The following is a 72,089-nucleotide window of genomic DNA, read 5'->3' on the forward strand; positions in this document are numbered from 1 at the left end:
CGACGAGTCTTGGGGCGACTCGGCGAGTTGAGTCGTGCTATGGGAATTTCTGAGTATAGGAACTCGACGAGTCGACGGGTTGACTCGGCGAATAGAGTCAACCAGGAAGGTTGACTTTGACTGAGGACTTTGACTTTGACCAAGAGTTGACCAGTTTGACTTCCAAGGGTATTTTGGTAATTTTGGTATTGGTTCCTTAGTAGTGTGCTGTGGTGAAGTGCGTGTCGGTGGTGGGAGCAGCTTGGTCGTATCTTTTCAGTCGGCAATTACAGGTGAGTTATCCTCACTATATCGACAGGGTCTACGGCACCAAGGCCGGCCCCTTATCGGATGGAAATCCGGGTATTGTTGTTATGTTATTGCTTGCTAGATCTGCATCCTGGTATTTAGGATGGTGTTATGTTAGTGATCTGGTTAAGGTCGGTACCCGGTATATAGGGTAATGTTATGTTAGTGACCTGGTTAAGGTCGGTACCCGGTATATAGGGTAATGTTATGCTAGTGACCGGAGAGGTCGGAATCCTGGTTAGGATGTTATTATGCTATGTGATCTGTTAGAGTGTTTGTCTGGTTAAGGATTTGTTATGTGAATAATTGTTTTATGTGCACATGGTTGTTTGACGGGGTTGGGTTGAGGCGGGTCCTGCTTTGTGCTGTAGGCCAACATACCCAGGGCGGACCGGATATTCCGAAGTCCCAGCGAGCGGTCCGGATAGGCTGAAGGCCCCAAGAGGGCGGACCAGACGTGCCGAGGCTCGGAGAGTGGACCAGGCCGATTGAAGGCCCGGTGTGGGCGGACCAGTCATATTGTAGACTCAGAGAGTGGACCAGGTGGACTGAAGGCCCGGTGCGGGCGGACCAATCACACTGTAGACTCGATGTACATGGCTAGACTCGGAGGTTGGACCAGGTGGACTGAAGGCCCGGTGCGGGCGGACCAGTCACACAGTAGACCCGATGTGCATGGCTGTTCTATTTGTGATATGTTATGAGTATGTTTATGTGTGGTTGGTATTTTGGGGGTAACTCACTAAGCTGTCGGGCTTACAGTTTCAGTGTATTGTTTCAGGTACTTCAGGAGATCGTGGCAAGGCGAAGGCGTGATCGTACCGCTCCTCATGTTTTATGATTTATGTGATATGGTTCTGGGGAATACTCTGATGTTTAAACTATTTTGAAAACGAGATGTATGAACTTAATGGTTTTTGAATGAATTAAAATGTTTTAATTTGGCTCAATTTTTATGGGTGTTACAAGTTGGTATCAGAGCCTTGGTTTGAGTGAATTGAAGGAACATTCGTGTGAATCCAGTCTCAAATCAAGGAGAGATTTTCGAAAATAGTTTTCAAAAGGTTTTCAAAATAAGTAAAGGAGGACGCAGAGGGTACGATCAGCCGGAGCCAGTAAGTAGACCCCAAAATACCATACAAGTTATTGATTATGAGATATGTTAGAACAACATGCTAGTACTAGGCTAGGGAATTTCAGGAATTGCATGATAGAATTGCCTGATTATGTGATGCCTACTAGCCTAGGGTTTTCCTTATATGAGATATTCAGCTTTCCTCTAGGAGTGAGGATTGAGCGTTCGCTGTGTGAGTGTATATGGTTAGAGTGTTGTGGTGATACTTGAGACAAATATGGGTAGGTGTGGAAGGTAGTATGGGCCCGTACTACTGAAAGCACAGGACCCATACGCGTATCAGGGAAGTCACAACTCTCTAGGGTATCAGTTATGAGATAGTTCCCCGGGTGGATATGTGATGTGTCTAAGGGTCTCGTTGGTGTATTGCAGTATGGCGATTACGAGACGTATCGGGGAAAGATCCGGTTCGGGATCGGGATCAGGAGAGGGTGGTCAGGATGGACCAGTACCACCCGAGGTCATTGGTCAGATGAGTACGGATGAGTTGGACGCCAGGATTCGTGATATCCTGCATGATGAGGTTGCTACCATGTTCCGGGCTGAGTTGCCAGAGATGTTTGGGTCGATCAAGACCGCCATGGTTGAGTACTTTGATGAGCGTTATGCAGTTCTTGCGGAGACGGCTGCCGCGGCAGCTACAGCGGCTGTAGCAGCGGCAGGGGGAGGAACCGGTCGAGGTTTTCAATATCGGGACTTCGATAATACGAAGCCCCCTACTTTCGATGGAGTTCAGGATCCGATCGTTGATATGAGATGGTTGTCAGACGTGGAAGGATGTTTCTTCACGTGTTCATGCCCTGCTGATCAGAGGGTGAGGTGTGCTCTGAACCTTTTGAGGCTCGGGGCGAAGGATTGGTGGAGGTTGACTACGGGATCTTATTCGGATGTGCAGCGGGCTGCGGTTACTTGGGATCAGTTCCGGGAGATGTTCAACACTCGTTATATTCCACGGGTTGAGAGAGAGAGGTTGGCTCAGGAGTTCCTGGAGCTGAAGCAGGATTCAGAGTCGGTGACGGAGATCACCAGGATGTTTACTGAGAGGGCGATGTTTTGCCCGAAGTTTGCTTCGGAGCAGGCTCAGATGTCCCGATATCTGAGTATGCTCAAAAGGGACATCAGACAGTTTGTGTCCACGCAGAGATGTGATACCTTGTTAGAGTAGCAGGAGGCTGCCAGGCGGCGGGAGTTAGAGATAGAGTTGCAGTTGCGAGAGCAGAGGCAGGCCCCGGTGCAGTCGCATCCGGCGCCGAAACGGTCCAAAACCGTTGACTTTAGGGTTGGAGGTCAGAGCAGCCACACTTGTGAGAAGTGTGGGAAAGGTCATGCCGGAGTTTGTAGGTCCTGTGGTGTGTGTCGCAAGTGTGGGAAAGAGGGGCATTATGCGAGGGATTGCCGTCAGTCGGTCCCGGCTCAGGATATGAGGATTTGTTATCATTGCCATCAGGTTGGACACTTGAGGGTCAACTGTCCACAACTTGTTGCAAGACCGGTGCAGGCTCCAGCACCGGCCACTTTGAGGATTACAGGTAGAGGTCAGGGAGGAGCGGAGCCTCCGAGGGCTCAGGGACGCGCTTTCCAGCTTACAGCAGAGGAGGTCAAGGCAGAGTCGGATGCAGCTGCGGGTATGTTTCCATTTTGATATCCTGTTATCTTGTTGATTATGTGGTATTGTAAATCTGTCTGCCTTGTTCCGCATGTTTCGTAGTATGATTGAGGATCTTAGTAGTTCGGAGTTGTAGTTGGTTAGCGTTCAGGAGGATTCTTGGTCGAAAGATAAGGTTTATGATCTCGTTGCTAGGAATAGCAACTGCGATGCGAGAAGTGTTCGGTTGAGATTCGAACTTCCTTGGAGTTCGGGATGTGCGTTGACGGGAGAGTGTACTGTGGAGGTTGCTCACTCCGGATAGAATTAGTTCCTGGTAAAGGGGGGGACTTTATCAAGTAAGGTCGATCGAGTTATGCCGGTTTGTCAGCGGAAGTTAGTAGTTGGTACACTAAGTGGGGGAGAATTGGAAAATTCTCCGGTGAAAACAGCAAGTATTCAAGGTTGGTTAGTTGTTTAGATTCATCAGTGTTGTTAGCCGAGAGTGTGGCATGATTGGAGCAAGTGATAGACAAGTGGGGCAGGGAACAGACCATGGTTTCAGGAAAGGTAGATGGTCGATGTGAGGCCTGGGTTTAGGCCATGGAAAGGATTCCGGGAACGGAACTGGAGTTCGGAACCCCAAGAGGGTTAGAACAGACGGCATGAGAGAGATTCTCGGAAGGGATGGTTCAGGGTGAAGTACGACAGTTTTGAGCGGTCCGGATAGACTGAAGGCCAGAAGGCGTACCAGTCAGACCGAAGGCTCGGGGAATGGTCCAGACAGGCTGAAGGCCCAGGAGGGTGGTCCAAACATGCTGAAGGTTCTGAGAGTGGTCCAGATAGGCTGAAGACCTGGAAAGGCGGTCCAGTCATGCTGAAGACTCTGTATGTGTTAGTGGATCGGTAGGAGGAGAATGAGTGAATATGTCGCCATGCAATAGTAATCGATATGGTCTGGCCCCAAGTATTGATCATGATGATGAAGTTGGCTAGAGGCCGTGCGTGGGCCTTGTTAGTATGTGATCGGATTCGGAGTATATGGGAGTTCGAGAATAGCAGTTGCTCTACATGGATAGTGTAGAGTGGAGTTTCGCTCAGTGGCACTTATAGGTGCGGTAAGGGTTGTTGAGTAGATTTCCTGGAAGGGAAAGGTATGTAGCTCCGAAAGGAGTGTGGGTCCTCCGAAAGGAAGGCAGTGGAGTAAATGGATGATCGAAGTGCTTCAGTTATTGGTAGTAAGCACTGGGATTGCACCGGATGTATGGAAGTACATACGGGTTGTCTGCCCGTTGAGGTTGTGGCAATGTTGGATGATGCGCAGGCATGTTTTCAGTCTCCTTGGAAGAGGAGGAGGAAAGTGGTTGCAGATTGGAGATTGGGACAGAGGAAGGTGAGATAGCAGGTTAACAGACTCGGGAGTAGTCTGGACCGGTGCTGAGGACTGTATAAGGATATTACAGTCGGAGGTCAAGGACCTAGAGATCATGATAGGGAGGTGTGAGTGGGTTGCACTCCGTGGTGTCGAACCGAAGGGTTCGAGGGTGATGCAAGGACAAGGTCCTTAGTTCCGATTATGGTTGTAGGCTTGAGTTATGTATGTGGAGGTATTCCAATCTGGGGTATTCCATCATGAGGATTTATTCCAGGTTGCAAGTCATCAGGGTTATCGCCAATTTTGGGCGAAGGAATATGGATTAGTTCTTAGCAGAGCTCAGTGGTGTTTGTGGAATCTAGCGTTGCAGGGCGCAGAAGCGTGTCCCTGATATGAAGGGTTAGGATTATCGGGTGATTCATGGTTAATTCGTGGTGCTATTGAGTTGAAAGGCCGATGATCGGCTTGGAGTAGTGGCAAGGGTGCCACGTGAGAATAAGCCATTTTAAGAGAGATGCAGAATTAGGGTTTGTAAGAGCATGAGTTGATTGAGAAGTCGGAGTCTGCAGTGCAAGGGGTTCGTTCTGAGGCGTATACTGCAGTAGGCTTCGAGGACGAAGCCTAATTTAAGTGGGGGAGAGTTGTAACACCCCAAATTTCAATTGTTCAATGAAGGGCCAAAAGTGTAAATTTAGGAAAGGGACTCGACGAGTAGGTCGGCTTACTCGCCGAGTCGGAGCGGGATTCTATCGCGGTTTAAGTGGCCAACTCGCCGAGTCGGCGGCTTGGACTCGACGAGTTGGTGCTGAAGAAAGAAAACCCTAATCCTGGGGGTTGTGCCCTATATAAAGCACATTATAACCCACCCTCAGCCTCTTTGCTACCCTTTTGAGATCCATAAACCCTAGAATCGAGTGAGCTTCCATTAATAGAGAGAATAGAGCTTTGGAGGAGAAAATCTTGGAAAGGAGCTTGAAGATCAAGAGGTTTGCTGCTAAGGAGTGGTGTAGATCTGGAATCTACTTCAGTTGGAGCTTATATTGGAGGTAATAATCTGTTGCTTGGGCTCTTTTGCATCTAGATCTTTTATCATTTGAGATTTGGGGCATTTTTGGTATGATTGTGAGCTATTTCGAGTTAGAGGCTTAGATCTGAGGTTGCTACTTCAGATGTAGGCTTGTGATGGTCCAAAATGTCATAAAGCTTCTGTCTAAGAGTTGTTGGTAAAGCCCCTTTGTCATGAACCCTAGCCCTAGTGTGTTTTGGGCCTATATCTCCTTGGTTTCACGTAAAGTTTGCAACTTTATGTGAGGATTAGGCTGTAGAAGAGTGGATCTATGGATTGGAGCCCCTGCATGGCTCGAAAAGCCTCTGTATGGATTGAGAACTGAAGAGACTCGGCGAGTCACATGGGTGTACTCGACGAGTTGTATGAACATGTGCATGGACTCGGCGAGTTGAAGAACAACTCGGCGAGTCTGTTGAAGATTGCCTTGGACTCGGCGAGTCTGTTCTTGGACTCGGCGAGTCTGGTCACAAAACCCAACCTCTTTTGGTTAAAGCTTTGGATTAGTGAGTCGGTTGGCGACTCAGTGAGTTGGACAGGATGGGATTTCCGAGATCGTTGAACTCGACGAGTCTTGGGGCGACTCGACGAGTTGAGTCGTGCTATGGGAATTTCTGAGTATAGGAACTCGACGAGTCGACGGGTTGACTCGGCGAGTAGAGTCAACCAGGAAGGTTGACTTTGACTGAGGACTTTGACTTTGACCAAGAGTTGACCAGTTTGACTTCCAAGGGTATTTTGGTAATTTTGGTATTGGTTCCTTGGTAGTGTGCTGTGGTGAAGTGCGTGTCGATGGTCGGAGCAGCTTGGTCGTATCTTTTCAGTCGGCAATTGCAGGTGAGTTATCCTCACTATATCGACAGGGTCTACGGCACCAAGGCCGGCCCCTTATCGGATGGAAATTCGGGTATTGTTGTTATGTTATTGCTTGCTAGATCTGCATCCTGGTATTTAGGATGGTGTTATGTTAGTGACCTGGTTAAGGTCGGTACCCGGTATATAGGGTAATGTTATGTTAGTGACCTGGTTAAGGTCGGTACCCGGTATATAGGGTAATGTTATGCTAGTGACCGGAGAGGTCGGAATCCTGGTTAGGATGTTATTATGCTATGTGATCTGTTAGACTGTTTGTCTGGTTAAGGATTTGTTATGTGAATAATTGTTTTATGTGCACATGGTTGTTTGACGGGGTTGGGTTGAGGCGGTTCCTGCTTTGTGCTGTAGGCCAACATACCCAGGGCGGACCGGATATTCCGAAGGCCCAACGAGCGGTCCGGATAGGCTGAAGGCCCCAAGAGGGCGGACCAGACGTGCCGAGGCTCGGAGAGTGGACCAGGCCGACTGAAGGCCCGGTGTGGGCGGACCAGTCATACTGTAGACTCAGAGAGTGGACCAGGTGGATTGAAGGCCCGGTGCGGGCGGACCAATCACACTGTAGACTCGATGTACATGGCTAGACTCGGAGGGTGGACCAGGTGGACTGAAGGCCCGGTGCGGGCAGACCAGTCACACAGTAGACTCGATGTGCATGGCTGTTCTATTTGTGATATGTTATGAGTGGTTGGTATTTTTGGGGTAACTCACTAAGCTGTCGGGCTTACAGTTTCAGTGTATTGTTTCAGGTACTTCAGGAGATCGTGGCAAGGCGAAGGCGTGATCGTACCGCTCATCATGTTTTATGATTTATGTGATATGGTTCTGGGAAATACTCTGATGTTTAAACTATTTTGAAATGAGATGTATGAACTTAATGGTTTATGAATGAATTAAAATGTTTTAATTTGGCTCAATTTTTATGGGTGTTACATTGTTACAGTCACCTATTCGATGTGCCGGTTAACCACACACGCTCCATCTAACTATGACAAACAATGAGTCACCCTTTGCCACCTTTGCTTAGAACCCAATTAATGTGTCGGTTAACCACACACACTCCATTAACGTCTTAGCAAGGGTACAAGGTGTAATTTCATGGAATTGCATCAAATTCACTTTTGCCTAAAGTAACTAAGATTGGGAATTTGGTAAAAACATTTAGTTACTTTACATAGATTCATTATACTTTTAAATGAGGAAAGTTTGCCCTATCCTACCCGTTCGGCTAACGACCCTCCACCAATCAAGGAAGCGGTGGGTGAGAATGGACACCCATTAAACGGCCATTTTATAGGCCATAACCTTATACCCCCCTTATAGATTGGCTTCGTGAATGAGGCCTACTAACGGTAAGACTAGCATTTAAGTTATACATATATATATTAATCTTATAATACTATAAAGTATAAGGTTGAATTTTAAAACTTGTAAAATTCTAAGGTTTGAAATTTAAATAGTTCAAATTCAACTTTTAATCACAAAAATTTAAATTTCAAAACTTGAGGACAAGTTTTGAACTTTTCAAAACACATAGGATCAAATAGCAAATAATAGAAATTAACCAATTAATTTAATGATTATCTAAATTTGACCTAGTCAATATTACTTGCAAGATAATTCAACAATTATTATCAAATAGGGAAATTATTATTTAAACAATTGGTAATTATCTTTTGTTTTGTTAAGGATATTATCAAACAGGGGATAAAATTCGGATTTTATTAAACCAAAACGATTTAGGCAAGAATCCTTAAGCAAAACAGCAAAAAATCCCGAAAATCACTCTGACAGACGCTCCGACTCGCCGAGTCCCTTTATGGAATCGTCGAGTTCATCCTACTCGTCGAGTCCACAATGGGACTCGCCGAGTCTGTCAGTCAGGGGGCAGAAAAAACGATTTTTCAAAGCTTGAACAAATAAACAAGGCATCAATTCAATAGAAACCAATCAAGGCTTTGATACCACTGATGGGTTTGAGCCATAAGAACTTTCCTATGTGCACATGCAAACCCTAATGCTTGGATCTAGGTTTCTCTATTGAACATGCAATTTATCCAAGTCTTGCAAACCCTAGATCTAGTGTATACAATTCGAATTTGACATAAGAAACTCAGATCTAGATGATTACATCTTGTAGCTTGCTTGATTCTTCTTGTCTTGGAGCTTAGAGTCACAATTGTCACTCCTCTAATGGCTTACAAACACCAACTAGCAAGAGGATGATTTGGAGAGAGGAGAGAGGTATGAAATCGGCCCCAGGGTTCCAAGGAAGCAAGTGTAGCCGATTTCCACAACCCAAGGGGTCTATTTATACTGTGAGCTTCTAGGGTTTCAGCCAAAACCCTAATGGACAACTTAATCACCAAGCAGCCCATGGAACCTTCTGGATTAAGGCCATGGACGAAAATATGATGGACTCCCATCATAATTTCGCTCACCCCTTGCTCCATTGGGTTTCCCAGCCCAATAACTCAATTATCCAATAATTGCAGTTCAGTCTCCTATATTTAATTAATCTCTTTTAGTCACCAAATTAATTCTTAATTAATCTATGACTAATATTAATTAAATAATATGATTATTCCTTTAATATATTATTCACATAATATATTAATAAACCATAATATCTTCTCTCTCTTCATAAATCACCCTGTCAAGTTGTTATGGTGAAGGCAACCCAAAAAGACCATGCACAACCGGGTCAAGTTTACCAAATATAGTCTCGGATTATCGGGTTCGACCTATGTGTTGATAAGGATCGATTTCGAGGGCGAAATCTAATTCAAGTGGGGGAGAATTGTAACATCCTGTTCTGGATAGTTTTGTGATTTAAGGCCCGTGGGCCTTAATCCGAGTATGAGAAGGTTTTGAGGCTTTGAAAAAGAAAGGTTTAGGCCCTTTTGGGATGTGGATAAGGTAGGTTGTATGATAAAAGAGTTCGGTTTGTGCTTTAGAGCCCAAATGTATTGTTAAAGGCGCTGGTTTGAGCTTTTCATGAATTTTAGATCTGAGTTCGAGTGGGCTTCAGGAGGAATAAAGTTGATAGAAGTGTAGGGCTTTCTCGTTACCTTTTTGTGGATATAAGCATCGTCGGAAACGGATTTATAACGAAGAAGTTATGGCCTTCAGAAGTTTTTTGGTTTCAGGATTAGCCGAGTACGCTGGGCGTACACAAAGCGTACGCTGGGCGTACTAGTGCAGAAGGAAATACGTTGGGTGTACTGACTAGGGATGGTCGCGAATGTTCTTCGGAGTACGCTGGGCGTACCATATATACGTTGGGCGTACGCTGATCAGACCTGAACCCTATTTTAGGGTCTTGGACCCTATTTAAGGTCCTTATTTCATAAGCTAACCCTAATATCTTCAGCCTCCATTCCTCTAAACCCTAGAAATTGACCCTAAGCCTCCATTGGAGTGATTCTTGAGCTTTTTGGTGATTTAGTGAAGTTTTTGGTGCTTATTGTGGAAGAAGGAGTACCTTGAGGAAGCATTGCTTGGCTTGGAGCTTGTGGATCCAAGCCCTAATCATATTGATCTAGCTCTAGGAAGCATAAAGTTTGAATCTTGGTGGCTTTCTTATGTGGATCTAGTGGGGTGATGTTTTGCTATGTGTGTTCTTGGAGTAAAGAAGAAGCTTTGGAGAAGGAGTGAGAGTCCAAGCCCTTGGATCTGAGCATATCTATGTTGGAAGCATCATATAGAGGTATAAAGCTTCAACCTTTCTCACTCTTTTGATTTGTGCATCCTAGTGGAGTATTTTAGGGTTTTTGTCCCAAAGTTGGAGACTTTATGAGTTCTTGAGCTCCAGAGACTATGACCAACCCCTTTGATTGTATATAGTGGTGTTGTGTCATAAAAATCAGGTCTTGGATGTTGAGATTGATCCATGCATGAGCTATGAGCATTTTAAGCTAAGAAAGTGAGAGTTTTGGTGTTTTTGTAACCTCATCAGCCATGCAAAGGCTTAAAGCCACTGACTTTATGGAGTAAGACCCATTAAGGAGTCCAGATCTGGGATTTGAGTTAATGTCTTAACTGATTAAGGCCAAATGAGTAGAAAGAGTGAATCTGGGGAGTACGCTGAGCGTAATTCCTGTACGCCCCGCGTACTGCCCCAGTGTCCCCGATGTCTAATCTGGATTCGTGAGTACGCTGAGCGTACCAAGGGAGGTACGCCCCGCGTAACCTCACTATGGACTTTTGGGCTAAGTCTCATTTTTGGGCCTTGAGCGTTGGGCCTGGAGTTTGGGCTTGTGTAATAGAGTTTTGGACCAGAGGATTATATATAAGTGCATTGGGCCCTTGAGTTAGGCTTGCCACTTAGATTTGAGAGTTGGGCCTCGGGATAGCCCATTTATTATTGGACCTTGATGGGCCAATGGGTATTAGGTTACGGATGGGCTGGTTAGTGGACTTCCTTTAGACCTAATGAGTGAGAGTCTGGACTTAGTTCCTAATTGGGTTATTTGTGAATTTGGCTCAGAGTTAGAGGTCGGTGCGTAGCAACAACGTATAGGGGCTGTTCATCATTCGAGGTGAGTCTTCTCACTATACATACCATGAGTGGTATCTTTGTGTGACTGAGATGTCTTATGTGTTTATATTGAGTATTGTGATATCCTGCATTATGTCTATGTGATTTATGTTGTGTATTATTCTGAGTTACTGAGTTAGGACCGGAGGGTCCACCCGAGTTGTGGGACCAGAGGGTCCCACTGAGACACATTGACCGGAGGGTCTTATCTGAGTTATAGCCATGAGAGGCTAATGAGATATGTGTGGTATTTTGGGGAACTCACTAAGCTTCGTGCTTATCGTGTTATGTGATATGTGTTTCAGGTTCTTTTCAACATCGCGGGAAGGCGCCGGCTTGATTGTACACACCAGAGAAAGAGTTATATTTTGAGGATCCTGGATTATTAATTATGGAGTTGTGTTTTGTAAATTAAATAAATGAGATTTTTGTGAAATGTGTTATGAGATTTATGTGAAATTAAAATGAAAAAAATTGTTTGAAAATTTACGTTGTTACAAATTGTCTGAGTTTGGCAGCAGCAGGACTAGTGGTAGCACCCGATCCAGCGACTCTATAGATTACTGATGGCCGCCAGGGCAAGGCGGATGTGCCTGTTGCGAGGAGAAGGGCTTTTCAGTTGACACCCGAAGAGGCTCGTGAAACACCTGATGTGGTGACAGGATCGTTCCTCGTGAACAGTATCTCTGCATTGATATTGTTTGATTCGGGAGCTACCCGATCTTTTGTATCGTTTGTGCTTAGCAAGAGGTTTGTTGGAGCTCCAGGGGAGATGGATTGTCCCTTAGAGATTGAGATTGTGGATGATCGATCTGTTCGGGTATCGTGGGTTCATCGGGGTTGTGTTCTTGAGATGTTCAGCGAGTAGTATCCGATTGATTTGGTTCTCATTCCTTTTCGCGGGAACAATGTCATTGTAGGAATGGACTGGTTGAGCCCCAATGGGGCGGTGGTTGATTGCGAGCATCACTTGGTACGTATTCTGTAACGTTCCAAAAATAAGACCCAAAATTTTTTCATTTTTAGATTAATAAAAACAACAACCCAAAACATTGTTATAAAACCAAGATTATCAACTATAACAATACATCATCAATATCATAGTAAATCACAAAGATGCGGAAACGAGTGGTGTGTGCTCTGCAATCATCCCGAGCTCTTCCCTTTGGAACCAGAAGTACTTGAAATATAAACCGAAAACTGTAAGCACAAAGCTTAGTGAGTTCCCCAAAATACCACATACCATACATAAATAAACACATAATGGGCCCCGCCCACACTCGCATAACGAGCCCCGCCCACAGAGTATAACGGGCCCTGCCCAAAGTCACATATCGGGCCCCGACCACTGAATATAACGAGCCCCGCCCAACATACAAATCTTATAAGCACATACACAAACAAGAGTCACACCGATATCTAGTATCCTAGCATCACTAATTATGGGCCGACATTGGTGCCTTAGACTCGCTAAACATGGTGAGGAACTCACCTTGCACTGCCGAATCTCATAGAAAGAATCTCTAGCTGTTGGCCCGCTAAAATCCCCGCGCTATCAGTTACAAAATAATCATCTAATCAGTAATTGGATCCCAACTCATACAAAGAGTCTAAACTAGGGTAAAAACCTTTTTACCTTTCCCTATGTTTGGCCCAAGGCCCAAGCCCAATCTAAATTGTCCAAAAGCCCAAAATTCAAAAATAATCATTCCAAGCCCAATTATGGCCCAATTTTCCAAATTGGCCCCAAACCTCTTTCATGGGCCTTTTCCAAGCGAACCCAAAACAAGCATCAACCCAAACACCTAATGGCCCAACAAGACCCTAAACATCTAAGTCCAAACATGGCCCAAACCGAAAGCCCAAGTGTCCGAAGCCCAACCTCCTGAGTACGCGGGGTGTACTCAGCACGTACGCGCAGCGTACTCGCTTTAAGGCTTGTACGCTAAGCGTACCAGCTTGTACGCCCAACGTACTCCCCCATTTGGCCAACTTCCATTTTTCCAGCTCTTAATCGATTAAGACCTCAATCCAAACTCGGATCCAACTTCCTTAATATGGTTTATCGCGTAAAGTTGCCAACTTTATGTGCATGCATGGCTTAATGAGGCTCTTAGAGCTTAAAAGAACTTAATAAATGACTTAATGCATGCATGAGACCATAAACACCATAAAGTTTGCACCTTTAAGCTTAAGGAACCCTCTAAACACCCAGATCTACAAGATTTAGCTTCTAAAACGATATTAACTCATCAATAACAACCAAAAGGGACTAAAATGGCCATAAACAAGTCCAAAAGAAGATCCATAAGAGAACTTGTCAAGATAAGATCTTTATACCTCAAATGACTTGCAAGAGGAGTGATGATTCTAGATCTCTAAGCTTCACACTAAGCAATGAACCTTCAACCTTCTTTTATCCCTTCAAAATGAGCAAATAAGCACCAACTTTTCTTCTCAAGAGCTCAAAGACACAAAATGATGGCTAAGGGTCGAAATTTATGGTTTAGGAGGTATGGAGGCTGGTAAAGAGGCCAACCCTAGGGACTTAAGGAGTTTATATATGGTGTAACACCCTAAAATTAGGGTTTCATTAAACCCTCATACGCCCAACATTACCCTCATACGCCCAGTGTATGAGGCTCGACTCCGCGATCAAACCTCCCCCTTAGTACGCTAAGCTTACCATGTGGTACACCCCACGTACTAGCTTCTCATCTAGTACGCTAAGCGTACCCTATGGTACGCTCCGCGTACTAACCCCAAGGACCAAATTGCAATATTTTAAATAAAAAGGATAAAAGGAAACATACCCAATTCAAGTGTTACATATTCGAACCCCAAATGGGGGAGAGTTAGTGGTTTAGGGAGAGAGAGCTTTGTTAGATTCTCTTTCTCGTTGTCGACATGAAAATATTGTGTATGCCTGTTGTTGGAATCTTCTTTGTTGTATGAAATTGTTGCAAAACTTTTGACCAAGTTCTTTGAAGCTTCCTATACTCTTAGGGGGAAAACTTGCTAACCAATATCTAGTGGATCTATCTAGAGTCCCCGCAAAGTATAAAATCCACAACTTTGGATCCATTGGAATCATTTTTATGGCCCATTGGAAATTTAAGACGTGGTTATCTAGATCTTTAGTTTCATTGTACATCGGTACCCTGGTTCCTTTTAGCCCTTATGGAATGGGTGTTTCGTTAATTTCGTTCATAAAGGGTGACCGAAAGTTTAAATTCTTAAAAGCTTGGTGGTATTGTTTTGCTTCTATTACGTCTAGTGATGTTCATCGATCTTTTTGAGAGCACTTCTTCGCTTTTTCAGGCTGTGAAGGGCATGAGATTACTTCTTTTTTGTTTTTCTCTTTTCTACTCGGTCTTCCTTCATTCCCTTTGGCTTTTTCTTTTATTTCGTCCGAGTCCTTTGTTTGACTAGTGTGCATCGAAACCAAATCCCATTCCTTTTCTTTTTGATTTCTTCTCTCGCCTCTTTCTATCTTCCGCTTTCTCATGGCTCTAAAATTCTATTTGTGATAGGGATCATGTCAATAACCAGGCCTTCTTCATTGGATATTTTTGCGGAATCCCACAGATGGCGCCACTTGATGGGTCTCTGGATTCACCTTCCATTATCTATAAGTATTGTCGACTTCTTGAATGTTAAGTTACCCTGGAGACAGCAAACAATTCGTAAGCCGATTGGCCGGGAGGGGGTCCCGGACCAATGCTTCGATGATAAAGTCATTAAATATTCTAATAGAAAATTCTAGTAGTATAGTGAGAATCAAATGGAGGTCAATGGAATAGTGTTTGTTGTTTGTGTACCTCGTAAACTGATTTTAGTTTCTATTTATAATCGATATGGAAGAGGCTATGACCTCTTCTTGTACCGAGCAGCTTTGCCATCTTGTCGCATTAATGGTCGTATGCCCGAAGGTACACTTATACGTACCTGTTAGTCGTGTGACAGCTGTTTCTCGTTGATCAACGGATCTATTTGTCATGTATAACAATTCAAGCTATTTTCTTAGAGTCCCAATGTACTAAAACACTGTTGTGGCGTCAATTCATATCCTAATCATTATTTTCTGTGGTTCGGTAAGTATCTGGTCTGGTATATACCTGGTTCGGTATATATCTAGTTTAGTATATACCTAGTTCGGTATAATGAGGGTATACTCATACCTTCGGTCTTGGTTATACCCTATTACAGCACAACTGTGTCATTCTGCATAACCCCCCCCCCCCCCCACTTTTGGTTGGTTAACTTTGCATTGCTTTCTTTCTCAAAATTTATTTCCTCCACCAACCCTTCAACTGTTTCGTGCTGCTTATCAAAGCTAGAGACAACATATATTTTTTTTAAGTTCAACACCCTTATCCTTTTCATTGGATCACTTTATTTCAAGATGCAATTCTTCGTTATCTAATCCATTTCTATGCTCATATTCAGAACTAGATTGAGATTCTTAACTGCTACCATCTTCCTCAGAAATGTCATTATGTGATAAAAAAGGAATCCAATTTGATGATTCAATAAGAGAAACTACATAGGAAGCCCCTTCAATATGCACTTTAATATTCACATTCAATTTTTCCATATGCTTAATTTTTATACATACTCGTCCTACCCTTGTTGGAGCATCATCATCATCAATGAAAACAAACTCACCACATTTGGCAACAATTTTTTTAAACGCAGCAGGTGTCCACATACACAAAGGAAGCCCGAAAACTTCCACCCAAACCACCCTAGAATCAAGTTGGAAATTCTTTTGCATCAGTCTAAGTTCCTTAAACAAAGAATGAATTGTTGCACTCTGTTTAAATTTGGAACATGATTGTTGTTTTTTAAACTCTATCCACACCTAATCTCCACCTAAATATGTTATGTTCAAACCATTAAAACCTTCATTATAACATAACTTGTAAAGGTTTTCAATAGTTTTTATAACCTTTACCTGTCCCAGTACTATAATAGACCAATCAAAAATTAATAGCATATCCAAAAATCCCATAATAACTTCTACAATATCTGTCCTTAGAGTTTTTGCTCCTTCTTTGAACTTACTCTCACCCAAAACTTCAACATAAGATATTGTTGTAGTTTTTTCCTTTCTCCTATCAAGTTCATGTCTACTTCCCATCCTATTGCCCCCATTCAAAAGAGCCACATTGTCCTTTTTATTTTCTTCACTTCTGTTACATTTTTTCCAAGGCGCATAAAGATGATAATTCCCGATCCAAACTCGATTCAAATCTTTAACTACATTAGCATAATCTTTGGACTCCACGAATCTAATAAAAGCAAATCTTCGACCCACTTTAGATAGTTTACGTGCAATATAGACGTCGCCCAGTACACCATGGCATGCATAGAGATTCCATAACTCAATCAGACCTAGATTAATCAATAACTATCAAACAATGTTCGTATGCTTTACATAATAACACTTGTTATTTATGCTTTACATAATAACACTTGTTATTTATGCTTTACTTTATGTCAATTTGGTAAGTACATTTTATATACGATTATATATCTATTTTTCAAAAACATTTATTGTAACAAATACAAAAAAAAAAAAAAAAACAGATAAATTATAACAGCCTTAAAAGAAACTGTTCGTCGGTCATCGTAAATAACTTCTAGAACTAACATGTGCAAAAATAAGGTTTATTTTTCTTTGTAGGGTTTAAATATATCAGTAGTATAGGTCAAGCTCATACCAAATTATAGCCAATTAAATTTCATATGCGATTTCGATTTGGTTATTGTTTAGAAAAAAACATTATATAATTAACCTAAATTTATCTTTTTATTATATATATTTTTTATAAAAATCTAATAGTTTACCAATTACCAAAGCATATAAAAAGAAAATTGCGCCTTGTGGAAGGCCATAGTCACCAGCGGTCCGGCGGAGTTTTGAAGTTTAACGCCGTCTCCACCGTCTTTGACAGAGTCTGATCCTTGACCTGTCTTTCAAGCCTACGTGCCCTCTTTTTAACGGTAGTCTTATCCTTCTCATTGTTTCTTCTTTCTTCTTTCCTCTTTTCATTATTTCTTAATTATTTTGTCTTTGACTTTGTAGTCTCTTGTAATATATATTATATTATATTCATCGTATTATTAATAGAATTTTTAACTTAACATATATTTTCTTAAAATATTTCAAGCTTCTATTAATATAAAACAGATCAGATTGTTGGTAAGAAATTCTAAGCTAACAGCGTTTACAATCTCACCTTCATTTCGATTCAAGATCTTATCTTTTTAGATGAATGAAACTAAGCAAAAAGTTAATTATTTCAATATGATTACATACTGAACATACCATTTCAACCCATTATATATCATAATATTCAAACATTAATTAGAGAAGGTCCACCAATAAATGACCTGGAATTATTTTTAGAGTACTTTACAAATTTTGGCTCTATGCTTCACCTAAAAGGTTAAGGGTGTATTTGACACTAAAACTTTAAGAGTTTTTAATTACTAACGTTTTACAAAATGTTCCGTTTTGAACAAAAAGTCTTGTTTGACACTAAAAACTTTTAACTTTTATTATAAACAAAATACTTCAAACCTAAATATTATCTCACGTAGCGTTTAACAAAATGCTACCTGATACCCGTCACAAGCTAGTTTTGCTGAACACCCCATAAAATTGTAAGTTCATTCTGAATTTTTAAATTTTCTACATATTGTCATTTTAAGTTTTGTGAAGGTATTGTGAAGGTATCATAATGATATTGTCTTCATGCCAATCCATTCCCCGAGCAAATCAAAGATGGTTACATCGGTGATATTTCAATCCCTATATTTAAAGTTACTCATGCAAATCCTTGCAACATTTAATCTAGTTTAAAATTGTCCCTATTCGGCTCTAAACTTGCATCAATTTTATCGATCACATCTCTACCACATAGATGTCACGTCGTCATGTGTGACTTACAAGTATTGTGACTTGGTAGGAAGGTTTTTTTAATAACCAATGAAATCTTATTATTAATATAGAACGTTAGATCATGTGCAACGATCAATAAGTACAGGAAAAAAAATCATAAACAGATTTGAGTATTATTGGTGAGTAATTGATCATGATGTGGATACTCATGATGTGGATACTGAATGATAAAATATTACAATAAAGAACAAAATGCTAAGGAATGAAATTCTTAACCACATTCTTTCATTAACTATGTCTACATGATGAAGCTCGCGTATGTATATGATCTAACCCTAATCATTATGTATACAAATGGAGAGAATATGTTTTATATTCAAATGAAATATTGTAACATAATAGATGGCTTCATTGTAGAGCATGTCCACGCTTTAACAATCTCCTCCTAAATTCTTGGAAATGATGAGGCGTATAAACATGATGAAATGATGATAAAATATCTAAATATTGAACAAGTGATTACCAAGTTCGGTGCTGAAAAGGATATTGTAATGATAATCGAAGAGAAATTAAATATACTCCTACATTTTCTTCCTATTTATGTTCCTACCCATGTAAAATGGTGACATGTGTCATATTTGGATAAGATTATCATTAATTTAGTACACTTGTCATCATTTCATATGGGTAGGAGGATATATAGGAAGAAAAGTGGGAGAATATTTAATTTCTCATAATCGAATGCTAAAATATCTCTAAAGATCTTCCCTATAATATCATAAGACTACCCTCATTGGCAACCCAACCCAACGGAACTCAAATATCTATTAAAAAACTATTTTCTCTATCTTCCACATACACAACTAACTAACCATGAAATTTTATCCACATTAATAACACAACCCAATCCACTATTTTATTTTTAAAAAATTATCAAAAAATATATAACATTAGACTCATTTTGTAGAGAATTTTCTTTTATGTATTTTGATATATTTTATTTATTTTTAAAATTAATAACACATCTATTTTTTTATAAAATAAATGAAATGTAAAAAAGAAAAAATAAGAGAGAAATATGATGAACTATGGTGAGCTAGGTTGTGGGGACAATCCGCTCACACCATTTCTTTTCTTATTTATTTATTTATTTTTACTTTTTTAGGGTGACCTATGGTGAGCTGCTCACCAATAGGGATACTCTAACGCCTCAAATATTCTCCAAAAGAACACATTCTACAAGTATGAATACCAAAAGCTTCCCGTGAATGGTTAGAATAAATATCACCAAATAATCTGTATATGGGAACTAAAGTTTGCCAAAATGAAATCTCAACTGAGGCTTATGTAACTCATGAAGAAGGGGATTCAAACTTCAATCAAAACTACTATTACCATGGCTCCTGTTTAACTTATCATGTAGATGATATACTATAAGATTAAATAGAAGTGTTCAACTATGAAATAATCTTCTTTTCCCATATTCATTCAAGGGAAATTTTCATATATATCCTTCCAAACATTAGATATTACGTCTATATCCTTCCAAAATTCATAATTACCTATATATCCTTTTTAACCTATTAAACTCTCATTTATATCCAATCCTATAATTTAATGAGGTATAAATCAATTTAATATCAAAAAATTATTCAAAAATCGAAATTACATATAGAGTTACCAAAATACCCTTTCTAAATAAAAGATTAAATTTAAATCATGATAAATTATGCTTGCAACGATAATTCCCTGATCATACGTCGACTACCTGATTGTACGTACGTCGACCTGAGTCTTCATCGCGTCTTCTTTGTTGGCGTCCTCCTCATCACGTCTTCTTCATTGTAGTGGACTAATCAAGTCCGTATATTTCATCACAGGTATATCCTTTTACTGATTTAATTAATTTTGGGTGTATGCTTGATTAGTTTTTGCATTTTATTAACTGTAATCTCGTTTTTTCTTCTCCTCCTCTTATAATCGTAACAGGTAATCTGTAATCTGTTTTTTATTCAATTAATTTTGATGGATGATGACATTGATGCACCCACATGGGAAATAAGTGTTCACTCACCCATAATTGAGTAAGTTCTTATAAGCAAGATGAATGATACTTTGTGTGGCCCTTCAATTCCATTAATTTTTTTTCATTATGTTTGTCAGGCAAGTAATATCGAAATTCAAGTTTAAACTGAAATATGGAGGCTTCTTTCGGTTAGCCAGGAACTCGTGTAGGCAAGTATATTGTCTTGGATCTAAAAAATCTCTCCATATAGACACATGTTCGTACGGATTTACTCATCTAGTTGAAGAGGTGAAAAAACATTATCCATCACAAAGTGATATTGTTTTGTTAATAGTATTTGTTGACAAGCATGCAAAAGAGCAATGTTTTATTGAACTTGATAATGATGAGAGCTTCATGACGATGCTTAGCATGTATAATGAGAAAAAAGAAGTAACAATTTATGCGACAAGCGAAAAATTAAGGTATAACCCTAAACCGGTTGGTTGTCAAGATCAAGTTATTGATGAATCTGATGATGAAAATGAGACAGACTCGATTTGTCCAAGTCAAGAAAGCTATCATAGTCTTCATAGTTCCGATAATGAATACGAGCTTCTAAATTATGGTGAAACTTATGCATATAGTAAGATAAATCCATTTATAAAAGTAAATTCTAAATTCCCAAGTGTAATTGTTTTTAGAAGAGCATTAAATCATTATGCACTAACAAATGAATTTGAGTATGTCAGTGAGAAAAGTGATTTGACAAGACTTACAGCATGTTGTGGAGATAAAAAGTGCAAGTGGATAATTCATGCTTCTCTTACACAAGATGGGGTTACTTTTGAAGTAAGTATGAAATTTGAGAAATACTACATTTGTCAACATTGTTATTATGTTAGCATTGTATTTTATGCCAAAGGGACTATGTCTATAAAAATTTCTGTTAAAAGGACCATTTTGTAAAGATATTATGCAATAGGGACTAGTTCTGTAATGTATTTCAGCAATAGGGACTGTTTCTGTAATGTATTTCAGCAATAGGGACTGTTTCTGCAATGTATTTTATGCCAAAGGGACTATGTCTATAAAAATTTATGTTAAAGGGACCATTTTGTAAAGATATTATGCAATAGGGACTAGTTCTGTAATGTATTTCAGCAATAGGGACTGTTTCTGCAATGTATTTTCTGTCACAGGGACCATTTCTGCAATTGTTTTTCAACCACATGGACAATTTCTAATTTGTTCTTCTACAACAGGAACCATCAATTAGGATTTTTATGAATTGCTAAAATGCATTAAATATATAAAAAAAAACAACAGTAACAAAACCAAAATAACACTCTACTTATGACATGACTTCCTAATCTCGATACAATATGTGTTTATCCCTTGAATCAAAATATGTCCCATCCTGCATAACAAAACATAAAGATCAAAAAGAAAAAAAAAATATGATTGCTAAATGGGTTAAACACAAGAATGTGTGCAGGCCCGGCCCAATAGGGGGGGGGCAGGCTGGGCAATGGCCCAGGGCTCCAAAATTTGTATAGGGCCCATTTTAGAAGTCTGTTATAGCAAATAGAAATAGTCCGGTATGTGTTTTCTGAAATTTTGAGGCCCATATAGAGTTCCATTAGGTAATCAGAAAAAAAAATTGGCGCCTGATTTCTCGGTAGCTTCTCGTACGCACGTTGATTCGTTCAAGCCTAAAGCGGGACTCTTCAGTTTTCAATGCCAATTGTTATCGTCCTTGAACCTTGATTCTTGAACTGTCCCCTCGACCCCTCTTATCTTCCACAGTCCCGCACTCCCGCTCCCGATATTGAAGGAAAACGAGAACAACTGATTTCTGAAATCGATTCCATCCAGACTTCCAGTAATCGATTGAGCAATTAGGAAGCAATAACATCTGATCAGGTAAGAATAAGCAATTGATTTTTACTTTTTTTTTTTTATCGATTTTCATATTTCTTAGAGTGATAGAGATTTATCAATTTTCTAGATTTCGTGTTTTCTCAATTTTCTTCTCCATCTGATTTCTTATATTTTATCTTTCAAATAGATTTTGTTGATTTGTGAAAGTCCCCAAAACCAATTTCGATGATACCCAAAATCGATTTTGTTGACTTCTGATTTCTGTTATCAGCCCCATTTAATCAACTTGAACTTTTCAATTTTATGTTTCTGTTTTTTTATATATACGAATTTAACTTTGTCTCATATATTGAGTGTAGGTAATTGAGTAATTGAAAAAGAAATATAAATCTTTTTGGAAGCAGATAGCAACTTGGCAACAACCTAGTGAGCCTACAAATTGATGAATCAGGTGTTCTTTTTCCATTGCTCTATCTAATAATCTTATATTATCATTGTCTTCCATTGCTTTGTGTAAATAAAAATCCACATTTCATAATTATAAGATAATAATGCTTCCTAGAAAACATCTATCCGGAAGTCAACAAAGGAAAAAGAAACAAAAAATAGAACAAGATGAACAAACTCAAAAGGGATCCATGGATAAATTTATAAAAAAAAATAGATAATCCCAATACTTCAATTCAACATGAAAATATCACAAGTGATAATGAAAATAGCCACAATGATAATGAAATTAACACTAATGAGAATGAATTTGATAATGAAAATAACGTTACTAATAAAGATGAAAATAATAATAATGAGGATGAAATTCGTAATGAAAATATTGTTACCAATAAGGATGAAAATAACACTAATACGAATGAAATTGATAATAAAGCCACTAATGAGAATGAACATAACACTAACGAGAATAAAATTCCTAATAAAAGTAATGCCACTAATGAAGATGAAAATAACACTAATGAGAATGAAATTAGTAATGAAAATAATGTTAGTAGTGAAAATGATATGAATGAAAATGGCCATCAATTTGTTCCTCCTTTAAATATTTATGATCCAAGTAATTGGGATAATATCGACAATAAATTAAGGGAAATTTTAGTTGAAAAATGACCAATTAGAGAATCAAATCTTGTGTTTCCTAAAGATAGTTTATCTAGACATTTTTCTTATGGTGCTTATACTAGAAAGCTAAGTAATGGTGAAACAAGCGATCGAAAATGGTTAATTTATTCTAAACAAGTAGATAAAATTTATTGTTTTTGTTGTAAATTGTTTAAACCTATTAATAATAATAATCAAATTTCTTTGGCAAATAATGGATTTAATAATTGGAAACACCTTTATGAAAGACTTGATGAACATGAAAATAGTGCTCAACATATTTTATGTGTGTGATCTTGGAATGAGCTAAGAGTAAGATTGGGTAAGAATGAAACAATTGATAAGGACTTACAACAAATATATATAAAAGAAAAAGAACGTTGGAGACAAATTTTATTAAGAATAATTGATGCCGTGAAATATTTATCCAAATATAATTTATCTTTTCGAGGATCTAACGAGAAGCTTAATAAAGATAATAACGGTAATTTTTTAGGAGTAATTCAAATGATGACAGAATTTGATAGTGTAATGCAAGATCATGCTAAACACATAGAAAATCATGAAACCCATAATCATTATTTAGGGCACAATATCCAAAATGAACTAATTTCTATTTTAGCTCACAACGTTAGAAATTCTATAATTAAAATTATTAAAGAAGTAAAATATTTTTCTGTGATTCTTGATTGTACCCCCGATGTAAGTCATCAAGAACAAATGACTCTAGTTATTCGATGTGTGAACATATCTAGTAACAAAATAAAAGTAGAAGAATACTTTTTAGAATTTTTGAAGGTAGATGATACGTCTGGTTTAGGACTATTTCACGAATTATTATATGCACTTAAATCAATCGGTCTTAATATTGATGACATAAGAGGGCAAGGTTATGATAATGGTTCTAACATGAAAGGGGTTCAAAAACGATTACTTGAAATTAATCCAAGAGCGTTGTATATGTCATGTGCTTACCATAGTCTTAATCTTACAGTTAGTGATATGGCTCATTCATGTGAAAAAGCTATTTCTTTTTTTGGAGTTGTGCAACGCATATTTGTACTATTTTCGAGTTCTACTAAAAGATGGAACATACTACTTGAAAATGTTCACAATTTAACTGTAAAATGTTTATCTAATACACGTTGGGAAAGTAGAATTAAAAGTGTCAAAGCTTTTAGGTTTCAAGCTCCTCAAATAAGGCAAGCTTTAATTGAATTAGGTAAATCATGCAATGATGCTAAATCACAAAGTGAAGCAGAAAGGTTAGTTGGTGCCATAGAAAGTTATGAATTTTTACTTGGTATGGTAATTTGGTATGATATTTTATTTGCTATTAATATGGTAAGTAAAAAATTGCAAACTAAATCTATGTGTATTGATGCCACCATTAATCAATTAAAAAGTATAATGTCGTTCTTTGAGAAATATGGAAATGAAGGATTTTCACGTAGTTTAGATAATGCTAAAGCCATAGCAATTGATATGGATGTTGAACCTACATTTCGAATAAGACGACAAGTTACTAGAAAAATGTAATTTGATGAAATTGATAATGCACAAGAATTACAGTCAACCGAAGAATCGTTTAGAATTGAATATTTATGGTTGTTGTTGATATGACAATTGTTTCATTAAAGAGTATATTTGAACAATTAACTATTTTTGAAAATATTTTTGGATTTTTATATAATTCAAAAAAGTTAAAGTCATTGGATGACATTGAACTTAAAAAAAGTTGTACTAATTTCACAAAACAATTTTCTCATAATAACTTGTGTGATGTAGATTCAAATTATTTGTTTTCCGAACTCCAAGTGTTACAAATGACTTTGCCAAACGTTTTTATGTCCGCTGTTGAAATTCTTGAGTTCGTTAAAACTGAAGATTGTTATCCACATGTTTTCGTTGCATATCGAATATTATTAACTATACTTGTTACTGTAGCATCAGTAGAAAGAAGTTTTTCAAAATTAAAATTATTAAAAAGTTATTTAAGATCATCTATGTCACAAGAAAGATTGAATGGTTTGGCTATGTTATGTATCGAAAAAGATATGTTGGATAAAATTGATCTTGATACTATTTATAATGACTTTGCTTCTAAAAAAGCTCGTAAATGTAAATATTTTTAGTTTTTATTTGCTATGTTTATGAAATAGGGTGCAAATCATGTTATAGCCTTTTTTATTTTGTTGCTTTGTATTTATAGTATTAGATTGTTTGGCTTTTGGGGCCTGTCCCGAAGCTTTTTCCTTTCCATAGGTGGGGAGTCCCCAGCCTGCAATTGTATTAATTTTTTGGTAATTAATAAAATTTTTTGGAGGTACCGCCCTCCTTTATCAAAAATAAAAATTATATTTATATATCTATCATTAAGGGCCCCATTTTTTTTCGCCCCGGGCCTCAAATCGTCTTGAGACGACCCTGAATGTGTGTTGGTTTTGCTTTGTTCTCGCCATTGTTGAAATTTATCTATGATACCTCCTGAAGTGCTTGTAAAGCTTCAGCTTGCCATCGGATGATTTCAGGGGCAAAGTAATTGCTAATTTTTCTTACCTGCAAACAATTTAACACCCAAATTAAAGCCATTATTAATATTAATATGTAATGAGGGTGTTATAGTCATTTTGTGTTGCAGCAAATGAATGCAATCATTATGCTTTTCTTTCTCTCTCTTTCTCACATTAAATCAGGCCCTGTTTGAAACCCGTCTGACTCGGTCTGGGTCAGCGATTTGGGCTGACTCGGTCAGACGGACGTGTTTGATACCTGCTGAGTCGGTCAGAATGTCTGGGCCAAATGACTTACTCGGTCAGCTTACAACATGTTGTTGACTGGAACAAAAGACTCTCCTGCCCTATTCTTTCTTCTTCCCTCTCGACCTAAAGGAAATACGCAGCAACAAAAAAAAAATCATCGCTATCCTGCTTCTCCACAGCCACAGACGTCTCCTTCTCCTCCTCCTAAGATCGGTGTCGTTTTTTCCTTCACTCCGACCTCAGCCTTCTCCGGCCAGAGCCTCCACCTTCTCCGGCCAGAGCTGCGTCAACAAAGGTAAGCAACCTCTCTTTCTTTCGTCTTTTTTTTAAACTAGTAGATCGAATGGCTGTTCTTTCGTTTTTGTTTATAATGTAAGAAATCAGAATTTGTTGCTTGTATGAGTTATGAAAATCTGAATCAGAATTCTTGTTGGTAGTTTGGTATGTATGAAATCAAAATGTATTGTATTTGTCAAGGATTGAGGATTGGTTGAAAAGGTTATTGTAATACATCAATCTTAACTGTTTACATCGTTTCAGTTTTGGTTCCAATTTACCCTTTGTTTTGACTTCCTAAACTCAGAAATGCATTCTCACTACAAAAGGGTTAATGCACTTGAAACTTTTCCCACTTTCTTATGAGATGCATATAGCTGGTTTTCTTGTGCTTTGGGTATATTACCTGGGATTAATTGTGAGTTCTATTACTGCAGATCCTTATCATGTTGATGATGATTAAGCTTCTAACAAAATAGATGATATGGTGGCTGATGATGAATGGAATTGATTTTGTATAATGCTATTATATGGTTATTTTTGGTATAGCTTTATTGCAATTGCTTGAGTTTGTATTTATACAATCTTATTTCATTCTAATTTATAAATACTTTATTAAATCTAAATTTTCAATGTTATAATCAAGAATCAAATTTATTGTTATGAACTTATGATACTTGAATTCATGTGGGATGTTGGTGATCTTTGCTCATACATACATACGTATCAGGTGTTAAATGGAGATGAAGGCTATGATTTTGGAGGCTGATATGGAGATAAGGGTAAAATTGTCATTTTTCATCAGTCAGCACATTAGTCAGATGTACAATCAAACATCATGATTTCTTAATCAGTCAAGATTTCTTACCCAGTTAGACCTTTCTCAGTCAACACTTTCTCACCCAGCAACTATCAAACGAGACCTCAGTCTACAAAACAAAGACCAAAATTTTGTGATATATTACCTCAAAAATCATTTGGTTACTGATGCTCGTAATCAGTACTCTACTTTTTATCAAAAAAGTATGTTAATTTAAGGGATAATGACTTAAAAGGGTAACATATTATTCGATTTGTACACATTTGGTCACTGAGTTTTTTTTCGTCCACATTTACCCCTTAAACTTGTTAAACTGTACACATTCAGTCCTTATGACCTGTTACTCCAGGTTAGCCGGGAAAAATGACTTGATAGGGTAATATATTTTTCATTTTGTACACATTTAGTCCTTAATATTTTTGTATATATTTAGTCCTTAACATTTTTTTTTGTTTCAAAATAAGTCCTTTTTTTGTACTCATTCAGTACTTATGAATGATTTCTTTAGGTTTTTTTCACGATATATTACGTGAGACAATCATTTATGAGGTGCCTAGGGTTGTTGATGCTTATGTCCAATGCGATCTCGACTGCTTGGTTGCGTAAGTCTTGTGGTTTGGCTTAGGTCTTGTATTTTGAACATCGTAACTTCTTCGTACCATATCAGATTTTAAGGATCTTTATCCACGTGTTCATTTTTTGAGTCTACTACAACTTTCATTAAGATTACTCCGTTAAAATGTATATATTTTTACTAACAATTTTATAAAAAAAACATACATACATGCATTCATAAAAAACATATCGACAGGGGAAGACGCAGTAATACATAGTAGGTGTTGCCGAGATGAAATAGGTGTTGCCGATACATGGAAAATAGGTATAAACGTAAAAAAAACGAAAAATTTTCCACTGCGAACTGGAAAAAACAGATGTTGTCGGTGCAACACCGGGACCATACTAAATCCGCCACCGCGTATGGATATAAAAATCGTAAGTAAAAATATATTATTTTTTAATGGGAGTAATCTAAATGAAAGTTGTAGTAGACTAAAATACGAACGCATGGATATAAAGATCGTTAAAATCTGAGATAATATGAAGAAGTTATGACGTTCAGAACACATGACCTAAGCAACCAAGTAGTCGAGATCGCGATGGATATAAGCATCAAAAGCCCCATACACCTCATTAATGAATGTCCCACGTAAGATTTCGTGAGAAAAAACTAAAAAATCATTCATAAGTACTGAATGAGTACAAAAAAAAATGAGTTATTTTGAAAAAAATAAAAAAATAAAAAAATAAAAAAAAAAGACTAAATGTGTACAAGAATATTAAGGAGTAAATATGTACAAAGTGAGAAATATATTACCCTATTAAGACATTTTTACCGGGTAACCTGGAGTAGCCGGTCATAATGACTGAATGTATACAGTTTAACAAGTTGAAGGGGTAAATATGGACGAAAAAAACTCAGTGACCAAATGTGTACAAATCGAAAAATATATTACCCTTTTAAGTCATTATCCCTTAATTTAACTATAATTTATCTTTAACCAATTAAAATATATCATTTTGAAAAATGGCCAAGGTTTTCTTTTCTGATAATTACAACTTGTCTAACGTAACAAATCAAAACATTACCATTATAATTTTATAATAAAATTTTTAGAATAATATTTAACCGTTTCAAGAAATTAAAGAATTGTAAGAAATAATTTAGGTCAATAAACTCATTTCAAACCTTACCAAAAAATTCATGTATTAATTGTTGCCCATTTCATGCAACACGATCTTTAAATCTTTACCTACTTTCATAATAATAAAGAAAAATAAAAGAAAAAAAAGAAAAAAAGAAAAAAGAAAAAGCTTTGAGTGTTCAGAAGATTGTTGTCGACTTACATGATAAAGAAAAACAAAAAAGCCATTACTCTTTACTTCTGCAAATAACCTTTCTTTAATTGTCAAAATTTATCTCTTTCTCTCTCAGTCTTCACGCGGATTCTCACTACCAAATAAATCCCATCTTCAACAACGAAATTTGATTAATTCTTTACAAATTCAACAAAAACCCATCAAGAAAAACCATTTCTTTATCGATATCAACCAAAACCCACCAAGTTGTGTAGCAGTAGAGTTTACAGAAAATGGCGTCGGCTGCCATTTTTTCATCTTTGCGGCGGAGCAGGTCGCCGACGTTAGACGCGTTCTTGGCGCCGGTGGATCTAGAGAACGACGTCGTGGGTTTGTTAAAAACCCTAACCAGCATCGCATCTGACCTCATCTCGTCATTCTCTGACAAGACGCCGCCATTTCAAAAGAAGAATTCCAGATCTTTGATCCGGAAAATTGAATTGTTTGTCGTGTTGTTGGATTCCGTTCGTGAGTCAGGTGAGTGGTGGTCGAATCTGCCGTCAACGGTGGTTCTATGCTTTAAGGAGTTGTACCTTCTGCTGTACAGGTCCAAAATCCTCCTTGATTACTGCACCCAGTCGAGTAAGTTATGGCTGTTGCTTCAAAACCCTTCAATTTCCGGTCATTTTCATGATCTTAATCAAGAAATCTCCACACTTTTAGATGTTTTCCCCATGAATAAATTGAATTGTTTGATTAGCGATGACGTTAAAGAACAGATAAACTTACTACAAAAGCAATCCAGACGGAACAAATTGTTCATAGATAAACACGTTGAATCATTACGATTAAAGTTCTTCAAGCTACTAAACGAAATCGGAACCGGAAACATCCCAAATTCGGAAGAATTCCATGATTTTTTCGTTACAAAATTGGGGATCCTTGACGCTAGGGCTTGCCGGGTTGAAATTGAGTTTCTCGAAGAACAAATTGTGAACCACGGGAGCGATCTTGAGCCCTCAGCTTCCATCCTCGGTGGGGTTATCGCCATGATTAGATACTGTAGATTCTTGTTATTTGGATTCGAAGAAGACGAAGTGGAAATTTCACACAGATTCAGAAGAGGAAAGAAAAGAGGATTAATCTCAAAAGAAATCGCCGATACGTTTATAACAATCCCAAAAGATTTTTGTTGTCCAATTTCGTTAGATTTGATGATGGATCCTGTAATAATATCAACCGGCCAGACTTTCGATCGAGCTTCAATTTCAAGATGGATCGAAGAAGGTCACTGCAACTGCCCAAAAACCGGTCAAACTCTCGTCCATAAAAAACTTGTACCAAATCGAGCTCTTAGAAATCTAATCATGCAATGGTGCACTGCTCACAAGATCCCATACAGTCCTCCTGAAAGCTCCGATCTCGCCGGAGAATCTTTTCCGGCAGCTCCGGCAAGCCGACCGGCGGTGGAAGCTAATAAAGCCACCGTCCGGCTTCTGATTCGGGAACTAGAAAACGGTTCCGATTCCGGTAAAGCAATCGCCGCCCGTGAAATCCGGTTTCTTGCAAAAACCGGAAGAGAAAACCGGGGATTCATAGCAGAATCCGGTGTGATTCCACATCTGAAAATTCTTCTTTCATCGGAAAGTGCAGTGGCACAAGAAAACGCAGTGACTGCAATGTTGAATCTTTCAATTTATGATAAAAATAAGAGTAGAATCATGGATGAATCCGGTTGTTTGAGATCAATCGTGGCGGTTTTAAAATCCGGCCACACAATTGAATCCCGGGAAAACGCCGCCGCCACTTTATTCAGCCTTTCCGCCATCCACGATTACAAAAAACTCATTGCCGATGAAGCCGGAGCTTTACAGACACTCGCCGGAATGTTACTTTCCGGTACACCTAGAGGGCGGAAAGACGCCGTCACCGCCTTGTTCAATTTGTCAACCCACACCGCGAACTGTGTGAAAATGATCGAATTCGGGGTGGTGAAATCGTTAGTCGAGGCGTTGGAATGTGACGGGGTGGCGGAGGAGGCTGCCGGAGCGTTGGCGTTGATAGTCCGGCAACCGGTGGGAGCGGAGGCGGTCGGCCACGAAGAGGCGGCGGTTGTTGGTTTGATCGGAATGATGAGGTGTGGGACACCGAGAGGGAAGGAGAACGCGGTAGCGGCGTTGCTTGAGCTTTGCCGGAGTGGTGGTGCCGCCACCACCGAACGGGTGGTGAGAACTCCGGCGTTGGCGAGTTTGATTCAGAGTTTGTTGTTTACCGGGACTAAGCGGGCCCGGAGGAAGGCGGCATCACTTGCTCGGGTTTTTCAAAGGTGTCATTATGATACTTTGCATTTTAACGGGTTGCGGTTTGGGTACGGGTTCGCCGGTAACTCAACCACCGGAATGGAATCGGGTTTTCCGGCGGAAACAGTTTCCGTGACGATGTCGATGCCGATGTCGGTTTCGGTTTCTTAGATTGGTAATTTGATCTCAAATATTCATTGTTTTGTTATCATATATACTTGTTATTTGTTACTTCAAAAATTCATTCATTTAATATTGCTTATCAAGTGATGTTGAAGTTGTACTTTATGCCTTACAAGTTGTACGTTATCCAGTAAAACTTGTACCTTGCTCTTTCAATACCACAAAACAATGGCACTTTCAGTTAGTTTTGTGCATTTCTTGTCAGTTGATCCCGTCTACTGCTAACTTGTACCTTATGTATTAAAAGTTGTATACTAAATGTCAGCAATATCTTTAATTCAGTTAATTCGTGTATTAAGTGTGTCATGCGCTAAGAGTCGCATATTACTCGGATTCGACAATTACGTTATTAATGGAAAACAAAAACAATTATGGGTTTTTTACTGTACAAATTCTTATGCATGCCGTACAACCCGACATTGCAATCAATCCATATTTGACTTTCTGTATGGAGTTGATGACGAAGAAAAGTCAAGAACTTTGAATGATGGGGTAACAAGCACCAATTGCCTCTTTGTGTGGCCTAAAATCATTAAAATTGGAAACAACACTAAGTGGCTGTGCTTGTGCTTGTGCTTGTGCTTGTGCATCACTTATTATGATCTTGACCATGTTGCATATTGCTTTTGTCACCACTCAAAATGTTGTGTAAGATCTTAAAATGACACAAGTTGATGACGTTTTTAGAATGATACATATATTTTTTGGATTTACATTTGTTTTTATGATGAAAATAATTGGACTTAAATGTAAATGCCCACAATTTGAATAAGTTGATTCCTTTTTGATATTTTTGTAGTTTTAGATGAATCATTTTGGGTTGGTCCAATTCATTTATTGAAGATAGAGTTGCACACAAAGACTAGACTTGGACCGGACTCAGAAAAAAAAAACCAAGACTGAACCGGTCTAGAACAAGAGTAGATCGAAAAAAGGCTAGCTCGAGACCATTCCGAGACCGACCCAAAAAAGACCGGAACGTTCCCAGACCGACACTAGACCGATCCAAGACCGGTCTCAAAAAAGACCGATAACCAAAGTTTATAAACATATTATTATTGTTTTATTTACACATTATCTAACTTTTTTTTATTAAACTTAAACAAAAAAAAACCAAATAATATTGAAACCGAACTGCAAAAAACTCATAAGCAAAACCAAAAAGGCACACGGAAAGACTATGAGACCGGACCAAAAAAGATCGGCCCGAGATCGGTCTGAAAAAAAAACCAGACCGTTTCGAGACTGACCCTAAAAAGACTGGATCGTGTCGAGGTTGATCCAAGACCAGTCCGAAACTCTCGATGTGCAACTCTAATTAAGGATATTGAAAATCCTAACCCAACTCAATGGGTTGGGATTTTCCAACTCTACTAAATGTTATGCAGGTTGACAACTTGACATCAAGTTGAAGGATTTAAATTTTCCAATCTATCATGTTCAAGTTGAAAATTGGTTTATCCATTTAAATTTAAATATATTGATTTAAGTAAAAAAAAATTGTACGTAATTACATAACTTACAAACTCCAATAATCATTTAAAGTTTAAAATATGCCGGTTGAAGAATATTTGAGAATAAAAAATGTTTTTTTTTTAATAAATTATTAATTGGAACTTTCTTGGGAAATTTTGTAGACTTATGATTTCGTTGAAACTTTCTTGGGATGAATAGAATAAGTCTTTGTTGAAGATACCGGGCCAATGTGAGGACGGGTTTGGAATAAGTTGGGAACGTTTGATCGATTAATGTTACCTGATTTTATCCATTGTTTAGAATAGTATAACTGATGTAAGTTATATGGGGAATATGTATACTTTGATGTTATTTTAATAATGTGATTCAGGATGAAAAACGAAGAACAATGATAAAAGTATGGAAAACTAACATTCAGAAGTCATACTTCAAGATATGAAACATAGAAGATTTTTCTGGCGAAAATTATAGTTTTCTTACGGTTTTTTCTCACCTATAAAAACCTGACAAATCCAATACCATAAGGGACGTTCTCTACACCTTAGTGGCGATTTTCTTCTAGTTTTGAAGGTGAAACGTTCAAGAATCGTTAGAGGACATGAAGAAATCATTTGTTCCCTCAATTTACATACATGTTGATCTGAGACTATTGTTGTCGTAGATATTAAGAGCATATGTTGTTGCGCTTTGTTGAAAAGACGGAAGGCTTGAGAGTGCTTTTGTAGTATTATTACGGAAGGCTAAATCCATTGAGATTGCTTTTTGTAGTATTATGATGTTGAGATTGACACATTTTGATTATTACTTAGATTTTAAACAATTTCTAGTATTATTATGTTTGAGTCAATCATTCGATTAATAGTATTTGATATTTTGTTGCTCGGTGTTTTTATTTCAACCAAGATATTGTATTGTCAATTCAGTTATATGTCGAATTCATTTAGTGTAGAAATGAAGACATTTGGTTGAAAAACATATGATATTCTTAAGTTGTAATACTTAATACATAACATTGAATGACTAATTGTAAGAAACGATATTGTCAAGCCACTAATTGTGCCTAATTCAGTATATGTTGGGGCGAAGACAATTAATTGGATCAATATATAGTGTGTCGAATATTATCTTAATGCATTTTAATCGACCTTAAATATGTCTATCTAATAAGTTGTAGATGAAGATAAGTATGGTATTTTGCTAGCATCCAAACAAACAAACCAAAAATAATATTGTTTAATTTTATTCATTAAATCTCATTTTCATATTTCTTGCTACTACAAGTTTTCAACAACGTAACATTTTTTTTTCATTGTTTTATGTGCCAACAACAATACTATTAACTATTATTGTAAAACTAATTAAATATTAACTAGTATTTCATCATCCGCGCATAATGACGGATAACTCCTTTGAAAATGGACCACAAAAATAAAAAATAAAGTTTTGATGCAATCAATTATGTATGAAGAAGGCGGACAAAAGTAATGTTTGAAAGTATATTGTTAGGTGTGTCAAACCCAACAAATAACAGGGGTACAACAGACTCCAAATACACTGATTTAATGCACTAAAAAGATAATACAAGGCAAGCATGGTCGAACCACAGCGACACGGGACAATCAGTCTATACCTATTTGCGTAAGGTACTTTGGTCACCAAAAGTAAAAAAGGGGTTTTGTAAACGAAAAGTCAAGTAAAAGATTGAAGAAACAAGAAAGATGTTAACTAATTGAAATAAATTCAGAATTTATGAAAGACTCCAACTTTATGTGTAATGACTTAGCAATGTGATTCCGAGATGACATGATATTTGTTCAATTCTACCTAAATTGGTACTTGAAAGTGTTAACAAGCTCTAACATTTTCCAATGTGTTCAATTCTACCTAAATTGGTACTTAGCAATGTGATTTCGAGATGACATGATATTTGTTCAATTCTCATTTTCATATTTCTTGGCGGTGATCTCAGCCACCGTCTATGTAGTCTACTCAAGCGCTAGATACTCTTGAGCCAACCTCTGAACCTCAATCGCTGACACAAACTCTTTCTTCAATCTAGTGACAAAATCCTCCCATGTCATAGACTCGACTGCTTCTGGTCTGCGACTCTCAACGACCTTACACCTCCAATCCCTAGCTTCGTCGCGCAACAGACATGTTGTGAATCTGACCTTGGCCTCTGCCATAAAAAGGATGGCACGAAATGTACTCCCCACATCCGCAATCCATCGCATACTGGTCCCTCTTCCTCATAAAACAAGGAGCTTTGCAAGCATCAAACTCCCTGAAGGTAACCTTACAGACCCATGGCCGACTAGCCTCGAACTCGACCCGTAGAACCTTAAGGTGCTTATCCAATATTGCAATCAACTCATCCCTAACATAGCTGATCAAGCCAAGCAAATCCTCTCTCATGAACATCCCTCTCTCTCAGGCTGGAATATCAAACACGAAAGGTCACCATCCTGAATCTGAAAGATAACAGGAACACATAAGAATCAATTCACAGTACAAACCCACATTATGAATACCCATCTACAAGTTCCTCGGTATTCTCGAAACACTTCCTTGACCCGAGTATGGATCATGTGCTTTCAATAGTACAAGCCCAATACTACCTTCCATACCTATTCATACCCATTCCAAAGACTGTTCCAAGACTCATAAGTCACTTCACATCACTCCATTAAAATCCTCACTCGCATGAACATGTCTAGCCATATGCATAATACTACACTTCCTAGACTCTTACTAAGATTCTTCCCTACCCACATACTCGCAGACGAACAAAGCTTTCTTAATAACAAGGATTCCTCTACACATACAACAATACATACAAAAAGGCATATGAGGCATCTATACAAATAAGACAATTCTAGAACGTAATCCTGAGCATATCCACAACCTACATTCCAACATGCATAAGAATTCATAGCACAAACACAAAATCATATGGGTATATTGGGAATTACTTAATTTCTAAGCTCCGCCCGACTGTACGCACCACATCCTCCAATTATTATACAAAAAATCCTTTATAGAAAATTGTATCTTGTATAAAAGAATTCTCGTTTCAAAAGCTTATTCATAAAATCTCTCAGTCCTCAAGTTGAGTTCAGACACACCGCAAGGCATGCCCGAATCCCTCAAACCAAGGCTCTGATACCAACTTGTGACGTCCTAAAAGTTATAGAGAGGTTTTTCATTTGGAAACAGATTAACCAATTAAAGCATTTAATTTAAAAGCATTGAGTGACATTCATATATTAAAAGCATGGAGTTATCAGAGTCAATTACAAAAGCGGCGGAATCAATATCTTTGATGCATGCGTACAGTCCCGCCGATCTGTTCTCACGAATAACAATGCATCCACATAAATTCCTCGGATCTAGCGCTGACCTATCAACATACATACAACATACATATCAGTACAAATCGTGTGAATGATATGGTCCTCCTACAATCTTACAATCACTCATTGCTATAGTTCTCATACAGTCTTAATTGATATGGTCCTCCTATAGTCTTACATATGGTTGCCATGGTCCTCCTATGGTCTTTCTTCCATGGTTCTCCCATGGTCTTTCATACCAGTGCCATGGTCCTCCCGTGGGCTTTCATACAAGTGCCATGGTCCTCCCATGGTCTTTCATATAAATGTCATGGTCCTCTCATGGTCTTTCATGAAATTGTCAGGGGCCAGATCCTAATCTTTCATACAATAAATAAAGTCATATGTAGTCAGGGATCATATAGACAGCCGCGCAGATGATCCACCCGAGAGCAAACAATTAGACAATACATCACAATTAGGCATTAGATCAAGAGTTCTTAGGCTATCCAACTTAAACTACATAGAATCAAAGCTATCATTACCACATAATCATATAACATAAACTAGCATATTACATTTCCTTGGCAACTAGCCTCCCCTAGTTACCCTTCACCACTTCTCAATTAATTCATTCGTTAGTCAAACATGCACAATCCTGATAACAGGGCTTCCCCAGTTACCGTAAGCAAACATAACTCCTAACAGTATCATAGGATCAACAGGAAAGACCCTACCGGTCTAACATACCATAACACCAAGTGTCATGCATTGCACATGCAAAACAAGGAGTTATCCTAGTCAACTAGCATACTTGTACTCTAATAGTGCCCCTATCCTACCATGAAAATAAATACAATGAGATACGTGGCATAGTGAGAAACTCACCTGAACTGAAGAACCGGATAAGCACAACAACACTCTTACACCTTGTACTGCTCAATCCAACAAACCAAATATCACCAAAGAGATGAATCCTCAATCAAAAATTCAAATCCTCCAAGTTTGATCCCAAGTCAAACTGGTTAAAAGTCAACGATCAACGGTCAACAAAAGTCAAAGGTCAACCAAGTCAACAGCCACCATGACGTGGAGACCTCTTGTTCATGTCAAGGGAATGACAGGAAAAAATGGACGACATTCAGGACATCACAACGTCGTGCACCTTCTTGGTCCACAACGTGGGCATTTCCAGACAAAACAATCATGAAGTTGTACTCTACCACGTCGTGGTCATTCCTTGGCCACATCATGGTCACTGGCAGAATCTACAATTCTTCGTTAAGAGTTTAATGCTTATAGATTAAGGCTCAAAACTTCAGATCTAATCCTTCTTGTTGACTTAATGGATAAGGACCTCATCCCAAAGCAATATCTACAACACTAAGTCCATTAAGTCCTTAATATGTCCAAAACTTGCTCAAGAACACAAGATCATCCAAAATGAACTCATGCTTGAAACAAGAAGATAAAAGGTCAAGTTATGGACTTTATACCTTAAATAACTCATAAATGGGAAGAGGGTGATGGATCCAAGCTAGCTCCCTGCTTCTTTGCACCAATATGAACTTCTTTATAAGCTCTTTAATCAAGCAAACAAGCTCTCAATCATGCATGGAGGCTAGGTTTCGAGTTGAGGAGATGGAGGCTGATGAAGAAGAACTAATCCATGAATTAAGATGCTTAAATATGGAAGAAACCCTAAATATTCATGAGCTTAGGTTACTATAGCCACCACGTTGTGGTGACCAATAAAACAGGTGTTCCTCAGATGCCATGCCACGTCTTGCCATTCCATGCACCACGTCATGGCAGACGGTTTTCCTTAAAAACCACACCTTTGACTCTTTTAGGTCACTAACTGATTTATTCTAGAAAATGGGTGTTACACAACATAGATAGAATTGAGCTAATATCACATTACAACTAAATTGTAACACTTACTGTAACGTCCCAAAAATTTAAAACTAAAAATTTCGTTTTCATAATAATAAAACCATCAACCCAACATGTTCATAAAGTCATAAAGGAAAATCAGAGTATGCCAATCAATCATCCTAATACATCCAAAATCACATAAGGTGAAAATCATGGTGTGTACGATGCGATCACCCCGAGTTCTTCCCCTTCGAACCGAAAGTACCTGAAACACAAACTGAAAATCACAAGCAATAAGCTTAGTGAGTTCCCCAAAATACCTCATACCATACATATCAAACATACAATGGGGCGTGCCCAGCAACCAACCGGCCCCGCCCGGCATCGAGCCCCCCTTAGAACAGATATGTCTCTATCATGTGATGGGCCCCACCCAATTCACTCATCAGGCCCCGCCCGACATACATGCAATATATATACATGCAAGGTCGAACACACAACTAAAATACAGATAATCATAATCCATGGGTCGGCATTGGCGCGTTCGACCCACTAAGCACTGGAAGGAAACTCACCTCAAACTGCTAAAAAATCAGGTAAATGCTCGGACTGCTGATCCGGAAAATCTCTACACTAAATATCATCAAACAATTCCCTAATTAATAATTAGGTCATAAACCATAACCGGGGTCCCAACTCATCATCCTCAACCTCTAGGGTAAAAGACTATTTTACCTTTTTCCTTACTGGGCCCAATAACCCTATAGTGGCCCAAGGCCCACAAATGGCCCAACTCACAACCTAAGGTCCAACAGACGTAAAGCCCAAAATCCAGCTAAGGCCCAAAGCTCGAAATAAGTCCAAGTCCAAAAAGGGCCCAAAACCAATAAAGCTGACTCCTTGGCGTACGCCCTGCGTATCCTATACCTACACCCTCCGTACTCTACGTTGACCGGGAAGCGGTCTGCTGACCCAGTACGCGCATCGTACTAAGGAGTACTCCTGGCGTACTTTCCAGAGTCCCAAATGCTAATCAAGGGTCTTAATCCCTTAAGACCTTAAAGTCCAAACCTCATATCTAAATCATTTTAAGGTCTTAACACGTAAAATTGGTAACTTTATAGTTTTTCATGACTTCATGGGACCCAATACTCGTTGTAACCATTAAGACCCATAATAAGATCCATAACGTATGGATGGTCCAAAATAACACATCAACATAGCATTTTTATGCACACGGAACATTAGAAATGCTAAGATCTACCATCCCTATCTTCTGGAGTAGCTAATACTCCCAAGCTTGACTTAAGGGACTCTCAAATGCACAAAATCAAGCCCTAAGCAAGATCTATCATAAAGAACCATCAAGTTAAGAGCTTTATACCTCCAAAAGCTTTCCAAGTTGGTGATGATTCTGGAGCCACAAGCTTCAACTACACCAATGCAACTTCCAAGAGCTCTTCTTCCTTCAAGATCACAAAAAACACCCACAAAGGTCACAGGCAAGATCAAAACACTTAAAAGGCATTTAGGGTTTCGTTCTCAGGTTTTGGAGAGGTGGAGGTTGGTCATAAGAAGGTCCAAGAGCAACTTAAGGTGTTTACATAGGGCTCAAACCCTAAAAATTAGGGTTTGTCTCCAGGTGACCATACATCCCGCATACTCCACGTACGCCCAACGTACGTGTGTGCCTCCACGACCAGCTTCTCGACCCAGTACGTCCAACGTACTCCTAGCGTACGCCCAACGTATTGGCCAGGGATTCAAATGCAGAAGATTTTAAGTTTGTGGGAAAAAAGGGAAATACCTGAAATGCGAATGTTACAATCCTCCCCCACTTGAATCAGACTTCATCCAAGAAGTACGTCGCTGCAAACAACTCCGGATAGTGCTCCCCCATCTCGACCTAAGGCTCCCACGTCCATTCTGAACTCCTGCGGTGCTGCCATTGCACCTTTATCAGATCCATCGTCTTGTTCCGTAGAGCCTTCGTCTTCCGATCAAGGATGGCAATCAGTCTCTCAATATAATTCAGGCGATCATCCACCAGAATATCCTCCAATGGAATCACTACGAAATCATCAACCAAAAATTTCCGTAGCTGAGAGACGTGAAACGTTCTATGGATATGACTAAGCTCCTCGGGCAGATCCAAGCGATAAGCAACCCAACCCACCTGGGCCAAAACCCTAAAATGACCGATATACCTGGGGCCCAACTTGCCCCTCTTCCTGAATCAAATGACATCTTTCTAAGGTAACACCTTCACAAGCACCATGTCCCCAACCTGGAACTCTAGATCTGATCGGTGCTTGTCGGCATAACTCTTCTGCCGAGTCTATGTTGTCTGAAGTCTACCCCGAACCTGCTGTGTCAACTTTGCCGTCTTGAGTACCACATCAGTACTCCCCATGACTCGCTGACCGACCTCATCCCAACATATTGGGGTCCTGCACTTCTTCCTATAGAGCATCTCAAAAGGAGGTCGATCAATGCTGGCGTGATAACTGTTGTTATACGAAAACTCCGCCAAAGGGAGATACATATCCCAACTCCCACCGAAATCCAATACGTATGCCCGAAGCATATCCTCCATGCAATTTGTTTAGGAATAGGTACTTTAAGTGTATACAATTTTACATCTCTCACGAGATTGTCTCTTAAGACATGAACTCATTCATTGAAGTTGTATCTACTGAATGTTATTGTTTCATTAAGTAATTTAAAGAGAAATGACAATTGATGGTTATGAGAGTGGATTATATATCTACAAAATTTTAACAAAATTCATTTAGTATTTTCAATATTTAATCTTTAGTAATTAATACCCTTTTAGTTTCTAAAAACATTAATTATCAAAGTCTAGGATCCAAGTTGCAAAACAAATGAATGGTTAGGTATCCTTTATCCCATTCACCCGAATTCAGCCTGGTAGATATTGATTATCAATTATATCTTACCATATAATTCCTAGATTTATGGGATCGCTAATAACAAATTTAATTAGACATGTTTGATCCCATCTATGCCTCGGAACTCTCTTGCTTCGGTATACTTTATCACAAGAGATTTCCAATCAAATCATCCAATTTGAAAAAACTTGTGTAATCGGCCTATAACTTGGTTATAGAAATCGCGGTTAGGTATCCTTTATCCCACTAGTGCACACAAGAGATGTGCGAGTGTTCTTTAAATAATATTCCATAGATTTGAGATTTGTAAGGGGTCTTTGATGTTTTTATAATTCTAGTTTAAAAAACATGTTATATCATCGTTATTGCATTCATTCAATAAACCATGATATACTTTAAAAAATCTTATTTTTTGTAAAATCACATTTTTAACAATGTTCTATATATAAAACCCGGTTTTATATAATTGACGCGATCAAAGTTTTAAATTAATAGCCAGTATTAAGTTAGATCGTTTGAGCGCTTTAGAACATTTGCAAACCTTTTAATAAAACTTCATTTTTTAAAATTAGGTTTGGAGTTTGATAAGTTTACAAATCTCTATTTTAAACTTATACAACTTTAATCCTGAAATTTTACCGGTTACTAGTTTTAATGATAAAACTTGTTTTATTGTAAAACTATTTTTTTAGCATCTTATGTTAAAAGGTAAATTACATTAAAACCAAACTCCTTGTGATGTTTATTTATGTTCAAATATTATTTTGCATTTGAAAAACTAATTTATCAACCATGACATAATAATAATAACATAACAACACAAGCATGCATAACACTTATAACATATGTGCATAAAACAAGCCATTAACTAGTAATAAATTTTGTGAGCCATCACAAATTTATCAAGTCCATTCCTAAAGGGACATAAGGGACATTTATCTTGTAAAGTCTTCATGTGCTCCCTCTTGCTTCAACATCTTGTAGCAAGTTTATAAAAATAATTTTATAAAGTTTGAGAAACTTTAATAAAATCAACTTTATAAACTTTTGATCTTTAAAATGGCCACCATCTTCATTCTTGTTACATTTTTATAAAATAAACTATTTCTAAAACTAATATATTACTTACAAAAATTAACAAATGAAAACTATCTATTTAATTATTACATATCATATGAATAACTAAATAATTACAACCATTTTAAATAAATCATTTCATGCAACAACACAAAGGTCCATGGCTAGTTTATGCACATCACACATATATATACTCAAAAATATATAAAACAACTTTTTGTTTTTCTAAAACAACTTCTATGACCAAAAAGATGCATGTAAACTTTTGGTCAAAAAATAATAATTATAAACATTTTAAAGTTGTCATAGAAAAAATATGTATGGAATTTTCTTGCAAAGAGAAAACCATCCATGTTTTCCGAAAACAAAGATTTCATCAACTAAAGAAATAATATAACTAATCTTGCAAAAATGGCTCTGATACCAATTGTTGGGTTTTTATTAAAAAAAATCCGGTTTCACAACCGGTAAAAATGACAACGGAAGTTTTAAAAATGTTGAATAAAACTAAAACTATTTTACCCACCAAGGATTATTTTGCAAAAGTTAGAAAGATTAAAACAACCATAGAAGAGAAAGCATAACAAACTTTGAAGACTTTGATCCTCATGCGAGGTTGGAAGTTGATGAAGTGTGACATGAAACTCTAAAGCAAGAGTTCTCTACAGGTATCCACCAAGCAAGAGTAGAACCTTCAAAACATGCTAGTATTCACTTGTAATTTGTTGTTCATAAGCCTTTGAAATGTATAGCAAATATATGTTCAAAGGTGAAGCAACAAATGGGCATTCTTTAAAAATCAAATGTAAGAGAATGCAGGAGAGGAGAGAGCATGAAGCTCGAAATTTTGGCAGCCCTCTAGAGCACTTGTTGCTCTCAGTTTTATTGCCAAAAGAAGAAGGAGAAGAAGCTTTGCTTGAAGTGTCATTTAATGCCTCCATACCTTAGCTTATATACTAGCCAAAAGTAATAAAGTATCTTACATAAAGTAAGTCAAAGCTATGGCTTATGGAGACAAGCATGCTTGAAGAATAGGCAAGGCATGCATGCCTTGTCTCCTCCTGATTTTGGCCTTATGGCTAATGCATGGAAGCAAAGGATGTTCCATTATTATATGTCTAGTGTGTATATATATATATATATATATATATATATATATATATATATATATATATATATATATATATATATATATATATATCAACTTTATATAAAAGACTATCATTTATATAAAGTGATTCTTTTATTTAAACAACTAGTCATATATATATATATATATATATATATATATTTATTTATTTATTTATTTATATAAATATCTCTTTTTATACTGTAACATCCGTCACTTGAGGTAATAATAATTATTTAATATCTTTGTAATTAATTGCTAGACTCGAGATTAAGGATTGGAATATTGAGTTGGGCCTTAAGTGAATGGGCCGATAGTTAGTGGGCAACCCGAAGACGTATGTTGGGCGTAAGCTTGGTGTTCGCGGGTCGTAGTGCAGAATTGGATGCGGGGGGATCATGCGCGTACACGCAACGTACCAAGGAGTACGCGCAACGTATGCAGGCAGACTCCAAACCCTAATTTTTTAGGGTTTAGGCCATATAAATACAACATTATGACTCAAACCCTAGCCTCCTTACCAGCCTCTCAACCTCATAAACCCTAGATAGCCATTCGTTCCTTATCCTTGTGTGTTTTTGGCCTTGTGAAGCTCATTGTGGTGTTTAGAAGCTTGGAAGGAGAAAGAAGAAGTTGAAGAAGAAGAAATTGAGTAGCTTGAGCTCAAGGATCTGAGATAACATCACCATTTGGCACTCATTTGAGGTAAAAAGCTCTCAACTTGCCTCATGAATGCTTAGATCTATGTTAATGGAGTTTTGGACCTTTTTAGGTCCCAAGAATGTATTTTTATGGTTCAAATTCGTATCTAGGCTTAGGGTTGCCACCCATAGTGCTATATGAGTCCCAATATCAGTAAAGTTTCGATCTTGAAGGTCCTTTTGTGGTCATGCATGAGTTCTAGCCATTTCCATGGACGTTAGTTGTCATATTTCAAGTTTGGGTCCATTTGGTGGGTTGCAAGCCACCAAGTAATCAACTTTATGGATTAAGACACTCTAGTGGACTCAGATATGTGTTTGGAGCTTAAGGTATTAAGGGATTCAGCCCTTTTAAAGTTTATGGCTTAACAGGGTAGTACGGTGAGCGTACAAGCCCGTACGCGCAACGTACAAGCCATGCAGCCGGTACGCTTAGAGTACAGAGAAGTACGCCCCTCGTACTCACTGGATTCAGATTCCTAGTCGTTTGGGCCTTGTTTTGGGACAATCTTTGGACTTCTTAGCTTCTGGGCCTTAGTGGGCCATCAGGAGTCAGTTATTGGGCTAAGGACATGTTTAGGATTAAGGGAAGGCCCATTTGAGGAGTTGGGCCCACTTTAGAAAATTGGGCCGTTAGTGGGCCTTTTGTGGGCCATTAGTGGACTTGGAAAGATTAGATGGAATTGGGCCTAGGATATGATCCAAATTAGATCAAGGGGTAAAATAGTCATTTTACCCTAAGAAGGATAATTGGATTTTGACTAAGTGTTATTGTGATAATGTTAGGTCATAAATTGTGGTTTATACTTTGCTTTTCATAAGCTATTAGAGTTCTCGGTCTAGAACCGAAAACACCATGTTTTGGTGTTGTTTGGACCAAAATCACATGTGATTTTGGTTAGGCTTTATATTGTTTTGTTTGGCTTTTGGGATTGGGGTTTGTTATTAGGTCTAGGTATAAATAGTGTTATTTAGGCCTAAAATAGAGTGTTGAAGGTTCTTGGGGGCTGCCATAATCATAGAACACGTTTTGGAGAGATGTAGAGAGAAAACAGTGTGTAATCAGAATCTTATGTACCAGACGAGTGATCAATATATCGTGTGCATTGAAGATTAATTATCTTGTTCTTATTCATCTTTATCTTGCATTATACACTTTGATTGGGATTCCGCACCATCAAAGTGAATCTGATTGATTCGTAGGAGAATTCGTGACTTACTAGTGGTATCAGAGCGTGGAAATCAATCGAATTGGCGAGATTTTAAGAGTTTCTTGGATTTTTTTTTTGGATTTCCGGGTGTTTTTTTTAATAATCTTGGATGAATTTTTGGCCATTGTTCTTCGTGTTCTTCATATTTTTTGAGTTTTGATCGAGTTTGGCATTAAATATTTGAAAATATTGTGTTTTTGGCAAGTTTCGGCTATTTTAGGTTGAAATCTGCGAGACTTCGGCGGCCAGCCTTGGATTGCGGTCAAACCCTAGCAGATTTCGGAATCAGCAGCGTTTGCGATCCGCAACCACGTTCACGGTGCGAAGTTCTCGGAGCTAGGGTTCACGGTCCGAAGCTTCGGCGTTTCCGGTCAGAAGATCTCGGATTCGCTGTTTTCGGTTCGCAGGTTTACAGCTCGCGTTTTCGGCCAGCAGCTCATTGGTGCGAGCCTTCTCGGTTTGGGTTGAGAGGCCTCGCAAATCTCGTATTTTCCATATTTCGACTTTTTTTCAGTCCAAAAGGTCGTTTTTGGTTAAATACTTTCGTTTTTGGTCAAATACCCTCGTTTTTGGTCAAATACCTTCGTATTCGATTAAATACCCTCGTTTTTAAGTCAAAATTCTCTCGTTTTTGGTATTAAAATTCTGTTTTCGGTCTAGAAACTTTTGTTTTCAATCAAGGTTATTTTTTTTTGGTCAAAAGGATTGACTTTCACCTTTGACTTTCAAAGTTGATTTTTGACTTTCAAGTTTGACCTTTGACCTTTAACTTTGACTTTCTCGTTTAACTTTCAAGTTTTCACGTTTAACTTTTCAAGTTTGACTTTCAACTTTGACTTTTAAGTTTGACTTTCAAGGTTTGACTTTCAATTTTGACCTTTAAGTTTGACTTTTAAGTTTGATTTTCAAGTTTGACTTTTCAAGTTTGACTTTCGAGGTTTCAAATCAAAGGGCATTTTTCTTGGCTTCACAATCAATTCTACTTTTGGTAAATTATTCTTTTTTGGTGAACATTGAGTTCTTCAATCACCAAGGCTAATGAAGTTTCATGCTCTCAGTCCTGTGAAGCTAAAATTAAATCTTATCGTGATCAACATGAATTATTAATTAGGGAAATTGAGGACCTTAAATATGAACGATATACTATCATACAGGAACAAAAACCCTTAAAAATCAATTAGAGGCCAAAATCAAAGACTTTAGAAAACTTCAAGTAGAATATAACGATAAATGTGAAATTTATGATTATGCTCAACGAAAGATTGCCAGTCTAACTGCCGAGCTTAACACATTAAAAAATAAGTTTGAAAATGCAGACTTTAATTTTAAAAAATTTGACGTGTCAAGTAAAAAGGTTGAGACAATGATAGAAAAACAGTTATAATTCAAAGAGAATCAGAACAAGGGTCTAGGGTATCACAATGTTCCACCTCCCTTCAATGATAACTATACCCCGCCCCTTGAAACCAAAGAGGTAGAGACACCTGCTCAATATGTCCAAATTCAGTTAAGACTGAACAATCCGGTCCCACTAGAAATGTTGAGGTGACCGATTCTGATACTTCTACCTCAAGTGCAGAGCAGGTTAAAGTGCATGATGGGCATGAGCAGAACACAAATAATTCTTGTTCTGCTGATAATGATTCAAAAGCTCGTGATGAGGCGAACAATTTTAATGCTTCTACTTCATGTGCAGATAAAGAAGCAGTGCAAGATGGGAGTGAGTAGATCAAAGTCAATTCTGAGTCTGCTGAAAGTGTTTCAAAAGCTTGTGATGATGATACTCCCACTGTGGAAAAACCCAAGCCACAAAAGTCTGTTAAACAAGCTGTTAAATGTTCTTGTGCTTGTGCTTGTGGAAGTCCCTTGAAACAAATTCTTTTGGACAAGGACCAAGTCACAATCTCATCTATATGAAAAGACAGACTTGCTTTAACTGTGGGACTCCCGGTCACATTGCCAGAAATTGCTCATATCGTGTATATGTTCCTTACTATGCACAAGGTTGGTAGAACGTGCCAAGATGGAGATATTACAAAAGAAACCCTTCGAGGTCACATTCAAATAATGGTGACTGGAATGTGAAAAAGGCCAAGAATCAAATTCCCAAGGACAAGAAGGGAATGTCTGACAAGATGACAAATTCAAGAAATGGTTCACTTAAACGAAGATCAGTTAGTTCGAAGTCATCTCGGTGATCGGTATCAAGTTCTAAAGAAAGTGATAAGGCATCCATCCTATCAAACAAGAAATGGGTTAAACCCGACTACAGATGGGTACCGAAGGTTCATACTCCCAAATCATCTAAAGATTCTAACATTTCTTCATCTTCCGTGTCTGATAAACAGGATATGTCATGGGAGAGAGTACCTTGTGTAGATGAAAAGGGTCAACCCAGCTTCAAAATGGGATGGGTTCCAAAGACGAACTAATTCTGCACTTTGTGTCGGAGCAGCTATAGAGGAATATCATCAGACTTTAGTTTGTTGATAGTGGCTGTTCCAGGCACATGATAGGAGACATCTCTCAACTACATTACATTCACAACTTTAATTGAGAGCATGTATCCTTTGCGGGAAGGAAGAAAGGAGAGGATCACAAATGGGGATTGTACTTAACGATGTGAAGAATTTTTTGATCTGTTCCGAAAAGGAAACACAACTAAGGTTGAATGTGTTGTTGCATCTACGTGTTGTTCTCAGATCATCTGGATGCAACTTCAATTGTTGAATTACGGTTTGAGTTTTCTTCTCGATACTTTTAAGTTTTTCATAAAATGATTCGTTTTGAAGACAATGTTTTTTAAAAATTTGCTCATTTATTTATTTCCTTTATTCACCATGCATAAATTAAGGGGGATAATTAAAAAAAATAGTTAATTAAAATTCATAAAAAAAAAATTAATTTTTTTCCTTTAGTAAGTACTTCTGTGAAGTGATATGAAGTTTAGTGATACAGAGCAAGTTAAATTGCTTGACAACTTTGATCCCAAAGGTTTCTGTTTTGTACATTTTGTAACTTATATTTTTTTTTGGTAAATTTGTTCATATTTTACCTCTATTCACAAATTTAGGGGGAGAATTAAAAAAATCAAACAAAAATCATAAAATTTAAAGATACAAAAATATGTTTATTTCTGTTTTTATTTCTTTTTCAGAAAAATTCAAAAAATACAAAACTATGTTTTATTTCTGTCTTTATTTATGTTTCATAAAATTAAAAATCCAAAAAAATTATTTTTGAGCGTATTTTACTTTTATTTTTATTTCTTAGTTATTTTTATTATGTGCTACGTTTATTTTTATTTTTTATGTTTATCTCAAAATTTTCTTTTGTCTTGAAACGTGAATTGAAAAGGAGAAGAAACTTGGAAAGGAATTGACGGAGGATTCAAATGCGAGTGATAGACTCATCCGTATTGAGACATATACCAGTCTTAATAGGAGTCTTCGCATCAAATGTTAATGATCAAAGGTCATTTTCACCATGACTAATGTGAAACACCCAACCATTCTTTACCCATATCTAAACTTTCTCTATTAAATCATTTCCACGTACCGGTACCCCTTGAGGTTCGAGTATAAAACAACTCGGCTGACGGTTACCAAATTTTTTTTTCATGATCTTAGGAGTCATTGTCACCATGATTCTAAGTGAAACCCAAAATCCAAAATCCATCCATTTTTGAATTGACGGTGAACATTTTAATGTTCTAGATATTTTCACCCAAGAAATTGACGGATAATGGTTCATACCTGGTGTGACACTGTACAAAATGTCAGTTAAGCAGTTTCTTTATAAAAAACTATTTAAGGAATTGAAAGCCTGGAACTGTACAAATTGTGAAATTGGTCTTGTCAAGTTTCATTACCTAAGAACTGTCACGGTACCAGGGCGATTCACCCAATAGGGAAATAGATATCACTGAACGTCTCGCCAAGGGCCAAGTTAACTTGTTAACTTGAAAAACTGTATTGAGATCCTTGATCTAGGATATACAGGGGCTAACATCAAAAAGGCCATGAGTAGTTCTCCGATACTCAACAAATTGCAGTGCGTTCCTCCGAGTTCATACGAATACTGCGAGTAGTCTCTTTCTGAGCCAAGGTTACATCCTTGAACAACTGTAGTGAGAAGGGTCTTTATGATTCTGTGATCCACAGGAACTTTTTAGTCATGATTACTTTTCAAGGCGCAACGGTGATCGTTAAAGAATACTCATTTGAAGGAACATGAAGTGAAGATTATCTTTCAACACTCAATCTTCCAACCCCAGAAGCAAGGTGAAGCTGTATTTGAAGTTATGTGGCATATTGCATTGAAGCCTCTTCAATCAATATGTTGCTATCTATGAACTTGCTGAAGTGATCCAGAAGAGTCAGTCTCTCTATTATTTTCTCTGAAGTGTTTCAAAGCTGCAAATGCTGATTTTCAAGAACCTCTACAAGAAGCCTCTACACCCAATGTGTGTTCAAAGTCAAATTCTTAGAAGGAAGTCCAACTACTAAAGATGAAGTCATTCATGCAGAAATTCATATGTACATCTTGAAGCTGTGAAGAAATCAAAGATTAGAGTTGAAAGCCAAAGATCAAGGAATACTGAAAAGAAAAGAAAGCAATAAACCAAGGGGGAGATTGTTAGGACTAAATTATGGTTTAATCTAAGTGAAAAGAAAGCTATAAACCAATGGGGAGATTGTTAGGTCATAAATTGTGGTTTATACTTTGCTTTTCATAAGCTATTAGAGTTCTCGGTCTAGAACCGAAAACACCATGTTTTGGTGTTGTTTGGACCAAAATCACATGTGATTTTGGTTAGGCTTTATATTATTTTGTTTGGGTTTTGGGCTTGGGCTTTGTTATTTGGTCTAGGTATAAATAGTGTTATTTAGGCCTAAAATAGAGTGTTGAAGGTTCTTGGGGACTGCCATAATCATAGAACACGTTTTGGAGAGATCTAGAGAAAAAATAGTGTGTAATCGGAATCTTATGTACCGTACGATTGATCAATATATCATGTGCATTGAAGATTAATTATCTTGTTCTTATTCATATTTATCTTTCATTATACACTTTGATTGGGATTCCGCACCATCAAAGTGAATCCGATTGATTCGTAGGAGAATTCAGGACTTACAAGTGGGCCTATAGTGGACCATTAGTCGACTTGGAAAGATTAGATGGAATTGGGCCTAGGATATGGTCCAAATTAGATCAAGGGGTAAAATAATCATTTTACCCTAAGAAGGATAATTGGATTTTGACTAAGTGTTATCGTGATAATGATAGCCGGGGAGTAGTCGGAGCAACCGTAGATATTCCTTACCGTGAGATTCCACCTTCAGCTTTGCGAGGTGAGTTTCCTCTTGTAGGAACGGGTTTAAGGCACCAATGCCAGCCCGTTTATGTATGTTAGTATATTCTGGATTTTGGTCCGATGTCGGGCAATGCCCAACGTAGGTTTATATGTTTCCGGATTCCGATCCGATGTCGGGCGGTGCCCGAGGAATGTTTGTATGTTTGATGTCTTCGTGATTCTTGCATGTGTCTATCTTGTACGTTACCAGACTTTGGTCCGATGTCGGGCAACGCCCGAGGAATGTTTATATGTTTCCGGATTACGGTCTGATGCCGGGCGGGGCCTGAGGAATGTTTATATGTTGATGCTATGTGATTATTTATGTGTATTTGTTGATATGTTTATATTTATACCGAGTTTTGCTCGATGCCGGGTGGGGCCCGATGCAGATTTTCGGTCCGATGCCGGGCGAGACCCGATGTCGGACTTGTCCGATGCCGAGCGGGGCCCGATGTAGCGGGAAAGGCCCATGATATGTTATTATGTGATTATGTGATTATGTGTATGGTATGTGGTAGTTTGGGGATACTCACCAATCTGCGTGCTTACAGTTTTCAGTTTTGGTTTCAGGTACTTCCGGTAGCAAGGGGAAGAGCTCGGGATGACTGCAGTGCACACACTGTGATTTTAGCCTGGGATGTTTTACTCTGATATGTTGACATGTGTTTTGATATGATACTCTGATTTGATACTACAAATTATGTTTTTTGATGTAATGATTTTGATAAATATCGTTTATTTAATAAATAAAAACGAAATTTTTGGTCATGATTTTTGGGATGTTTCAAGTTGGTATTAGAGCCTTGGTTTGAGGGATTCGGGCATACTATCTGATGTGTCTGAACTCAAACTGAGGCCTTGGTATAAAATTTTTAATAGAAAAACCATTTTCATAAAAAGGATTTTGAAAAGAGAAAAAGGGTGTGGTGCATGCAATCAGCCGAGCTCAAGTAAGTTCTCCCAAATTACCCATACAAGTTTGTTATGTTATGATATGCTTATGAGAATTGCATGCTAGATTAGGGCTAAGGGTCTAGAAAGGATGCCTTGTATTCCTGTTATATGTGTATGAGCTTTATGAAATGGATGTTAGTACTGATTAGTCAGTGATATGATGGCCTGATTAGGATATGCTTGGTTTTGTTTACTCAATGCTCGAATGATGCTTGCTTTGTGCTTATAGGAGTTCTAGTTATCTTTAACTAACTAGTAAACGAATATGTTAAGTTACATATTACGAGGACTAAATAATTTCAGAATGTTAGGTTTAGCTCTATTTCACAGCTCTCGTTTGAGTCTAACCGTTGTAGGGTAGGACCTCTCATTCGAAGAATTATCTGGTCTTAGTGATATGTAATAGTATTCGCAAGCTAGTTAGGGAAAGGTAGCATGGACTTCTTGTCACACCCCCAAACCAAGGATGGCGGAAACGTTCAGGGGTGGAGGACTTCATGTATAGTATAACAACAACGAGTATAATAGTGCGCATAGTAATTACAACCATCATAAATATAATTGAAAAAGTTACACCATAGTATGAGTTTACATGTTTCAAAATCAATTACATTATGATGACAAAAATGTATAATTTGACGTCTGGCGTCCCATCCTCAAAAGCAGTTGATTACCTGTTTCACTGGTTTCCTGAGAATATAAGTAGTTTTGAAAGAGTGTCAACAATTAAGTTGGTGAGTTCATAAGCTTTTGGGTGAAATGTTGGAAAAACCTTTATTGGTAAAATGTAATGTATACACAAGAAAAATCCAATATTTTCCTCATAAAATATTATGTAGTCTTAAATCCCAAGATCGAATGCATGAGTATGTGTGTTCGTAATTTAAACGAATAATGCAGTTTTAAATAGATAAAACCCCTTTTTGTTTTCCTTTTTAAAGTAGAATTTCCCGTAAACTTTAAGTGATGTTAACTCCCTATGTGAGTCGCTATAACCATACTACAACCGGATGACCTGTTACAACGTTTTTCAGACGTTAAAATTTTGTTATGGCTTTTGTCACCCGTAGACCTGCAGGTCCCGCTGTAGCTAGCAACAAGGTGTGGGGTGTCAATCCCAATATAGATCTATACACAATTATCACGCTCTCCCTACAAGAGATTCTGGTTATAACTTACAGGAATTTCTAACCCGTACTCTAAGAGTACATTTGAAGAATTGTCTCACAACTTACGTTAACGAGTTTACGTGTAGTGTTTGAGTAAGAACCTTTTTGTGGTGGGAGTGAAATCCCCCTTTGTGTACCAAATTAGTGATGTGAATTTCCTAAACCATACCTATTATAGTTGATCGTGTAGTAGTTGAAAATCCGATAGTATTGTGGTGAGACCCTTCATGTATATGTAATAGTTTAACCAATGCATAACCATACTTATTATATTTCATCTTGCATTATTTGTAATTACAAAGGACCCTTATACTTGATAGAGTATTTTATATTATATAAACATATCACAACAAATAAACACATGCAAAATACAAAGTCATCAAAGGTTACACTTTGCTCAACATGTTACAAAGTGTTATGAATATTGTAACATGTTAACTTGTTTTGAACTTTTCTACACTGTTTTAGGAAAGTCATAGAAAAATCATACGAAGTCAAAAACCGAATCCGTAAACTCTGAGAGTTTAGAAAATGTGTGTAGTTTATTCATGATTTTTATTATGATTTTTAGAAGTCTCTAACTGGTGTGAAAATGTTCATATTCACAGACTGGTCCGAATTCGTTTTTGAAATGATAGGCAGTTTTGTAAAAATCACCATAAATCGTAGAAAAATCGTATGGAGATGTGCAAGTAGTCATTTTAAAGGTAAGAACCTGAAGTATTTTCACGTTAAACAGTTTTGAAATATATTAAGTTGAAGATGATCAAAACAGTCCGTGAATGGAACCAAACTTTCTTGTTGAAAGCTGATGTTTGAGTTTAGTTAAATTTTTGGTGTTTTAACTTGTATTCTCCCCCTAAAACTTGAAGAAAAATGTGAAAATGTGGGGGTATGAACTCACCTTGAGTTATTCCCCGAGATGAAGGTGGAAGAAGAAGGGTTTCCAAGTCAAGAACACTTGGGAGATACTTGAAAATTCGGAGATTCCAAGCACAAATATGACGATATTTGTATAAGAGATTCATGAGTTGAGTGAAGGAGTGTAGAGTATTCAAATGTAGGATGAATATACTTACCAAGACTGAAGTGAAAAGCTCAAGAACAGCCTTGAAATCTCGAGTTCTAGAGAGGGAAAGTGAGAGAGAGAGGTGTTTGCTTTTTGGTGAGAGAGAATGAGTAAAGTGGAAGGAGACATGAGAGTCTCCAGCTTTTGATGAAGCTATGAAGCTGGAGGAGGGGTGTCAAAGGACAAATAGTTGACTAGGTAGGGAAGAATAGTGACTGAGGGTTGTCCTATGAGGGTATGGGTGTTAACTTGTGTCATACTCTAGATAAAGTCAACACTCCAACACCATATCTTTCTCAAAAGATATTGTACTTAGTTTAGGATCCCCCTCCTCAAAATGTGATTAATATATAATAATATAGGGTCTCTTAAGTCAAAACATGAGTTTGGGTGAAAATCCTGCGTTAAAATCACGAGAAACGGGCTTAAAACGAAGTTGGGGTCGAAAACCGGGAAGAAGCTGCGAACAGCCGAAGTCAGAAGGCGAGGTTCGGTCCATGGTGTTGAACAACCGAAAGCAGGTTCGGTCCAAGAAGGGTTCGGTTGTGAGGCTAGGACCGAAGGTGGTGGGAAGCGAAATAGACCGAACTCTGAAGGAGCGAAATGGACCGAGAGGCGCGCAAGAAGTCGAACCCGAAGGTGACTTCGGTTCTAATAGGGACTTCGGTTCTAATAGGTTTCGGTTCTTTAGCAGTTCGGTCCAAGCAAGTTCGGTTCTCACTAGGAGTTTCGGTCCATGAGAGGGGTTTCGGTCGAAGAGGCTTCTTAGGGTTTCGCTTCTTAGGGTTTCGCCTCTAAGAGGGTTTCGCTCCTATAGAGCTGTTTTTCCGTTTATCTTCCCGTTTCGAGTTGTTTTTGACTAAATTAAGGGTCGGGATCCCCCGAGTGATTATAAAAAGTTGAGAGAGATTTTTGAAAGAGATTTGGGAGAGATTTCACATACTTGGAGAGATTTCACATACTTAGAGAGATTTCACATACTTGGAGAGATTTGGGAGAGATTTCACATACTTGGAGAGATTTGGGAGAGATTTGAGATAGAGAGAGATAGAGCGAGAGAGATTTGAGAGAGACTTCGTTTGTGCCCTTTTTGGATGTTTAGCTTCGCCACGCAAGGTTTGTAAACCTCGCGAAGCCTCGTTATGAATGTTATACGCTCCCGAGGGGGTACAGAATAGTGTTTTACCAAGTAGTTTCATCCCTTATCCTGATTAGGGTTTGAGAATTCTGAACATATGAATATTTCAAGTGATAACTTCTTATTAATATAGTGAGTTGTACAGTATAACATAATGTGAACCCTAATATACAAGGTTAATATTGTTGACTTTATTTGACTTTGACTTGACCAGAATTTGACGGTTGTCACACTTCTTATGCATCTGATGGCGGAGAGTGGGTCAGAGATTAACCTAGGGCAAGCCTAGTATGAGATTAGCATGAAGAGCAGTAGTAGTAGAAGGGACTTGGTGGAGTCAAGGCAACTCTTGAGGAAAGTGCAGATAGATGTGGAAGGTAGTATGGGCCCGTACTACTGAAAGCAGAGGATTCGTACTGAATCAAGAAGGGCTGAGATGAGTCCAGGGAACTTGTAGTGTGTGTGATCCCTCAAGTTATGATGAGTATTCTGATGATTTGTTATGGTGTATTTTCAGTATGGTAACGCTACGCACTAGACCAGTTGGCAGTTCAGGTGCCGGTGAGGGATCAGGCTCGGACTCTGGAGCGGGGCAGCTCGAAGAGCAAATAAGAGAGTTCATTTCATCTGAGGTCACGCGCAGTATACTGGACCAGACTCCTGTGATCTTCGGTACGGTCAAGGAGGGCATCTTGGTTGTTCATTTCATTCCACACCGAGATGACAGCCATGATAGGGGCACGCACGATGACATTTAGGGAGTTCTGAGCTTGCGGAGCTCCAGACTATCATGGGGCTCGGGACCCCATTGCTAGCAGCAGGTGGTTGGCTGATTTCGCAAACGCCTTCCGTACGAGCCTTTGTCCTGAGGGGGACAAGGTCTGACTTGCATCCTGTCTCCTGAAGGACAAAGGACGTGACTGTGGGAGGAGGTCGGACATGCCATTGGAGATGATGTAGCTCTAGATACGATGACCTGGAGTGACTTTTCGGATAGGTTCAGGGCCGAGTTTGCACCCGTAATTTAGGTGCAACAGCTTGCTAGGGAGTTCCAGGATATCCAACAGACTACGGAGACGGTGACTGAGATCACTACCATGTTCAGGGCGAGGGCCCTTCTCATTCCGAAGTACGTGGCGGACGAGGAGATGAAAAAAGCTGGATACCATGAGATGCTGTGGAGTGATATCCGCCAGTTTGTGAGCCGATCCAGCTGCAAGACGTTGGATGATATGATTGCGAGGGCTCGAGAGAGAGAAAGATAGAGAGAGAGAGAGAGAGAGAGAGTTAGATTTGGAGATGGAGAAGAAGAGGAAACCTGAGGGGGTTCGGGCAGGGAGTGCGGGAAAAAAGCCCAAGGTATCAGATCACCGACCAAGGAGCCAGCAGGGCCGCAACCGCCATGGCAAGTGCGGAAAGTTGCACGAGGGAATGTGTTGGACGGGTAGTTCGGGCTGCTTTAAGTGCGGCCGAACTGGTCATGTTAGCAGGGACTGTACAGCTACCACCACCACCATAACAATATCATATCTGATTTGCTTCCAGTGCAATCATATGGGACACAAGCGGTCCCAGTGCCCGAGTTTAGCAGCAACAGGACAGGTGGCGGCACCCGTTCCTGCTACGTTGAGGATTACCGATGGCCGTCAGTGCCGGTCAGAGACGCCTGTGGAGAAGAGCAGAGCCTTCCAGTTGACAGCAGAGGAGGCACGTGCAGCTCCTAATGTGGTGACGGGTATGTATCTTCTCCTTATCTCTTTATCTATATTGATTATTGCTTATGTTTATGTGTTTCATTATAGGATCATTCCTTGTGAACGGTATATCTGCTTTGGTATTATTTGATTCGGGGGCTACCCGATCTTTTGTGTCGCTAGCGCTCAACAAGCGATTCGTAGGAGCTCCAGGGGACCTAGATTGTCCCCTTGATGTGGAGATAGCGGATGATAGGACCGTTTGGGTTTGCGAGGGTTCATCGTGGATATACACTACAGTTATTTGATGAGCAGTTTTCTGTGGACTTAGTCCCTATTGCTTTGCGAGGGAATAAGGTTATTATGGGTATGGACTGGTTGAGCCCCAACGGGGTAGTGATTGACTGTGAGCAACAACTGGTGCAAGTTAGGACCCCAAGTGGGGGAGGGTTGGTGATTCAGGGCGAGAGACCGCAACATGAGACGACCTTGTGTTCAGCAGCGAGAGCTAGGCGCTACCTTCAACAGGGTTGCGCAGGTTATGTCGCCTATGTTATGGATACCCGGGATAAGGTAAGGCGACCGTGGATGATGTACCGATCGTACGGGAGTACCCGGACGTGTTCCTAGAGGATTTTCCTGGGGTACCTCCGGACAGGCAGGTAGAGTTCAGGATTGACCTAGTTCCTGGTGCGACTCTGATAGCCAAGGCCCCATATCGGTTGGCTCCTCCCGAGATGCAGGAGTTGTCTACACAGTTGTATGAGCTGTTAGACAAGGGATTTATCAGGCCGAGCAGTTCGCCATGGGGAGCCCCGATCCTGTTTGTGAAGAAGAAGTATGGGTCACATCGGATGTGTATAGATTACCGGGAGCTGAATAAGGTAACGGTGAAGAACCGTTATCCCCTCCCGAGGATTGATGATTTATTTGACCAGCTTCAAGGTGCATCTTGGTTCTCCAAGATTGATCTACGATCGGGTTATCACCAGATGCGAGTCAGGGACGACGACGTGCCGAAGACAGCCTTTCGGACTCGCTATGGTCACTATGAGTTTGTGGTGATGCCGTTTGGGCTCACCAATGCTCCTGTCGTGTTCATGGATCTCATGAACCGCATGTGCAGACCGATGCTGGACCGGTCTGTGATAGTCTTCATTGATGATATATTGGTTTATTCCAAGACTCAGGAGAAACATGAGCAGCACCTGAGGGAGGTGCTGGAGACACTGAGGAGGGATAGACTTTTCGCAAAGTTCTCCAAGTGTGAGTTCTAGTTGCACGAGGTGCAGTTTCTGGGGCACCTTGTCAACCAGAAGGGTATTCTGGTCGATCCGGCCAAGATATAGGTTGTGATGCAGTGGGAGGTTTCGAGCTCTCCATTTGAGATTCGGAGTTTTCTTGGTCTGGCGGGTTATTATTGGAGATTCATCCAGGATTTCTCCAAGATTAGTGTTCCCTTGACCCGACTAACCAAGAAGTCGATGACATTCCGTTGGGGGCATGAGCAGCAGGCAGCCGTTGAGACTCTCATACAGCGGTTATGCGAGGCACCGATTCTGACGTTGCCGGAGGGCGTCGACGATTTCATGGTTTACTGTGACGCTTCGATCACGGGTATGGGTGCAGTGCTGATGCAGCGGGGTCACATGATAGCTTACGCTTCGAGGTAGTTGAAGCCTCACGAGGCGAACTACCCGACGCACGATTTGGAGTTGGGGGCTATGGTTTTCGCCCTCAAGATTTAGCGACACTAACTCTATGGGGTTCGTAGTACCATTTACACGGACCACAAGATTTTGAGGTACCTGATGGATCAGCCGAATCTGAACATGAGGCAGCGTCGGTGGTTAGAAGGATTACGACTATGAGATCCTTTATCACCCAGGGAAGGCCAATGTGGTGGCCGATGCTCTTAGCCGCAACGAGTGGCGGCTCCGATTCGGGATGTATGTCTGAGAATGACAGTAATTACTCCGTTTTTGGAACTGATCCGAGAGGCACAGGTCGAGGGTATGAAGGAAGAGCGTCGGAAGTGTGAGCGGATTGTAGGCCAGGTGGCCTCATTTGATTATGACAACCGTGGGTTGTTGACCCTGCATCGGAGGGTATGGGTTCCTTACTAGGGCGGTGTACGCCAGGTTCTGATCGATGAGGCTCACAAGTCGAGATTCTTCATCCATCTCGGGGCGACGAAGATGTACCGTGCTCTTCGCCCTGATTATTGGTGGCCCTGCATGAAGCGGGACAAAGCATGGTATGTGGAGCGGTGCTTGACTTACAGGAAAGTCAAGGCCGAACACCAGCGACCTCATGTCAAGATGCAGCCGTTGGATATTCCCGTGTGGAAATGGGAAGATATCACCATGGATTTCATCACAAAGCTTCCCAGGACCGCACGTGGAGTGGATTCGATATGGGTCATCGTGGATCGGTTGACCAAGAGTTCTCATTTCATCCCGATCCAGGAGAGTATATCATCTGAGAAGCTAGCCGAGATCTATGTACGCGAGGTGGTGGCACGTCATGGAGTGTCGGTTTCAGTTTTGTCAGACCGAGATGTTCGTTTCACTTCCAGATTTTGGAAGCGGTTTCATGACGAGATGGGTACTCATCCTCATTTCAGTTACGCTTTCCACCCTCAGATGGACGGGCAGAGTGAGAGGACGATTCAGATTCTATAGGACATGTTGTGTGTGTGTATTGGATTTCGGCGGTAGTTGGGATACGTATATTCCGTTAGCGTAATTTTCGTATAACAACAGCTACCATGCTAGCATAGATCAACCTTCCTTCGAGATGCTCTACGGGAGGAAGTGTAGGACTCTAATATATTGGGGAGAGGACGGTTAGAGAGTCATGAGGAGTACCGAGGTGGTGCTCAAGGCCACAGAGAAGATTCATCAGGTCCGGAGCAGGCTTCAGACTGCTCAGAGTCGGCAGAAAAGCTATGCCGACAAGCGCCGTTCAGACTTGGAGTTTCAGGTGGGCGACATGGTCCTTCTGAAGGTGTCACCTTGGAAAGGTGTCATCCGGTTCAGGAAGCGGGGTGGGTCGGGTTGCTTATCGATTGGATCTTCCAACAGAGCTCAGCCAGATCCACAACACTTTTCATGTCTCCCAACTGCGAAAGTGCTTAGTGGATGACTCCGCAGTTATGCCTTTAGAGGATATTCATGTGGATGACAGCCTGAACTACATCGAGATACCAATAGCCATTCTCGGCAGGAAGACGAAGGAGTTGAGGAACAAGAGGGTAGAGTTGGTGAAGGTGTAGTGGCAGTACCGCAAGGGCTCGGAGTGGACTTGGGAGCCTGAGGAGGAGATGGGGGAGCATTACCCGAAGTTATTTCCAGACGCAGTGGACTTCGAGGACGAAGTCTGATTCAAGTGGCGGAGAATTGTAACATCCGTCACTTGAGGTAATAATAATTATTTAATATCTTTGTAATTAATTGTTCGACTCGAGATTAAGGATTGGATTATTGAGTTGAGCCTTAAGTGAGTGGGGCGATAGTTAGTGGGCAACCCGAAGACGTACGGTGGGCGTAAGCTTGGCGTACGCGGGGCGTAGTGCAGCATTGGATGCGGGGGGATCATCAGCGTACGTGCAACGTACCAAGGAGTACGCGCAGCGTACGCAGGCAGTCTCCAAACCCTAATTTTTAGGGTTTAAGCCATATAAATACAACAGTATGAATCAAACCCTAGCCTCCTTACCAGCCTCTCAACCTCAAAAACCCTAGATAGCCTTTCATTCCTTATCCTTGTGTGTTTTTGGCCTTGTGAAGCTCATTGTGGTGTTTAGAAGCTTGGAAGGAGAAAGAAGAAGTTGAAGAAGAAGAACTTGAGTAGCTTGAGCTCAAGGATCTGAGATAACATTACCATTTGGCACTCATTTGAGGTAAAAAGCTCTCAACTTTTCTCATGAATGCTTAGATCTATGTTAATGGAGTTTTGGACCTTTTAGGTCCCAATAATGGATTTTTATGGTTCAAATTTGTATCTAGGCTTAGGGTTGCCACCCTTAGTGCTATATGAGTCCCAATATCAGTAAAGTTTCGATCTTGAAGGTCCTTTTGTGGTCATGCATGAGTTCTAGCCATTTCCATGGAAGTTAGTTGTCATATTTCAAGTTTGGGTCCATTTGGTGGGTTTCAAGCCACCAAGTAATCGACTTTATGGACTAAGACACTCTGGTGGACTCAGATCTGTGTTTGGAGCTTAAGGTCTTAAGGGATTAAGCCCTTTTGAAGTTTATGGCTTAACATGGTATAACGATGGGCGTACAAGCCCGTACGCGCAGTGTACAAGCCATGCAGCCGGTACGCTTAGCGTACAGAGGAGTACGCCCCGCATACTCACTAGATTCAAATTCCTAGTCGTTTGGGCCTCGGTTTGGGCCAATCTTTAGACTTCTTAGCTTCTAAGCCTTAGTGGGCCATCAAGAGTCTGTTATTGGGCTAAGGACATGGTTGGGCTTAAGGGAAGGCCCATTTGAGGAGTTGGGCCCACTTTAGAAAATCAGGCCATTAGTTGGCTTGGAATGATTAGATGGAATTGGGCCTAGGATATGGTCCAAATTAGATCAAGGGGTAAAATAGTCATTTTACCCTAAGAAGGATAATTGGATTTTGACTAAGTGTTATTGTGATGAGGATAGCCGGGGAGTCGTCGGAGCAGCCGTAGAGATTCCTTACCGTGAGATTTCGCATTCAGCTTTGCGAGATGACTTTCCTCCTGTAGGAACGGGTCGAAGGCACCAATGCCAGCCCGTTTATGTATGTTAGTATATTCCGGATTTCGGTCCGATGTCGGGCAGTGACCGATGTAGGTTTATATGTTTCCGGATTCCGATCCGATGCCGGCCAGCGCCCGAGGAATGTTTGTATGCTTGATGTCTTCGTGATTCTTGCATGTGTCTTTCTTGTACGTTACCGGACTTCGGTCTGATGTCGGGCAATGCCCGAGGAATGTTTATATGTTTCCGGATTTCGGTCCGATGTCGGGCGAGGCCCGAGGAATGTTTATATGTTTTTGTTATGTGATTATTTATGTGTATTTGTTGATATGTTTATATGTATACCGAGCTTTGCTCGATGCCGGGCGGGGCCCGATGTAGCGGGCAAGGCCCATGATATGTTATTATGTGATTATTTGTATGGTGTGGTAGTTTGGGGAGACTCACTAAGCTTCGTGCTTACAGTTTTCAATTTTTGTTTCAACTACTTCCTGTAGCAAGGGGAAGAGCTCGGGATTACTATAGTGCACACACCATGATTTTAGCTGGGGATGGTTTACTATGATATATTGACATGTGTTTTGATATGATACTCTGATTTGATACTATGAATTATGTTCTTTGATGGAATGATTTTGATAACTATGGTTTATTTCATAACGAAAAACGAAATTTTTGGTCATGATTTTTGGGATGTTTCATATACATAACTACCTTATATATAAATAAACTCTGACTAGTTTATTAAGATATAAATATAACTTATTAATAATCATAATTTATGATATATTTCATAAGTTCTTATTTCTCCAATAAGATTTATTTCCACAAATAATAAATTCTCAATTAGTAAAATATTATTTCCATGAATTAATAATTTTCCAATTAAATACAAGTGTTGATATATCTATTAATAATCAAATTATACTAATAAATAATCAATTGACGGTAACTTGCTATATGGTGTGACCCTATATGATCATATATTATTAGCAATATCTTTCTATAATGACTCTTGGGCATACTATATCTTTCAAAAGAAGCATCAAGTTAAGAGTTTTATACCTCCAAACGCTTTCCAAGTTGGTGATGATTCTGGACCCACAAGCTTCAACTACACCAATGCAACTTCCAAGAGCTCTTCTTCCTTCAATATCACCAAAAACACCCACAAAGGTCACATCCAAGATCAAAACACTCAAAATGCATTTAGGGTTTCGTTCCCAGGGTTTGGAGAGGTGGAGGTTGGTTATAAGAAGGTCCAAGAGCAACTTATGGTGTTTACATAGGGCTCAAACCCTAAAAATTTAGGTTTGTCCCCAGGTGATAGTACGCCCCGCGTACTCCACGTACGCCCAACGTACGTGTATGCCTCTGCGACCAGCTTCTCGACAGCGTACTCCTAGCGTACGCCCAACGTACTGGCCAGGGATCCAAATGCATAAGATTTTAAGTTTGTGGGAAAAAAGGGAAATACCTGAAATGCGAATGTTACAATCCTCCCCCACTTGAATCAGACTTCATCCTCGAAGTACGTCGCTGCAAACAACTCCGGATAATGCTCCCTCATCTCGACCTGAGACTCCCACGTCCATTCTGAACTCCTGCGGAGCTGCCATTGCACCTTTACCAGATCCACCGTCTTGTTCCGCAGAGCCTTCATCTTCCTATCAAGGATGGCAATCAGTCTCTCAATATAATTCAGGCGATCATCCACCAGAATATCCTCTAATGGAACCACTACAGAATCATCAACCAAACATTTCCGTAGCTGAGAGACGTGAAACGTGCTATGGATATGACTAAGCTCCTCGGGCAGATTCAAGTGATAAGCAACCCTGCCCATGTGGGCCAAAACCCTGAAATGACCGATATACCTGGGGCCCAACTTGCCCCTCTTCTTGAATCGAATGACACCTTTCTAAGGTAACACCTTCAGGAGCACCATGTCCCAAACTGGAACTCTAGATCTGATCGGCGCTTGTCGGCATAGCTCTTTTGTCGACTCTATGATGTCTGAAGTCTACCCCGAACCTGCTGTATCAACTTTTTCGTCTTGAGTACCACCTTAGTTTTCACCATGACTCGCTGACCGACCTCACCCTAACATATTGGGGTCCTGCACTTCCTCCCATAGAGCATCTCAAAAGGAGGTCGATCAATGCTGGCGTGATAACTGTTGTTATACGAAAACTCCGCCAAAGGGAGATACATATCCCAACTCCCATCGAAATCCAATACGCATACCCGAAGCATATCCTCCAAGGTCTGGACAGTCCGCTCACTCTGTCCATTAGTCTGCGGGTGGAAAGTCGTGCTAAAATGTAGACGAGTACCCAACTCCTCATGAAACCTCTTCCAGAACCTGGAAGTAAACCAGACATCCTTGTCTGAAACCACTGAAACCGACACCCCATGTCGTGCCACAACCTCCCTAATGTAGATATCGGCCAACTTCTCCGCCGAAATACTCTACTGAATCGGGATGAAATGCGTACTCTTGGTCAATCAATCAACGATGACCCATATTGAATTCACCCCGCGCACCGTCCGAGGTAACTTCATGGTAAAATCCATCTTAATCTCTTCCCATTTCCAAATGGGAACTTCCAACGACTCCAGTTTTTTTGTGGGGTCGCTGATGCTTGGCCTTGACTTTCCTACAAGTCAAGCACCTCTCCACATACCAGGACACATCTCGCTTCATGCATGGCCAACAATAGTTGGGTCGGAGATCCCTATACATCTTTATTGCTCCGGGATGAATAAAGATTCTCGACTTGTGTGCCTCTTCCATCAAAACCTGATGTGCACCACCCAAATATGGAACTCACACCCCCCGATGAAGGGTCAATAACCCCCGACTATCATAATCAAAGGAATCCACCTAACCCACTATGCGCTTACTCTTCCGGTGCTCTTCCTTCACAGCCTCAACCTGAGCCACTCGAATCTGCTCTAAGAGTGGGATAATCACTGTCATCCTCAAACACATACTCCTAATCGGAGCCGCGACCGCCTTACGGCTGAGAGCATCGGCCACCACGTTGGCTTTCCCAAGGTGATAAAGGATCTCACAATCATAATCCTTCATCACATCCAAACATCTACGTTGCCTCATGTTCAGATTCGGTTGATTTATCAAATATATCATGCTCTTGTGATCCGTGTAGATAGTACAACGGACCCCATAGAGGTAATGTCACTAAATATTGTGGGCAAACACCACCGCCCCAACTCCAAATCGTGCATAGGATAAGTCTCCTCATGAGGCTTTAGCTGCCTCGAAGTGTAAGCAATCACATGACCCTGCTGCATCAATACTATAACACTCGGTTTCGGATTTGCTTCTTTATTCGGGGCTGTGGCCCAATCTTCAGAGGTCATGAGACTTAGGGCCTTGGGAAAGAAATAATTTGGCCCTTTTCGGGTGTGAGTATTATTGTTTACGTGATCCAATTATTCGATGGTGTCTTTGGAGGTCGAGGATATTATCGTAATTTGATGACTCTGTCTTTTATAGATTTTCGGTTTTGTCCAGGAAGTTTTAAGGCTTGGGTATGTTGATAGAAACATAGGGCTTCTCGCCACCTTTCTATGGATATAAGGCTCGTTGGAAACAGACCTAGGATGAGGAAGTTATGGCATTTTGAAGATATTGGCAGAATTGACCCTTAATGGAAATTGTTGGCAAATCGGTCCCATGCATGCAAGGAGGGTATGCACGTGTTCGGCTGAGTACGCCCAGCGCAAGCTGGGGTACGCCCAATGTAATATTGGAAAGTGGACGCTGGTGTTTGAGCTGTACGCCCAACGTACAAACATTACGCCCATCGTAGTGTATAGGATCCCAAACCCTTAATTTTAGGGTTGGCTCACTATTTAAACACCTTAAGTCCCAAGTGTTGGCCTCTCTTTCATCCTCCATTTTCATAAACCCTAATCCCGAGCTGTAACCTCATCCAAGAGTGTTGTGAGCTTTTTAAGTGCATCTTTGGTGGGTTTTAGTGTATATTCAAGAGTTGAAGCTTTATGCAAGGTGGTGAATCAAGGGGAAGGCTTGTGGATCTTGACTCTTTGCTCCATTTCCAGCTCATAAGAGGTAAAAAGTTATAACCTTGCTCATTAGAAGTTGATATATAAGATTTATGTGGGTTTTGGTCCCATTTAAACCTCATGGGTGAGATCTAATGGTTGGACACCACTCCAAGAGCTTTGAGTTTCTAGTCTTAGCATTTCTGAGGTTATAAGTTCATAAAGTTGCCACCTTTAAGGTTAAAAATCTTCCATGCATGTTCTAGTTGGTTTAGAATGGCTCTTAATAGATTAAGTTGGTCGTTGGTTCCCATTGACTCATGCAAATGCATAAAGGTGCCGACTTTATGCATTAAGAGCTTCATTTCAAGGTTTTATGAGTTTTGGGTGCTAAGGACTTAAAGGATTAAGTCATAAAGTGAGTTTTGGGAAAAGCCTCTGTACGCCCCGCATAAAGATAATTACGCCTTGCGTACTGACTTGAGGCCCCGATCTGTATCTTTGAGTACGCTGAGCGTACCTAGGGGTACGCCCAGTGTACGTTCAGTTGTGGACTTTTGGGATTGTTCGCGTTTGGACTTCGGACTTGGGTTTGGCTTTTGTGTGTTGGGATTATTGGTCAGAGGAATCTTAGAGCCTTGGACTCTTGTTTGGGCATGTCTAGTTGGGCCTAGGTTTTGTATTGGGCCTTTGTGTGCCCAATGGTTTTGGGCTTTAGTGGGCCCAATGGGCATGAGCCTTTCGGTCATCCGATATTAATTATTGGACAAGGAATTATTGGGCTTTAGCATAAGGCCCATATGGGGGTTGGGCCCAATTTGGAAAATTGGGCCATTAGTGGGCTTTTATGGATCTTGTAGTTTTTGGCTTGTTTGGTTTTGGGCTTGGCGCTTAGTTGTGAGTCTAGTTGGGGCAGGGGTAAAATGACCGGTTTTGGGCTTGGGGCTTAGTTGTGAGTCTAGTTGGGGCAGGGGTAAAATGCTCATTTTACCCCAATTATGGATTATGGATCATAGTTTGGAACCCTATTGCTAATTGGGTATTATTTTGGTATTGATAGCTCAAGAAGTCGTCAGGGCAACAACTATGGATTTCTTTCGGTGAGCTTCTGCATTCCAGGTGAGTCTCCTCACTGTTCTATGGGTCGAAGGCACCCAGGCCGACCCATTTGGTTCATGTATTGTAGGAAGATTCGGGGGTGACCCTTGACATTTTCTATGGAAGACCAGGAGGCGGCTTCTGGCAATTTTTAAGCAAGACCAGAGTCTGAACTCTGGCAATTGTTAGTAAAGTAGCTGTAGATTGTATGCTAGTTGTCTTTGTGATACTTGCATGGAAGACCAGGAGGTGGCTCCTGGCACTCGTCTGTAAGACCCAGGGTTGTGGCCCCCGACCTGGCAAGGAAGACCACGAGGCGGATCGTGGCATAATGACAAGACTATAGTTGGCACATAGCACTCCTATTGACTATGGTATATGTATGATATGTATGGCTCATGATTATGTATGACATGTATGGCTCATTTGATGTGCATGGTATGTTGTATTTGGGGAGCTCACTAAGCATTGTGCTTACAGTTTGTGATTTATGGTTTCAGGTACTTCCGGTTCGCAAGGAAAGGGTCCGGTTTGATCGCAGCGCACACACCTATGTTTTTCCGCAACTTATGATTTTGGGAATTACTCTGATAATTGTTTTAATTTGGAATACTTTAATGTTTGGATAAATGTAAATGGATGTTTGAATCTACATACTAAAAATGAAATTTTTACCCTCGATTTTTGGGGTGTTATAAATACTACACCCTAACCTGTGATCGACGCATCACAATAAACCACAAAATCCTCAACACCCTCTGGCGGGGTCAGAATCGGCGCCTCACACAATCTCTGTCTCAAGGTCTCAAAAGTTGCATGCTGCTCAGGCCCCCGACGGAATGTAACGGTCTTCATTGTCAATCGATTCAAAGGAACCGCTATCTTGGAGAATTCCTGAATGAATCTCCGATAATAACCTGCCAATCCAAGGAAACTCCGAATCTCGGATGGAGACCTCAGAACCTCCCACCTCATCACCGCCTCGACCTTGTCCGGATCGACTAGAATAACGTTCAGGTTGACAAGATGCCCCAGAAACTGCACCTCATGCAACCAGAACTCACACTTGGAGAACTTCGCATACAGTCTCTCCCTCCGCAGCTCCTGGGTCTTCGAATAAACCATGGTGTCATCAATAAACACAATCACATACCGATTTAACATGGGTCGGCATACGCAATTCATGAGATCCATGAATGTGGATGGAGCATTGGTGAGCCCGAAGGGCATCACCACAAACTCATAATGACCACAACGAGTCTGGAATGCCGCCTTCTGCGCATCCTCCTCTTTGACCCTCATCTGATATAACCCGAACGCAGATCAATATTGGGAAACCAAGATGCACACTGGAGCTGGTCAAATAAATCGCCAATCCTCATGAGTGGTAGCTTATTCAGCTCCCGGTAGTCGATACACATCCGATGCAACCCATCCTTCTTATTCACAAACAAGATCGACGCTCCCCATGGCGAACTACTCAGCCGGATAAATCCATAGTATAACAGATCCTGCAGTTGTGTAGACAACTCTTGCATCTCTGGAGGTGCTAATCGATAAGGTGTCTTGGCTATCGAAGTCGCACTAGGAACCAAGTCAATCCAAAACTCCACCTACCTCTTCGGAGGCAGTCCTGAAAAATACTCTAGAAATACATCCGAGTACTCCCGGACAATCGGTACATCGTCCACAGGCGCCTTACCCTTCTCCTGGGTGTCCATAACATAGGCAACAAATCCGGAACAACCCTACTGAAGATAGCGTCTGGCCCTAGCTGTTGAACATAGAATCGACCCACGTGGAACACCCTCTCCCTGAATCACCAACTCTCCCCTACTTGGGGTCCAAATATGCACCAAATGGTGCTCATAATCAATCATTTCCCCATTGAGGCTAAGCCAATCCATCCCCACAATAACCTTGTTCTCACGCAGGGGAATACGAACCAAATCAATCGGGTACTGCTCACTGAACAACTCCAAAGCACAACCCCGATGAACCCTCAATACTCGCACAGGATGATCATCAGCAATCTCAACCTCTAATGGATAATCCAGATCCCCCGGAGCATCGACAAATCTCTTGCTGAGCGTGAGAGATACAAAGGATCGGGTAGTCCCCGAATCAAACAGATCCGATGTGACAACCCGAAACTTTTTCCGTTATACTTACCCAGTTTCCGTTTATAAAATTTGGGTTTTTATTTAATTCCGTTCACGTTAGTATTATTTTTGGTCTAACGGAATATTCTAAACTCAGTTCGATCGAGTTTCGTATTCGAAAACGAGGTTTTCTAAGTCAAAGCATAGCATTCGGGCCAAATAACTCTTCGAGAGGAGTTTACGGCCGCAAACTTGGTTTACGACCGTAAACTCTGTTTACGACCGTAAACCCTATTTACGGCCGTAAACCCTCCACCCTACCCCTTGGCCGTAAACTCACCCCTATATAAGGGATGAGTGGCCTTCATTTTTCACTTTACACACTCCAGAAGCTTTCTCTCTCTACTCTCTCTCTCTTTCTCTCTCTACAATCTTCGATTTTACTCAAAGACCCTCAAGAATGTAAGTGATTCTTCACCTTGATTGTGTTTCTATCTCACTCCTAGTGGTAAATCCATGCTCTTATCTCATGAATCTCATCTTTTTCTAGATTTTCTCTCTCACCAAGAACACACACTAGTGTTTTTGGACTCTAACCACCCTTTCAAGCTTCCATTACGTAAGTACTCTACCCTTAGCTTGTTGGATACAAGAATCTCTTGCTGGACATCTAGAAATCATGACCAAAAGAGTGTTTACGGTCAAAGGCAATCTCCCTTGACCGTAAACTCTATTTATAGGGTGCAAAGTTGCCACAACACCCTCCTAAGCTTAGAAACGAGGCTTAGAACACTTCCAGAAGGCTAGAAAGGGCCTTGAAACATCGAAAATTGCACTTTTCGCCAAAGTGTTTACGGCCGTAAACCCATGGGCCGTAAACCCATGGACCGTAAACACCTGGACCGTAAACACCTGGACCGTAAACCCAGGGACCGTAAACACCTGGACCGTAAACACCTGGACCGTAAACACCTGGACCGTAAACCCAGGGACTGTAAACACCTGGACCGTAAACACCTGGACCGTAAACCCATGGACTGTAAACTCCTGATTACGGCCGCAAACTCCCCTCTTCAAACACATGTGATTCTAACACTTAGTTTTAAGTGTTTCCTAGTTCCTAAGGTGGTTTCCTTCCATAACGAATAGTGTTATGCCCTCACCTAATGTATATATGTACTTTTACATGCTAAATAGGATCCGTTTATGTCCGAGGCTCTATTTGACACTCAGCAACTCCTAGCAACCACTCGAATCCCACATCAAACAATGAGTTCATACCCCTACGCTTTTTCTGAGTTTTTCATGTTTTCAAGGGGGGGAATACAAGCAAAAGTACAAGGAAACTTGTGCTCAAATTATCTCATTTTGCATAGAATGATTTTATGTTCAGTATGCTTTTAACTCAGAAAATCGTTTTACCAATCGATTAAGAAATCAACTCGTAGAAACAGTTTTCAAAACTAAAGCAAGGAACTTGTAAATCTTTTCATAGAATGTGATATTTTCTAAAGGATTTATACAAACCATAAACAGGATTTTCGATACTATTACTTGTAATTTTGTCATCTTAGGATTGGAGACACGTCCTTGGTAATACTCCACCGGATTCGTGAGTGCAGGACTAGCCTTTATAACCAGAATCTCTTGTAGGGAGAGCGTGACTATTGTGTATAGATCTATACGGGACTGACTATCCCGCACCTCGCTGCTAGCTACAGTGGGACCGTCAGGTCTACGGGTGACAAAGTCATAAAACATATTGGCCCCGTTTCGTGCCATATCCAGTTTAATGTATGGTTATAAAACTCGCAACCTAGATAACAGAGACTTACTTTTGTAATAATGAAACAAGTGAACTAACCTCAAAGTAATAACCGATTTGATTCCTAGAGGGTATTGATAATACCCTTAGGATCTAGTTCACTACCTACTTCTTTATTAGTTTTATTTATGTAATAAGGCTAATACGTCTCACAGAGAGTAAACAGGGTTTTTCAAGGAAACTACATCTAACGATACAAGTATGGTAGATACTTGTACACCTCATTTCAGAATCGATAACCAACTATCAACTTTTAAGGAAAATATAGGATTTTCCTGGGATAACTAAATCTTTCGTAAACAGGTTGTTTAACTAATGGATAATCGAACTCCTTTCATAAGAAAATATAGGATTTTCTTGGGAAACACTTTTCAAAGGATCAAAGAAGCATTTCTTTTACCAGAACTAAACGCTTATGAACTCACCAGCTTTATGCTGATATTTTAAAACTGCTTGTATTCTCATGGCATCAATAGACAGGTACTCCTGTCGACTTTTGGAGAAGACGGAACATTCTGAAGTCACGCCTTTTACTTTTGCTATATTTACTGATATGTATAAACCATGTTTTTGAACAATGTAAATACTCATATTATAATGTAATGGTTGTGTTTACTTCGCTTACTATGATACAACTGTTGTGATACTACGCATGACGTCCTCCGCCCCGGAACGTTTCCGCCATCGGTTTCGGGGTGTGACAACCAGAGCAGAGATACCGTTCACATGGACCGACCCTAAAAGAAAACACAAAATATAAGCAGGAAAATTAACATAAATAAAGAGATAAGGAGAAGATACATACCCGTCACCACATCTGGTGCTGCACGAGCCTCCTCGGCTGACAACTGAAATGCCCTGCTCCGCACAACAGGCGCCTCCGCCTTTCCATGCGGGCCATCAGTAATCCGCAAGGTCGCCAGAGCGGGTGCTACAAATGGTCCCCCTGCTGCTAAACTCGAGCAATTGGCCTTCTTATGGCCCCTCTAATTGCAATCAAAGCAAATCAAATCAGATACATGGGTGGTGGTGTTGGTGGCAGTGCAATCCCTATTAAAGTGACCCATCCTGCCGCACTTGAAGAAGCTAGAACCACCCACCTTGCACGCCCCATCGTGCGTCTTGCCGCACTTACCACGGCAGCCCCGCCCTGCTAGCCCCTAGACCTCGAGTAAAATACCTTAGGCCTCTTGCCCGAAACCTCGTCATGAAATCCTCCCAAGTCATCGACTCAACCACCTCGCCTCCCAAGGCATGTCCAAACTCCTCCCACCAATCTCGAGCTCTGTCTTTCAGAAAATAGGATGCAAGTCGGACCTTCGCCTCCTCGGGACATAGGCTAGATCGGAAGGCGTTCCCGATGCCTGCCAACCAATGCCTGCTCGCAATCGGGTCTTTCTTCCCGAAGAACTTCGGGGCTCCACATGCGCGGAACTCACGGAAGGTCAAAGTCGGAGCTCCCATCATCGCCACCATCTCAGAACGAAAAGCGACCAAGCGCTCATCCATAATCTCCATGATACCCTCCTTGACCGTACCAAAGATCACAAGAGTCTGCTCAAGAATATTGCGGGTAATCTCTGATGAAATGAACTCCCACATCTGAAATCCATATGTCCGGCCCCAGAGCCCGAACCTAAACCATCACCGGCACCAACACCGGTACTATAACTTCCTCGAGTGACCACCATACTAAAAATAAACCATATAAACCATCATAACATACTCAAAAAATCCCACACTCTACAAGCTTCCCGGTATCATCATGGCTTTTCTTGACTCAAGTACGGATCCTCCGCTTTTAGTAGTACGGGCCCATACTACCTTCCATATCTATCTGTACTTTCCTCAAGGATCACCTCGATTCCTCCAATTCACTTTCTTATTAGTCCCAACAATCCTATATAAGACCAGGTTCTCAGCACTGAATCACCTCCTAGGTTTCCCTAGGGCAACCACCACACCACTCTCCTCCATCAGTTGCAGAAGAAACTCCCTATAACACCTTCTGACTAGCTCACGAATAGTATTACATATCACCGACACCCGATTATTCTTCGAATGAAAGGTCTCACACTACAACGGTTGGACTCAAACAAAAGTTGCGCAATAGAGTTAAAACCTAACCTTCTAAAATTATCTGGTCTCAATAATATGTAACTTATCATATTCGCTTACTAGTTAGTTGATGTTAATGGGAACTACTAAAAGCACAAAACA

General features: G+C 39.8%; 2 protein-coding genes across 2 annotated transcripts; both read left to right on the forward strand.

The window, feature by feature from the left end:
• Positions 1-23,491: 23,491 nt before the first annotated feature.
• LOC145126633 (uncharacterized) lies at positions 23,492-24,310 on the forward strand. Its single transcript, XM_079061962.1, has one exon. The coding sequence runs from the start codon at positions 23,492-23,494 to the stop codon at positions 24,308-24,310; it is 819 nt and encodes a 272-aa protein (XP_078918088.1).
• A 4,229-nt stretch (positions 24,311-28,539) lies between these two features.
• Positions 28,540-31,153, forward strand: LOC145124001 (U-box domain-containing protein 17-like). The gene has a single exon (XM_079059208.1). It carries the CDS (start codon positions 28,780-28,782, stop codon positions 30,955-30,957), a length of 2,178 nt encoding a protein of 725 aa, XP_078915334.1. The 5' UTR covers positions 28,540-28,779; the 3' UTR covers positions 30,958-31,153.
• The last annotated feature ends 40,936 nt before the right edge of the window (positions 31,154-72,089 follow it).

The sequence above is a fragment of the Lactuca virosa genome, chromosome 7, assembly GCF_052849685.1.
Source record: "Lactuca virosa cultivar CGN04683 chromosome 7, Lactuca_virosa_CGN04683_v6, whole genome shotgun sequence".
In the NCBI taxonomy this organism is placed as follows: Eukaryota; Viridiplantae; Streptophyta; class Magnoliopsida; order Asterales; family Asteraceae; genus Lactuca; species Lactuca virosa.

What these genes read in the sequence shown, in the direction of transcription:
- LOC145126633 (XM_079061962.1), top strand. Translation starts at nt 23,492, where the DNA reads ATGACTCTAGTTATTCGATGTGTGAACATATCTAGTAACAAAATAAAA.
- LOC145124001 (XM_079059208.1), top strand. Translation starts at nt 28,780, where the DNA reads ATGGCGTCGGCTGCCATTTTTTCATCTTTGCGGCGGAGCAGGTCGCCG.